Here is a 72,089-nt window from a genome sequence, read left to right on the forward strand (position 1 = left end):
GTTCCCAGAAAGATATATTTAGAGCGGATTTCTCGGGCGTCTGAGTCACCATTTAATTTCCTTGTCATTTTCACAATGAAAGGGACATGCCTTCTCTGGGGAATGAGGGGGAGTATCAAGGGCAACACCAGTTGTGGATTGGATAAAGGCAACATTAATTAGCCACCTTCTAGCTGTGGTTCAGCCTACTTCCCAAATAAGTTTTGTTTCAGAATATAAAGATAAATGCTTTTGTTTCTCTTCGTTTCCAAATCCATTTATAGAGCATAAATTTCCTTTACCCACTGGTTGAATATCTGAGATTTCCAGAGGTAGCTTTTAAAAAAAAAAAAAAAAAAATGAGTACATAAATATTTAATTTTATTCATAACACTTTATCAGTAGTTTTATTAATCAAGGCTCACATATTTTGTACATTCCCTTGAGCAGACAGGTGTGTTCACAAGGATACTAATGAGGGTGAGACTGTATGTTCCTCAGCAGGATATTCATAAATAACATTCTCCTGCTTGGCTAAAAATGTTTGCTCTTAATAGTAGGAACATGCTATGGGGAACTTCAAACACACAATTCAGATGAATTTTCTGATGGAATAAACAATTTGGATTTTTGAGCTCCACCCACTGCTTGCCTAGATAACAGCATCTGGGAAGGAATGAGTTAACTCATACCCAGCTGGCTACACAAATTGTATTAGGTGGTCAAGCAGGGGCAGGATATATAGAATGTGTGACAGCTGACTGCTTTTCAGATCCTGATCACATTGGTTGCCTTAGCTTCTCCAGCCATAAAATGGGAGTAATAATTATTACGTGTTATGCTTAAAATTCACATCTTTAACATAGGAAATGTTATCTAAGTTATAGGTATATTTATTTAGTAATCAACTCATAGTTTGAATATAAGTATGTGTATCTAGAACTTAATAGCATCTGCAAATGAATATAGTTACATAATTCTCAACTAGAAACTTTCGCTTTTGTTGCTAAAAAGTTCCCAGGAAAGTTTACTTGCTAATGGGTATCAAGTTAATCATATTTAAATTGCAAGGCATGTTTTTACTCTTAAATGAGAAAATTATTTTAATGCTTCATTTACTAGAAATGAATCAGTCAGATATTCCCAGAATAATAATACCACTTTAATTAAAAAGGAGGTACCAGAATTTTGTTTATTTATTATTTATTTTTTTAAACAATTTAAACTGGACATTCATTCCCCAGTGTGGATAGTCAATTACACTCCTCTGATATTAGTGTGTACGCATTCAAGTTGTAGAGTTGCTTTTTCTTACTGAACAAATGTCGCAAATTGAAGGATTGCCAATTGTCATATAAAAAAAACCTATAGCATTTGCTAATTTGGGTTCTGGAAAAAAAATGAGATTTTTATGCCAGCCAGCATAGATTTTTGGCTTCAAATCAGTTCATATGAGGGTGGGGGTTTTTTTTTCAGCTGTTTATTAGGCAGAAAAACAGTCGTTTTTACCAGGATCAGGATTGAGTTCTAAGTACTTAGTATTACTATTATTTAGTATTATTAGGACTGTTATTTTGTCAAAAATTGCAGATTACTTTTGTTAAAACATCATGGAAAAATGGTTATGCTGTTTTTTACTGAAATAGTGATAAAAATTTCCACTAGAATTTTGAAAAAAAAAATTACCAGCTGTATAGCTGTCTGAAAAATATTTAAATTTTCTTGCCACTTTGTGTCAAAAACTGTGACTATAATTTATAGTCCCATTTATATGCATATGTGGAACTATTCAATAGATGAACTATGCTGAGCAAATGTAAGACATTATTCTGAATGCCAAGAATAAAACTCTTCCTCCAGACCCATATGGTTTTATCAGTTTTAAAATTGAACTCGTGCTTATAAGTTGTGGTACAGTATGTTCTTTGATTTTCAAAATAATTCAAGGTAATCAATTTATAAGTATTTTAGCAAATCTAGACTCCTATATCTTCATGGTTGACACTACATTAAACACCACAGCCTCTGAGGACTTCATAGTGCCAGTAGGACCAGAACCCAGAAGATCTTGATCCAAATTATCTCTCAATCTAAAGGAAAGTCTCCAATTGTGACTGTAAGTATAGGTTCATTGTTGAGATCCCCTTCAGAAGTCAGATTTTATCCATTTGAGGGCAGAGTATGGAGGTGATTACAATACTTTAATCGGAAGGTTGATGAATTTTCATCTTGGAAAAGAGGAGACTAAGGGGGGATATGATAGAGGTCTGTAAATTCATGGCTGGTGTGGAGAAAGTGAATAAGGAAAAGTTATTTACTTGTTCCCATAATATAAGAACTAGGGACCATCAAATGAAATTAATGGGTAGCAGGTTTAAAACAAATAAAAAGAAGTTCTTCACACAGTGCACTGTCAGCCTGTGGAACTCCTTGCCAGAGGAGGTTGTGAAGGCTAGGACTATAACTGGGTTTAAAAGAGAACAAGATAAATTCATGGAGGTTAAGTCCATTAATGGCTATTAGCCAGGATAGGTAAGGAATGGTGTTCCTAGCCTCTGTTTGTCAGAGGGTGGATATGGATGGCAGGAGAAAGATTGCTTGATCATTACCTGTTCGGTTCACACCCTCTGGGGCACCTGGCATTTGCCACTGTCAGCAGACAGAATACTGGGCTGGATGGACCTTTAGTCTGACCCAGTATGGCCATTTTTATGTTCTTATTCCCAGGCCAAAGACATGACCTCTGTGGAATTAAAAAGGTACAATATTAGCAGTGAGCCTACCCGCCTAATAGCGCTGCAGCATTTCACTGAAGTGATTTGTTTGTTAGCTACACTTATAGCACATTAGCTGCTCGAGTACATTGAGATTATTGATAAAAGGCTATTTTAACCCTACAGCACACAAAATGCTTGTAACAATGCTGAGGGGAAACACAAAAATATTAGCTTTCCAAAATATTAGCACTCGAACTCTGAGCCTATAAATCTTTACTTGTGCAAGCTATCCCACACAAGCTAGTGAGCCAAATCAAGGCAATCTGGGACCCTAGGCACAGCATGACATGGGTTCACCTCTGTCGCCAGCCCCTAATACTTTTACGGCCTGCCTCCACTTGAGTTCCCCCACCCCACAGAAAGAGACCCACGGGACCCTTGTCTCCTCCCCATGCATGGCAGAAAGCTCCCTCTCTCCCACTGGAACAGCAAGGATGGGAGCAGCAATCTGATGGTGGCAGCAGGCAGTGTCCTAAATATTTCTTCTGTCAGCCAAGGCGTGTCTGATTGGGTGAATGGGTTGAGCCACTACACTCTTCCCCTCCCACCACACACAGAATTCTCTGCTGTGATGATGCTGGCAGGACCTGGATTTCAAGTCCCATTGAGAAGGATGGTGCAGTTGTTGCATGTAATAGGATGACTCTGGAGTCATGTTTTTAAGCTTTTCCTCCCAACTTCAGACATGTTCACTAACTCATTGACCTTAAGCACTTGGATCACAATGCATATTGATCATTATCTGCTACCACTGAGGTTCAGACTTCAACATCTTTTTAAGTTCTTGTACAGTTTAAAGGGTACCAGTTTGAGAGCATGAGATTCTCATTCCATCTAATACCATTTTTATTCCTCAAACAGTAAGGTTCTTAGAACAGAGGTAGAACTTCAAAAAAGATAACTATCTGGGAGAACTACATTGTCTGTCTTTGAATGCGTCATTTGACTTCTGTGAACTCTTAGAGGTTTGTTCCAAGTCCCTTTCCCTGCAGGATAAAAAGATAAGATGGATTACTCAGACATCAGAAGTATGTTACCCAGACTTGTGAAACAGAATCCTCTATACTCCCTGAGAAAGTAAAAGAAAGACATCTTTTGGGATACCCTAGACCCAATCTCTCTTTCTTTCATTCAATATCTATTTGCTAGAAACTCTTTCAAAGCGGTACCATACCATGCCATACCATTCCTTTTTCTGTTAAGAGAAAAATAGACTGAAACCAGAAATGGACTAATCTAGCTCGACTAAATAGGAAACAGAAATAATAGGCATTTTAATTCCATTATGAAATGGAAAAATTTTGCCTTATAGGGATCCTTTCTGAGGTATATCAGATTCTGGAATCTGTTTTAAGGTCCAGTAATAGGCTGTCTTTTGTACAGGCATTTTGTGTAGTCTGTATGGTCTCAGCTAACCCATCAAGAAGAGACAAATGATTATATTCATCAGAGGATACTGTGAGACTGAACTAATATTTACAAAGCATTAAAAGATCTTTGCATAAAAGATGGAAGATAAGTGCAAGGCATCATCATTACTGTTAAATAAAAAATGTTGATTTCAACAAATATTCACATCTGCTCTTGTAATAGTTTGTAATTATCAGTCCAAGTTGCACAATTCTTAGATCAGACAATTATCTGTAATAGACATGGCATTGTTTTAAAAAGCTACTGTCCCTTCATTCCCCTTGCAGACAATCCATTAACTATTTGGGAATATACTAGGCTTTCTAGCAATTTTCATGCAATCATTTGCCTCATCCCTGAGGTTGTCTGTTTTCCCCATCTTTTAAAGTAACAACACCAGGAACTCTTTCACACCATTGACATTATATTTATTATTTGAATGACATTAATACCTAGCAGCTCTAAGGGTATGTCTGCACTACAGCGCTAATTCGAACTAACTTAGTTCGTATTAGTTAATTCAAACTAAGGTAATTCGAACTAACGCATCCACACTAAAAAACTAGTTCGAATTAGCGTTTTGCTAATTCGAACTAGCATGTCCACATTAAGTGGACCCTGAACCGGGGTTAAGGATGGCCGGAAGCAGTGCCGGCAGGGCATCAGAGCGTGGAGCTGCTGCCTCAGGCTAGCCAAGGACTGTGCTTAAAGGGACCCGACCCACCCCGGACAGACAGTTCTCAGGGGTGCCCCGCTTGCAAAGCAGTCCTGTCGTGGAGTGCCCTGAGTGCCCACACTGGGCACATCACAGCACTCGGCCATCAGACCGGCTGCACTTGCCGCAGGCTGCCATCTGGGGAGAGGGGGCAATTGGGGGGCTGCAGGAGAGCTTCCACCCCCAGAAGCCTGCAGAGCCAGCCCAGTCCTCCCCATCGAGGGCTCATACCACATTCCTCCCTCACCTCCTTCCACTTACCCTTCCCTAGCCCCCCTTCCTGATGTACAAAATAAAGGACACACGTGATCAAAAATAGAATCTCTCTTTATTGAACAAAACTGGGGGAGACTGGGAAAAGGAGGTGGGAGAGGGGAAGAGAGAGGGTGGGAGAGGGGAGGGCAACTAAAATGATCAGAGGTTTGGAACAGGTCCCATATGAAGAGAGCCTAAAGAGACTGGGACTTCTCAGCTTAGAAAAGAGGAGACTGAGGGGGGATAGGATAGAGGTCTATAAAAGCATGAGTGGAGTGGAGAGGGTGCATAAAGAAAAGTTCTTCATTAGTTCCCATAAAGAAGGACTAGAGGACACCAAAGGAAAGGAATGGGTAGCAGGCTTCAAACTAGTAACAGAAAGTTCTTCTTCACAAAGCAAAGAGTCAACCTCTGGAACTCCTTCCTGCAGGAGGCTGTGAAGGCTAGAACTATAACAGAGTTTAAAGAGAAGTGAGATAAAGTGATGGAGGTTGCGTCCATGGAGTGGTATTAGCCAGGGGGTAGGAGTGGTGTCCCTGCCCAAAATTTGTGGAAGGCTGGAGAGGGATGGCACGAGACAAATGGCTTGGTCACTGTCTTCGGTCCATCCCCTCCAGGGTCCCTAGGGTTGGCTGCTGTCAGCAGATAGGCTACTGGGCTAGATGGACCTTTGTTCTGACCCAGTACGGCCATTGTAAGCTCAGGGCTCAGGGTCGGGGGGCTCAGTGGACCACCTTGATTTTCATGCACACCTGCTCCTGGGTGGCCAGGCTGGCAGCTCTCCTGCCCTAGACGGCCACTTTCCTGTGCCTAGTGCGGAGGTCATGGATGAGGTCCACGATGTCCGCAGTAGACCAGGCGGGTGCCCACCTCTTGCTATCCCGGGCAAGCTCCCGGGAGCCGCCAGCCTGGTCCCAGGAAGAGGGGGAGGGCTGGAGTGCATCGGGTGGCTGGCTTGAGCCGTGCCAGGTGCAGGGTCTGCTAGCTGGGTGCTGGCAGACTTGCACCTGGCACGGGCACCGTAGCCAGCCCGTGCTCCTTTAAGGGGTCCGGGGCCGGGAGAGGGGCAGACGAGTTTCCCTGGTGTTGGCCAGAGTGGCCACCAGGGAAAGCTGGGGAGGGCTAGCCTCCCACTAGTTCGAATTAAGGGGCTACACACCCCTTAATTCGAACTAATAAGTTCAAACTAGGCTTAGTCCTCGTAAAATGAGGTTTATGTAGTTCGAACTAAGCGCTCCGCTTGTTCGAATTAAGTTCGAACTAGCGGAGCACTAGTGTAGCGCCTATCAAAGTTAATTCGAACTAATGTCCGTTAGTTCGAATTAACTTTGTAGTGTAGACATACCCTAAGTGAGATTAGTACCCAGAAGTGCTAGGCACTGCACAACCACATAGAAACACAACTGCACAACCACATAGTAACACAACTGCACAACCACATAGTAACCTCTCTGGCATAGAATGGAACCTGTACTACGCACTCACCAATGGCTCACACTATGATCCTTTCAGACAAAAGAGGCCTGTGCCACTTCCTGCTGTCATTTGGACATGGATTTGGGAATTGGGCCCCCTTTCTCCTTTAGGGGTTTGATGGCATGAACAACTAGCAACTTGCAGACTTGCAAAAGGTGAGAAGACAACCAGAACCCCAGGAATAAGGGAAGTCTGAAGTGTATTTTACTATATAAGGGTATGTCTATACTAGCCCATTAATTCGAGCTACGTAGGCAAATGAGGCGACTGAAGTTGCAAATGAAGCCTGGGATTTAAATATCCCGGGCTTTATTTGCATGTACCCGTCCGGTCACCATTTTGAAATTTCACTAGCACGAACTTGTGTAGCTGCACGGCAGTGAAATGTTAATTTGAACTAAGGTCTTAGTTCGAATTAACTGTTACTCCTCATGGAACATGCCATTTCAAAATGGCGACCGGACAGGAACACGCAAATAAAGTCCAGGATATTTAAATCCCGGGCTTCATTTGCAACTCCGGTCACCTCATTTGCCTACCTAGCTCGAATTAATGAGCTAGTGTAGACATACCCTAACTGTTATGCCTTTGTGTTCTTTTCACCTTCCCTTTTCATCTCTAAAGACCGGCACATGTCTTCATTTAGCTGCAGAATGTCTCAAGGTATCCATGCATACTTCCCCTCCCCTCCCCACTCCCTCTCCCCCCGCACACATACACTGTGCTCTATCTCATGAAGTCTTCATTTTTGTTACTGTCCTGAATTATGGCAATTCACCTTAAAAGTATTTGTGTGCTGTGTGGCAGGGAGCAAGGTAAGAAAAGAGGAGAGGACAGAGGGTATTCCTAAATGGTGAGTAACGGGAGTGCTAAGGAGACAGTCTTTGTGAATGACAGAGGAGGGAAGTCTGGAGTTGGAAAAGTAAAAAATTTGGTGAAATATTCAGTGTGTTTTGGAAAGCACCAGGGGACTTTACAGAACAATGGTATTCTTCATTAATATTGTATATAGTCAAGTGAAAAATATGCTTTACAAAAGAAGCCCCAATGCCCTGAACGGATGTTAAAATAAAGGGACTTTGATAGATATCATTTCATGCTTCAGCAAATATTTGGGTTTAACTTCTTGGCTGTCAATGGCCGCTGCCATTTATCACCCAATAACAGCTAGTCTCCTTCAATTTTCTTTCAAATTTATTGCACCAAATGTTAAATGAAAACAAAAGAGAAAAGGTGGAGCATTGCCTGGATCGCTAGAGACAGAGCAGGGAGAGCAGATGCTTGTACGTAAATTCCATGGCAGATTGACCTGATGTTCATTTGTTGCTGCAAGAAACTTTTTCATGACATCTTGGTTAGCTCCAAGGCTTTTGATAGCTCAGAGTTTATGAAACACATGACACATTTGCAGAGGAGAAATCACTGATCAAATTTGAAAGACGAATTGTAAGGCTTTTTATCTCCCAAGTGTTGAATTCAGGTTTCTGGGGGCTTCCTGTAATGATTGCTGACCCATTACTAACTATTACAGCCATATAGTCATGGTTTCAAGAAGATAAGAAAAAAATGGGGGGGGGGAAACATATGCAGTGTTAGATCAGTTGCCTACTACAATCCTTCCTCACCTATCCCAGGGTGATATTCACCCCTGGGCAGCACAAGGAAATCAGGGGAAGAGATGGGGGTGATGGTGTGGAGATGGAAGAGATGAGGGTAGGCAAGGGAAACAAGAGAGAAAGTGGAAGATAGTGACTGAGGACTAATATAGCTAGCATTGTAAGGTAAGGAATGAAAAACAATTGCTATACTGTGTTAATAAAAGTAGGAATGTGTATTAAATAGTGGTAGAAAGACCAAATGGGGCAAGGTGCCATACTCTTTTATGCCTGTTTTGAGCCAGGGTAGCTCCCTTGTTTCAACAGAATTTAACAGAAATGGTTAAAGATGATGGAAAATTGGGCCCCTAGTTCCAAGGAAGGGGAGAAACAAAATAGTATTTGGTTGTGATGAGGTAGGAGGGAGGAGTCCTTACTGCCCAGATAAGCAGGTGACATCAGGAAGCTAAGGAGGAGAGAAGTGTTGCTGGGGGCTGTGAAGGTGCAAAAAAATAATATTTTTGAATGGGAAAGTGATGCTGTTCCTGTGACAGAGTATACTCTCCACACCAGCCCTTAAAGAGTTGAATTGGGCCAGGGGCTGAAAAGCTTGGAGATTTAGGATGTGTGGAGGGTGCTAATTAGAAAAAAGTTCACCTGTGAGAGAATAGGTGGGGCTTCTAAGAAGGCAGGAGGTGGGAGATAGCATGGGAGGAAACTTCGAATCTCCCTTCCTGAGGAAAGGGCTAGGAAGCCATGAGAAAGGATTGTATCTAATATGCTGAAGAGAGAGATGTCTGACTAGGAAAGCTGGTAAAGGAGGAGTTTAAAGAACCACAATAGGAAATAGTCTAGGAAGGAAGCAGTAAGATTGGTGAAGACCCAGACCTAAACTCCTTGCTGTAAGATTCTGGACTGAAACCAAGAGTAGAGGGTAGGCCAGGGTTTCTCTGCTATCTAATGCAGAGTGGTATTGCTGGAGGCTGTGAATAGAAAACTGCCTTAGTTGCTGTGGGAGTGGTATAGTCTAAGCAATGAGCTGTCTTCACATTGATTGTGTAGAATGATTTGGAAAGCTCACCTGGAAGGGGAAATCACAATGTGACCTAGGTGGAAGGCTGCCTGTACAGCAACTATATTGCTCCATGTGCTGAACTAGGGGGAGCTAATCACTAGAAGAGGTGCCATGCAGAGATGAGTAGAGTGCTGTAATGAATGACATTCCTTTTACCTTCTCTTGCAATATAAATAGAGGAAGGCACCTTGGAAACTGAATAGGGACAAATTTAAAACTAATAAAGCAACTTCTTCGAAATAACACACACAATCAACTCCTGGAATTCATTGCCACAGGATATCATTGAGGTCTGGTACTTGTTATAGAATTCAAACAAAGATTAAATATTTAAATGGATACTAGCTTTCATAGTTTAGCTAGGCACTAAAGGAGATAACCCCCTGTGTTTTAAGGCATAAGCCAACTTTTCACCACCTTGGATTTGAAAGAAACTAGACACATTGACATTCTTCCATGAGTGTGTTCTTATTGCTTTCATTACAGATCGTCCTTTGAAGCATCTTGTACTCTTCATTATTGAAGAAAGGATGTAGAGTTAGATAGATCCAACTAATCTATGATGCTGCCCTTATAGACTGTAGAGATAAGTAAGAGGCTTTTCAGAAGTATTTCTCAGGATGGTCTTGGCAAAAAGAGGAGAGGAAAGCAGCTTCCTAGTGCATGGCCCAGCAGTGGCTTACAGGAGGTGGACCATGGGGACAGTAAGGAGGGAAATAACCCCCATAACTGTCTCTCCTTCTTGTGTTTATAAGAAGTACACAGGATCTCTTTCAGGGGAAAAGGCAATATGCCACGTTTATTGAAAATACATGAAAAGCAGTACACACCGGTCCTGCAGATGTTTTACACTTACCATATGCTGTCTGTCGTGGCTCAAATCAGTGTTACTGGCTAAGTAAGATTGACTGAGTGAAGAGGCTCTGGCATGCAGGACCGAACCCAGAGTCTAATAGAAAAAGCACCCCATTTTATACATGTAAGTTCCCATTTGAGTCTATGGGTTTTGCAGTGTTGTGCTGCAGTCCTTGATATGATAATCTTGGGGTTCCCCTGCTTCCCTGCAGTTATCCTTTGATGTTTATGCTCAAGCTTCTTTATCTTTTGTTTGTAGTCTCCCCTTCGGGAGTGTCTGCCTGTCTCCAGGGGCTCAGCTATTCTAAGAATTCATTCAGCCTCCAGGACCCATGAGTATTCTCCCATCGTCTCCAAGTGTCTCAAGTCTTTTTGACCATCTGGACCTTCCAGATGACTTTCTCACACATTCTTCCCTCACACCAAACAATTTACAGAGCATTACAGACAAAGGATTACAGAGATACTAGAAAACACAGCTTAGTTTATAATGCAGACATTGTCTAATCATGAGAAACAGGGTAAAAGACATAAAAAACTTATAAGCAAGTCATATAGAACTTGTTACTGTCATTATACCTGTATTCTTATACCAACACTAAAATATTAAATTTTGGCTACATCCTCTGAACTTTGCTTGTTTGTAGCCCTTTTCGTTAAGGTCTTATTAAAGATCATATTTTTAAAAAGCAACTCAGTAAGCTTGGTGTCTGAAAAACTGCACTGATTTCATTCCATTCATTTATTAATACACCTCTTTCTCTGAAGTTCTCTTTTTCCCTCCTGACATACTTGTGAGAACCCTTCTGATTCTCCTTAATGCTTTGGCCAGCATTAACTCATTCTGGTATTTTTGCTGCCTTCCACTACAAATGGAAACAGACTCAATAGATTTGGGTTTAGTTCCTTATCCATTTTCATTTCCTTTACCCTGAGGTTTCTGATCTTTCCTCTCCCAAATCACACTGGCAGTTTTTTGAGCTTGGCATTTAGAGCTGAGCAAGTAATTTTAATGATTAATATGCTCATCAAATAAATAGCTTCTGTCTACTTGAGAATTATCCACAAGCAGATCTTGATTTGAATGTATTTGTTGTTCAAAAGATTTTGATTATCTTTTTAAAATTTTGTTAATCGCTAGGCTGTTCACAAATATTTATGTTCACAGTTGTGACTGCCTTAAAAAAAGTCACATGGGATTGTTTGTGCTCTTTGCCTGTGTGAGAATGTAGGCTCAGTCTGTACATATTTGAAGGTCTACAAAACTGGATATCTCAAACATCTGGGGGATGTAAATACAAATTGGTCTAAAGTATGAACAAACAAAACTCATTTAAAATTAACAAATTTGCATGGATTTGTTTTTTGGCTTATGCACTCAGCTCTCTTTGGATTTTTCTTGTGCACCGGGAGTTGGGCCTACTGCAGTATAGTTATGGTATTTTTTAAGATTCTGCAGCCTCCCTCCAAACCATGCAAGTCGCTCCTTCCCTGCACCTTGTTTAGACTAGTGATTGGTTTGCTGAGCAAAAATATGCAGTAACCAAATCAACATTTTTCATGACCTCTTTTAAAGCAATTTCAAGCTGGACTGTTACAGCGAGCTTTTAAGTTCAACTTGCCCCTGGGGACTGAGGTTAGGACCAGGAGTTAGGGCAGAAAGCACAACCATAGGGTACCTCTGCCTAATTACTAGATCCCCGATTAACACAAAAATGAATTCTGCCATCTTCTTTTTCTAGAAGGTTGGCTTTTAACTAGTTTTGCACAATTGCACTAGAAAAACCAAATTCTAAGGGGGAAAGCCACATGGAAGAATTATGTCTCTGGCTGTTTTGCTATAAGTGTGTGAGCGTTCATCTGATGTCACTATCATGGTTACTTTGGTTAATGGAGCCTGGAAGCTTGAAAAACATAGCTTTGTAACTGTTAAGCAGGTAGCTAGAAAGAAGTAAAGAACAACTGCAGCTGTCTTGATGCACAGCCTTTGTCTTGAGAGAAAGCACTATTTCCTTTGAGTCTTTCTAAAATTGGCTTATGTAGGACAAATGTAACTCAAGATTTATTTCCTCTGTTTATCTAGGAAGTAAAGGTAATCGTCCAGCTTTGTTAATTAATTGTCATATTTATTATTGGAATTTATTATTGGAACTTAGCTAGGATCTTTACAGAGTGAATCTCCTAACTGCAAATCACATTTCCCACTTCAGTCTAGTGACTGGAGAAGAGAACTGGAAGTGTGGCTACTATTCCCAGTTCTGCTACTTACTTACTATGTGACCTTGGCAACATCACTTACTGTCTCAGTTGTTCCCGCTACCAGGTAAGGAAAAATAAAACTGACACATCCCAGAGAGGTTATAATTCATTACTGAATTTTACGCTTTGAGCGTCTTGAATACTGTAAAAATCTGTTACTATTATTGTCACTAAAAATTGGGGCTCAGAAGAACTTGTATATCAGCACTTACTTCCAGTGGTCCTGTGGATGACATTATGTATTCACATGGGTGAGCACAGGAATGCTCTGAGGGATGGGAAGGCTAACATTAAAAAAAAAGAAAATAGCAGGTTTTCTTAGCTGTCATCACCTCTACTAGACTGATTAATAGGGAACAATGAAATAAACAGTGCTGGAGGACAAACTGAGCAGCAAAGGATTGTAACTGACAATTTGCTGTTAAAATACATAGTAGCCTGTAAAACCTATTGATTGATGGAGTCTCTCTACTAGCGTAAAACACACACACACAAGAGCAGAAGGAAACAGATTCAAGTAAATGCTCTCATTAGGGAAGCTCAGCACCGTGCAGCATTTAATCTGTCTGCTGTTCGATTGCAGCATCACACACAAGTAACTTTTCTCCTTCGTTATTACTTGTGCGGTGCTATTAATCATCAGCCCAGCAAACAAAATGGGAAGAGTGGCTCTGGAGAGAAGAGAATTGGTGAGGCTCTCTGCCTACTTCTGAGCAGTCTGCAGAGCATCCAGCAAGGATGGCATTTGATCAGGAGAAAAACAGGCACCCTGCAGAGCACCATAGGATTAGGGGATGTGTGTGTATGTGTGTGTGTGTATTTGGAGGTGGGGAAAAGATGCAGTCCTTTGGCAGCCAGCCAAGAGCAGGTTGCCATTCACAGGCCACTACATTAGTCACTTGTCTGTTGGCAGACGTTTTTAGTACAACAGTGCCATCTACAGTCAGCTGGGGTGCCTGCTCTGAAGGAGAGCTTGGCACTCTTGGTTTTCAACTCCCTTGCTGTTGCCTCTTTTGGGGGACAAGTATCTGTCTACCTTCCATCTAGGGTATTCTGAGGCTGCGCAGTTCCTTTCTGTTCATTTTGTCATTCCTAGGAGACACAGGTTGCTAAGGAGACCCACTTGCTTTCTCTTCAGTCATAGAGAACAGTATTGTATGGCTAAGTCTAGACTGCAAGCCTCTTTTGAAAAAGAGTGTCTAAACAACAAGAAGATTTTTCAAAAAAGCATCTCGCTTTTTTGAAAGACAGTCTAGACACTCTCTTTCGAAAAGCTCTGTTTTCATGCACAAGTGCATTTTTAAAAAAGATGACTTTCGAAAAAAGGCGTTATTCCTCATAGAATGAGGTTTACCGCCGTCAACAAAACCACTGCATTCTTTCGATTTACTGTCAACAGAATGCGGTGGTAAGCTAGATGCAGGTACAGTTTTTTCGAAAAAAAGGCCACTTTTTTTGAAAAAACCCTGTAGTCTAGACATACCCTATGTTGCCACACAGTTCTCCATAAGGCAAAAACTACTACAAAGAAAACACATTATAAGGCTGTAGTACTAAGCTGGTCCCAGACCTGAACATACGTTTGCATCCTCACCTGCTGAACTTTGGGAATGTTTTGGTTCAGATATGAACTTTGTCCTCTCTCTAAGAACTAATCAATGATTTCTGACTATGTAAATCAAAGATGAACCTCTTATATGATATGATAAGAAAGTTCAGCAAGTTGCTATAGAATGGATGTTACATTCTTAGCGGAAGAATTGGATTAACCTTTTGAGTTGCTACTTTGATATCAAGATGCATTCAGCATAAAAACACCTGCTGAACAAACCAGCCACTGAATTTAAAAGGATGCTTATAGGAGCTGTAGCAAATTATTCAAAGACTGAAAAAACAAAAAAGGTTGAAATCAAAATCTCAATGTGCTCAGCACATGTAAAATACATACATACATGGAAAGGAAGAGTGGTATTAAAAATCACCACATTTGTGGAGCAAAAATGGCAACCTTGTTGCTCCCAACCAATGACCTAAAAGAATTCTGAGGTTTGACAGGAATATCACATGCAGCTGCAGTTCTGCACATCCTCTGATATTGTTTCAGTTCTGACAGAGAATCCACTGTCGAGTCAGGTTTGCTTGGGCTACAAATTGAATCAGGGCTGAACCAGATTAGAAAAGGTACTGTACTTTTGATGTGAGTTACAGTGGGTGTCTGTTGAATTGGACATAGTTTAATGCATTAAATTTATAAATGAATTATATGTGATTTTGTTCTATTCCATAAAGGAGGGTTACCATAGCATTTGCAGGAACTAAAAAGTTGGGGGAAGGAGGATTACTCTGGAAATGTAAACAACTCCAGACAAATACCATCCCTTGGCATGGTGTGCATATACTGGTTCAATCTGCGTTTTCCAGAGCCCAGGAGTTAAAGAGCTACTGATACAAAAGGACACACACTGGTGGTCTTCCTTTGGATTTAACAAATTGACAGGTTTTGGATCCTAGCAGGACTTCCAACCTATGTGGAAGGGTTGGATACACTGACATCTACCAGCACCCTGTAATGGAGTAGGTGTGACCTCTGATAAACTTGTAGTAGTCCTGCAGGAACTTCTGTTTCATATGTTTTCTCCGTGATGTTTTAACCTTAAGAATAAATTTATTCAGCTCAGTTGGCAACTTGACAGAGGCCAGTGGTTTTCAAACTTTTTTTCCTTGTGATCCAGTTGGAGAAAGTTTTTGATACCCACAACTCAATATAATTATATCATTTGACTAGAGTACAGGCTCTGGAGTGGACCAGGGATGAGGAGGGGGTTCCAGACTAGAGGTGGGGCAGAGAGTTTCATAGTGTGGGCGGAGGGTGTGGGCTAGGCCAGAGACGTAGAGTGAGGGGGGAGAAGGAGGTTATAGGCACCATCTAGGAGAGATAGAGGGCAGAGGCAGGGGGTGGGTTTTTGGGGTTTAGGAATAGGCTTACCTCCAGTGGCTTATCAGCAGCAGCACAGACAGGCTTCTTTCCTGTCCTGGCACCACAGACTGTGCTGCACCCCAGAAGCAGGTCCAGTTCCTAGGCAGGGACCCTGGGGCTCCTCATGTTGCTCCCATCTTCAGCACCAGCTCCATACTCCCATTGTCTGCCTCCTAGCTAATGGGAGCTGGGGGAGCCGAGAGCAGCATGTGGAGCCACTTGAGTCCCTTTCCCTAGGAGTCAGACCTGCTGAAGGCTGCTTCTGGGGCACAGCATGTTCTGTGATCCCACAATAGTTAGGAAGCCTGCCTTGACCCTCTGCCCCACCCCTATCCTGGAACCTCCTCCTACCCACCAGCCCCTTGTCCCTGGTCCACTCCAGAGCCCGCACTCAAGTCAAATGATATAATTATATTGAGTTGCGGGTATCAAAAATTTTCTCCAACTTGATTGCAAGGAAAAAAAGTTTGAAAACCACTGGCCTGGGTCATCTGCAATCAAATTTAATCTCCCTGGGAAAGCAGGAAACAAAATAGAAAATTGTCACTGGAAGGTAGGATAACTTGCAAGTGTCAGCTCCACATTCTGATGCTAGAGAAACTACAATGGAAGAAGCATTCTTCTATTCCACATTCTTTGGGATTTTCCTTACTATCCCTGATCTAGATCACTCTAGCTTATTACATAGAGGGCTACGACTAGACTGCATCCGTCTGTCGACAGAGGGATGCAAATCAAGCACGTCGAAATTGCTAATGAAGCAGGGATTTAAATATCCCACGCTTCATTAGCATAAACATGGCCACCACTTTTTTTAGAAACTGAGCTTTTTCGAGAAAAAAAATGGCAGTCTAGACACAGATCTGTTGAAAATAAACCCTTTTTTGACAGATCCTGTAAACCTCATTTTGTGAAGAATACATGATCTGTTGAAAAAGGGTTTATTTTCGACAGATTTGTGTCTAGACTGCCGGGTTTTTTTTGAAAAAGCTCAGTTTTGAAAAAAAGCAGTGGCCATGTTTATGCTAATGAAGCACGGGATATTTAAATCCCTGCTTCATTAGCAATTTCGACATGCCTAATCTACTTCTCTCTGTCAACAGAGAGGTGTAGTCTAGACACAGCGGAGGTTATGTCAGTTACTTTCACTTGTGACTAGAGCAACTCAGAAAATGGCAAGCAGTTTCATGAAAAACAAAAACAAAAAAATCCCCAAACCAAATGTTTTTATTTTGCCCCTAAATATTCTACTGACAGTTGTGGAAGTTTTGTGGGAAAACACCTGTTTTTTGTTGTTGTTTTCAATTTGCTTTTCATTGCAAAAAAATCCACAGTTATTTATTTTCATCTACTTTTTAGGATTTTCATCTTTTATGGCTATTGAAAACTGATTTTGTTTGTTTTTTAACAAAAATACAACATTTTTCAGTGACAATTCTCAACGAATCAAAATATTTAAAAAGAAAATACTGTACCCTAAAACTCAGTACAAGATTTTGGCAGCCAAGATTTTAGCACCCAAAGCTAGAATAACTTAATGAAAGAGCCCTTTAGTCTCATACAAGGCATTCAAATCTACTTTCTTATTACAGTTCCTTCACATCTTCCACAACAAAGAGACATCTCAGGCTATGTCTACACCGCCATTTTTTTCCGCAGAAGATATGCAAATCGCGCTCTCATTTGCATATCTTCTGCCGATCCTTTTTGTGGAAGAGGTTTTTCCGATAAAGAGCTCCATGTAGAGGGGGCCATTTGTCAGAAAAAAACCCTTTTTCGCAAGATCCTGTAAACCTCATTTTTTGAGGAATAAGGAAGCTTGCAAAAAAGGGGGTTTTGTCTGAAAAATGGTCCTGTCTACACAGGGCTTTTTATGAGAAAAACCTCTTCCGCAAAAAGGATCGGCAGAAGATATGCAAATGAGAGCACGATTTGTGTATCTTCTGTTGAAAAAAAACTGGCAATGTAGATATAGCCTCAGTGAAGCTTTTAGTAACAAACCATCATAGCCTGCATCATCTCCAAGGGAGTTACTGTGCAAAGTAAGAATGCATTCAAGTAAATTTAAATAAGATTTTACAATCTATTTAATAAGGTAGTTCTGGGATAGAGTAGGGCTGACACTATTTCACCAGACATGGAGTTTTAAATTTGAGCATATGAACCATAAAATTACTCATTGATTTGGCCTGTAAAAAGATAAATGTCCAATTTTGCCCATGTCTGATGTATGTCTCACTGTTTTCCATGTAATAAATCTAAGAAATTTCATGAGAGCAGGTGGGAGGAGGGATTAGACAGGCAAAATGAAAAGCCTTGCAAGAGATTGGGTGCTTAGCATATTTATTTGTCCAGATTTTATTTATTCATTATTTGATTAAATCAGCTTCTCCCAGTATCCATTTAAATAATGAAGAAAAGAATGGAAATATCTGAGGCCCATAAATGCTCCCCACAATTGCAGATAATTGATCATGTATGGTATACACATGTCATCCTAGTGTTTCTTCCCTGATCAGTTTCCAAAGGAACTAAAACCCTTTACCCAATCAGTGTCCCTGTTGGGCTTAGTCTTCACTGTGAGTTCTTCTGGCAGAAAATATGCTAATGAGAGACTCATTAGCACAAGTCGTGATCTCATTAGCATATTTTCTGCCGTTTCTTTTTGCGCAAGGAGTTTTTGTGCAAAAAGAAGCAGTGTGAATAGGGTTTTTTTTGTGCAAAAAAACCTTTTTGCACAAGATCCTGATGTCTGTCCGAGAAAGGCATAAGAATCTTGTGCAAAAGAGGATTTTTGCGCAAAAAAAACCCGTCCACACTGCTTCTTTTGCACAAAAACACCTTGCTCAAAAAGAAGTGGCAGAAAATATGCTAAAATGATCACGACTTGTGCTAATGAGTCCCTCATTAGCATATTTTCTGCCGGAAGAACTCGCAGTGAAGACGTAGCCTTGATGTACCCTGAAATTCCTGAAATTCCCTCAAATTGTTGAGTACAATCCTGAGATGGATATAGTCTCAAAAATGAAACTGTCTTACCTCCAAATTCCGACAAATTTGGATGGGCCTGTGCAAAAGTCAGTGCAGGCCTGCTCCACCCTTCTCCCTCCTCCCCTCACCCCCCAAAAAAGCAGAGTAGACAATGCTACCTGTGGTCCTGACTCTAGATTTTATTTGTGTATCCCACATACTTTCAGTGTGTGGTGGTCTGTCCCATCTAGTGACACTCAGACCACTTACAGAGAGGCTATGTTTACACTACAAGGTTTTTGCACAAAAAACAGCAGAGCATCCACACCTCAAGCGTGTTTTTGTGCAAAAAAACCCCCAGTAAATCAGCAGAACAGGGCTTTTGCCAGTAGAGTTATTCCTATCCCCACGAGAAATAACTCCTTTTTGTGTTACAGTTCTTCTGCAAAAAGGCATGTGTGGATGCTCCACAGGGGTTTCTTGCATAAAAAGAGTCTATCAGAAAAAGCACAGGTGCTCTAATGGCCATTCTGTTAATGGCAGTCAGAGTTTTCTTGCACAAGAACATCCATGCAGTTTGGACGCTCTCTTACGCAAAAGCACATCGCTTTTGCAATGCTTTTTTGAGGAGTGGATGTGATTTTGTGCAAGAAGTTTTTTCGGAAGATCGCTTCCACAAAAAGCTTCTTGCACAAAAACCTTGCAGTGTAGACAAAGCCAGAGAGAATAGTAATTCTGCTCTACAGCCTTAGCTGACAGCCAGCTGGCTTTTAGCTTGTGCTGTAGAGACTCAAGTACTAAGCTCCAGAGGTCCCAGGTTTGATTTTTCCCAGAGAAGACTTGGGTCTGCTGCCATTACATTTGCACCAGCTTCATCCCTATTTTGACCTTAGTAGACTTACACCTGATATACATCAGTGTAATTGAGAGCAATTTCATGCAATATCATGCTGTCTGCCTCAAAGTAGCTCCCTCTCACAGATGGAAAGATTGATTTGGATGCTGTAAGCTGAGCAACCCACAAGGTACATTACACAGAAACCCTTTACTATGTGCAGAACACACACAGTCATCTTAATCTTATATCTTCAAGAAAAGAAATCACTGCAGTGAACTGTCTGAGCCCATTTATCTAACTAAAAGTCCAGAGTATCCAAGCAATGGTTGATTTTTTTAACCGAATCTTTGGTCTGAACTAGGAACAGTTTCTTCAGTCTCTGATGCCCTTCTTCTCTAATTTGCTCTGGGTGAACCTGAAATTATTTTGAGCCCTTACTTTCTGCATTGGTGCTGTGTAGTCTGGGAGCACAACCTATAAAGCTGTAATCAGATGAACTTTGATTTGGCTATGGACTTCTTTGCTTCCTATTGTTAAATATTGATATACTGCAATTACAGATAGGCCAGAATCATGGTGTTTAGAGCTAGATATTATACCTGGAAAGTATTTGGATGTGGGGTTTTAGACGTGCCCCTATGTAGAGACAGGTCTCTTTTTTGAAACGTCGCCCAAAGCTCTTTGAACCTTGAGCCAATCTCTCACTACAATGCACAGGTAGCATTGTAGGAAATGTCGATCTTTCTTCCTTTGTGACCTTGTGTCCTCAGTCACCACTGGTTTCCCACAGACAAAATCTTTGCAATCTAGCTGGCAGTAATAGTCCGTAGTCTCACAGAATGGTCTCACACAGAGCTGGAGTTGGTCTGGAAAAGAAGGAGGATGTTATTTTTTTCGAGCTCTGATGGGCAAGAAGTGTTCTCCATCTATATCAAGCAGTGCTTTTAAGAAAGGTTGCATACCTGGTTGGTGCCTGAATTTGAGAGGTGTCATTCAATCTATAAGTAAATTACTGTGACCAAAAAACAAAAACAAAAAAACCCAACCCTAATGTGACTAGACATGAATCAGTATGACAAACTGTATGACAGGTCCTGTCTTGGGAGGAACTATCAGGCAGAGAATATTCATAGCCTCTGATCCATTAACTCTTATCCCTGCTTGGCATTTTTGGCAGCTGGTCATGCTATATTCTTCTTCTCCCTTCTCCCTTCTCAACACCAAAGCAGTTTTGATCTTTTGCCTTCCAGACTCACATCAGCACAAACAAACAGCTTCAATTATCACAGTTCACATCAAAACATTTTAAAAAATAATAATGGAGTTGAACTGAGCTGCCTGTAGAGCAAGCCCTGTCAGATATTTGAAAGTGTCTTTAAAAAAAATCGTAGCAGATTTTGCTCAGATGGCTTTAAAAAAACCACAACAAAAGTTTAATTTTTAAAGGTGTTCAACCCTGGTGGGGAATCAATTTATGTTTCTGATTCTTTTCAAATAGTCCAGCTGTCATTCAGTGAAAAAATCTCATATCTTCTCTGTAAATTCAGACAGAACAGTTTGCTTTTTAATGCTTGTGGAATAGGATTATATCCTCATAAAAACACATGCTCTGAGAAATAGTAAAAGTGTACTCTGCAAAGATAATGGCTACAGAGTTCAGCAGAAATAATAGTGAGAAAAATACCCACTCTCCAGTAGCAGAATGTCACTGGAACAAAACATCTCAGTTAATTACGTGCTTTGCAGATTTCCAATTGGAATAATAGCCCTTCAGGTAATTTTAACAGTTTTTCTCATGTCTAAAAATTCTCGGAGTTCAGCATAGCGTAACATCCAAACATTACTAAGTATCTTCAGACTATAGGATTATATTGTGAACTCTGAGCACCATTGCTATGCAAATTGAGGTACTAGCCAAATTACTGTCCTTTATAATTTTTAATGAGCCCAGCTAAAATTTCAGAGGGAAACAAAAGAGATGTGTTTATTGATTCCTGCTGTGTTATGTCCCATAAACATAGTGTAGAGAGTGTGATGTCTGGCACACCTAATATCATTTGGATTTCGACATCAGTATAACCAATGCCTATGTCACCTGGGGAAAACCGAAAAAATCAGACACTCTGATGCCTGTTTGCAATGATATCATGTGAATAATATTATTTTTAAACCAACACCATCTAATAACAAACCAGCATGGCCAGTCCAATGGTCAAAGCAATCCTTAAATAGTAAACTATCAATCACAGCCAAGCAAAACAGATCAACTTGTTTACGTGTAACCGGCTTGGTGAGTGTATGACAGGTCCCCCTCTGTGCCCTAAACACAGAGGATGTGAATCTATTACATCCCCCTGGTAGGAAGTCAGGGTCTATGGCTCAAATTGTGGCGATTCCTACTGCGAACTTTGCAAGACCCTGCCTCCATCCTAAGTGAGTTAGAATTACCATGTGTGTACAATGGAAAAAGCACTGGAAAGAGACAGATTTTATTTTCAGGCTCTCAACAGTTATAATTAAGCATGATCAAAAATATCCTTGCATGGAATCTTTGAAACTGAAATGGCAAAGGTGAAAGAAAAGTTTATCTGTTACATTGCAGTAAACCAACTAAATTTTGTGTCTACCACTTCCCTCTACTGAGCAGAAACTGCTCATTTGTATGCCCGGGGGTGTCCATTATTGTTAGTGAAGTTTTTTTTTTCTTTTTTAACTCATGAGCTAACCACCATTGTGAGCAAAAAATCTGAGATACATTCCCCCTTGTCATTGTGAAACTTCAGAAGATGCTGACGTGCCAAGTAGCTGTGGCAGACCAATTTACCGCAGTTTCCTGCAAAATCTTTACAAAAATAAGTTCAGCTTTATTGAGCTAAGTTTGTATGTATCTTAGTTTATTGTATTAAAAATGCAAAAGTTTGCATTGCTGCAGGATTGTATATAGCCTCCTTATGAGGAATCTTCTAAACCAATGGGCCAGAAAAGACTGAAGCCTTAGTTGAGTGAGTTTCCTAAGAAAATACAGGACTATGTAGCACTTTAAAGACTAACAAGATGGTTTATTAGATGATGAGCTTTCGTGGGCCAGACCCACTTCCTCAGATCAAATAGTGGAAGAAAATAGTCACAACCATATATACCAAAGGATACAATTAAAAAAAAAAACACATATGAAAAGGACAAATCAAATTTCAGAACAGAAGAGGGATGCGGGGGGGGGGAGGAGGGGAAAGGTACATGTCTGTGAGCTAACACATTATCAATAAACTACAGCCTATACTGGAACAGGATACTAAACTCCAAGAGGATCTGGGAGACAGACCCATACTCTCCTAGGGTGTGTCTAGACTACATGCCTCCTTCGACGGAGGCATGTAGATTAGCCAGATCGGAAGAGGGAAATGAAGCCGCGATTAAAATAATCGCGGCTTCATTTAAATTTAAATGGCTGCCCCGATCTGCCGATCAGCTGTTTGTCGGCAGATCGGGGCAGTCTGGACACGACGCGCCGACAAAGAAGCCTTTCTTCATCGGCACAGGTAAGCCTGGTTTTGTGGTGCGCCTGCACTGTGTCACATTGTGCGCCTCCAGTCCGCTCCCCCCCTTTCACATGCTGTGGCTTGTCACTGGCCTCACGGTGTGAGGCTGTTGCGTGGTGCACGAGCACCACATGCAGGGCTGGTACCAGATCCCTCACACTGCGAACAGGGCAGCCGCTGAGGGGTTTGGAGTGTGGAGCAGCGATGCCCCGTCACACTCACACATACAGAATGGGAAGCGACTGTCTAAGAAGGAGTACTGCAGAAAGGGATCTAGGGGTCAAAGTGGACTACAAGCTAAATATTAGTCAACAGTGTGATGATATTGAAAAAAAAGCAAACATGATTCTGGGATGCATTAACAGAAGTGTTGTGAGCAAGACACGAGAAGAGCAAGCACATACATTCTTAGAAATAGCTTTATACGGGTAAATATTTATGCTGTTTATAGTATCCAAGAAGGAGGCAAACTATGCTTCCGTAGGAACTCTGTCTTGCTGGGGAAATCATAGAGTAGTCAGGGAACAGTGCAGCATGGAAAAACTTCAGTCAGCAGGAGACACATGCAAGTCTCTAGCCAAGAGAAAGTTTGGCTCAGAAGATAGAAACTTGGGAGTAGGTGTCCTTGCTAGACCACAAGAGCAAGTTATAAGTGTAATTTATCTTCATTGTAACATTTGGAACCACCAAAAATTCCCAAGTATCTATAGATTTGTTACAATACATATATTTAATCAAAATAGTTCTAAAGCAGACTGTCCTAGACTACCAAAACTCAAGAGCCAAGTGGTAAATGAGAGGATTCAGAATGTTTACTCCCTGCAATTTTACCAACCAAGTCTAGCTATGACACTGACTAATCTTTAAAAATGTTTTTGATCGCATTGCGTGTGTGTTCATCAAAATCAGCACGGGGCAAGCAAATAGCATTTTCAATGAAGAAGGCATATAATTATCTCAATGTTGGTTTTAAAAGTAAATCTCATTGATGGATATATTACAGACAGAGGTCAGGAGTAATGAAACTGGTGTACTTTGTAATGAACATTCCAACTCTGCATGTAATAGGCTGAGCTGTAGCCTATTATATGTTACAGTAAAGGGGAATTAGAAAGTCTTAAAAAATATTCAGGGGTAGAATTATTGCTGGATTGGTGACCAGGAACAGCTGGCTCCGTAATGTTCTAACCCTCCACACAGTCACATGCACACCACTCCAGTTAGCAGCACAGAAGGTGACTTTTTATATATTTTCTGTATACTCCAATCATCTAAGTTTTACATCACCTTAGGTAGAGTGCTGATGAGACTGCTATATCACAGCTGAACATAAAAAATAGGGGCATGATCTCTTCCCTGGATATTTCAGCACTACTCCCTGGGGCCATATCAGATCTGAACCATTAAACATGCCCTTTCATAAGCACTATTTTTGAACCAATTTTTCAGGCTTACTTTCTCTGCCCAAGCAGTACCCAGAACAAGAGTTTCTTTGTCAAGTCCTCTTTCTGGAATTTTTACACAGAGTGAAATGTCCATGGCTGTCCAAACATTGGGTCATCAGGACATAAAACCTCCCAAATTCCTTCTCTGCAGTCACCTCACCTAAGCTCATTCTTAGATACCTATTATGATTCATAATCCAGGTGCACCAGTAGCAGAGAGAGTTTGAAAAGACCCACCTCTACAGTGCACCAACTCTTTTGATATGTCATTGCAAATACTTACAATGCCAGGTTTTCAGTGGATTCCATGAACTCCTTAGGAAGGGCATACAGCTAGGAACCAAATGATCGGGATTCTATCCTGACTCATCCATGGGACAAGTTCTTGCCTTTGTTTCCTTGTCTATAAAATAGAGACCCTAATCTTAACACAAATTTTATTGATCTGTAAAATCTTTAAGGATCTTTAATCCATAAACCCCTTTTTAAATTTAAACTATGATCATCTCCCTCTTACTTATCCACATCCCACTGGTTTACTTTTCATCAGAGATGCATTATTCAGGGTATGTCTACGCTGCAGAGGGTTTTTTTTAAAAAAAACGGCTGTTTTTCCGAAAAAAACTTCACTTACACCCACACTGCAATCACATTCTTTCAACAAAAAATCAAAAGAACAGAGGGGTTTTTCCAACATCAGTAAACTCCTTTCTATGAGGAAGAAGCCTTTTTCCAAAAGAGCTCTTTCGGAAAAAGACGTGTGTGGATGGGGAAGAGGGAGTTCTTTCGAAAGAAGAGGAAAGAGGAAAAAGCACAGGTGTCCTGGTGGCCACTCCATCCATTATTAATCACAGATTATATGCAAGATAGCATTCATTCAGTGTGCATGCTATCTTTTGAAAAACCAGATCACTTTTTCGATGCACTTTTGCTGTGTAGACACTCTCTTTCAGAAGTATTTTTGGAAAATCTGGAAAAGCTTCTTCTGAAAGAAGCCTGCAGTCAAGACATGGCACCAGAGAGATATCTTCCAACAGGTAAGATGACGTGTTTTGTGATCACAATAATTGCCACAAGAGCTGCAAAGGTACCATTCAGATTCTATGTGATGTAGTGGCAGCCTGCTCTCTCTTATCTCAGGAAGAATTCTGGCTCCCAACATTCCTCTTGTTATTTGGCTTCAGAAACCTTGTGTGAGAGTGCCTGAAAGGAACTTTGATAGCACAGTCTCACACTCAGCAAGAAAGCCAACTTTCCTCTTTCCTGTTGGTAGTGGGGTATAAAGTCGGAAATTTCTGAGCAACACCGACTTTTCCTCACTTTCCTCAGTGAATGATAGAACTATTAGTTTTCTTTTGGATTAAATTGCTTCAGTCTAGCAACTAATTGCATTTATACATGTTAGGTTTATTATCTGTAGCTGCATGGTTGGATCGTTTGTCTGCATGTTGAAATGGAATAGAATTGGGCTGTTTTTCAAAGCAAATGGAGTGAGCCTATATGAAGAAATGTTGGCCCATACCAGGTTTCTCCTCACCTCTTTTTAAATAACTTCAGCCAAGAAGGGACTTCATTTCTCTTTTCGAGTCTTTCCAGTCAGTTGTTCCTCTATTTGATTAACCCCACAGAAGTTGTTGTTCATATCATTATGAAAGATAAAGTGTTATTTCTGGAGATTTTCACAGTGCTTTTATTAACATCAAATTGCATGAACAGTGTCCAGAAAACAGAGCTGGGATTGAATTATCTACAGGAAAAAGAGATTTTGATGGCCCTAAACAGAGAATACATATATGACCAGAATTGCTAGCTTTGGCTTGCTTTAAAGCATGAAAGGAATGTAATGCTCATAAAAGGTGCTGATTTGATAGCCCTAAATGCTGAAGTATGTTATTCACAGAGGAGATACAGCACAGATGATTGCAGTCCAAGTTGCCATGATACTACCCTGCAAATTCCTTAAAGATGACCTAGAGTGGACCACCTCTGACAATGAGAAGATAGTTAATTCTCCATGGCATTGGATGAAATTAGCTTAGTGAAACTATTGCTTTGGTAGTTCTCAACAATCCTACAGTCTGTCTCAGTGTCAGGGTTTTTCCTGTGCTTGTAACATGTCAGAGGTGCATTTTAGGAAAAAAAATATTTTTTTAAATATCCCATGACAATCAATCAGCATCTTCATCTTTGTGTTTCTCCCTTTGTCAGCATTTAATTGTGCAAATGACTCCTTTCCATCCCAGAGGAAAGAGAAAACATCTAAATCACTGCTCAGGAAAAGGGAGACCATTAAGCTCTGACTTTATTCCTTTATCAGTTGCCTTTATTCTCAAATGATCTTCTGTATAGAGAACAGAATGACAGCAGAGTAGTGATGATCAAGTTGGCTTTCCAACATGCTTCTCTAATAGGCATCTGCTAAGGAAAGCAGACCTTTATTTTTAAACACAGTCTCTTGAGATGAGAGTTCTTTCCAGCATGTCTGGAGTTCTTGCTGAGGAATGGCAAGTGCTTTCAAGGCTGAGGGTCTTATTTCCATATCCAAGTTTTGTTAGACTCCTGTTCTGTGTATCCATTGATTTAAAAAGCTCATTTTCCATGCAACACAACAAGAGGTTTAGAAGTTGTGTGTGGTGCAGAAACCAGGTATTTTTATTTTCGTCAATGAGTGCCTTTTAACTTTGTTTGTATGCCTTTGACTGTGGCAAGTATGGGAAACAAATCTAAATCATGCCTTCTCCACATGTCCTGCATCTTGTGGCTGCTGTGCTGCTAGGGAGGATTTCAGTTTAGTATCCAGTATGGAAGCAGATATTGGGCAAGTGCAAAAGGCTCAAAAGTGGGCAAAAAATCATATCCATTCATATTTCATCTGAACAGATGTGCAGTTTTCTCACACTTACCCTGAGCTTCAGTCCATCACTCTTGTCTGTTTTAGAATCTCCTTGGGTATGTCTACACTACCACCCTAGTTCAAACTAGGGTGGTAGTGTAGACATACACCTTGAGCTCTTAGCAGTAATCCTACGACACACATGTACATACTTCTGATTCCATGGGGTAGAAAGCAGGGGAGTGCACGCACACATACTCCCAGCAATTTCATTTCCCCATTCTAATAGTTTGCTTCATAGTCGTAGCATCTTAGCAAGACCTGGGAAAGAAATAGAACTAATTTACATACATTTAAAACAAAGGAAAGTGTCTCTTATTTCATGTATTTCTTGGGGTTTATATGAACACATTTTAAGTGCGTATCTAGGGATCTGGGCAATTTTCCCACATAAATATTAAATATATATATAATAATTCAACACCCCTCCCACATACGATAACTTTCCCCAAAATGGGAAAGAAATCTCATCCTGAGGGGTGAGAAGGTCTTAGAATTCAACTTGCAGCCTGAGCCCTATCGAGTAATTAAACAGCCACACAGCCTGAGCCACAGTAGCCCAAATCAGCTAGCATTGGCCAGCCATGGCCCTTTAGTTGCAGTGTAAATAAAAATGTCATTTAGGTCTAACAAAGGCCTGGTAACTTGAGATCTCTTGTTTATGCTTAGAAATGTTGCCCTCTCTGAATTTCAAATAGCATAGTGATACAGTTCCTTCTCATCTGGTATCTTTATTCTCTTTCCCCAGAGTTTAGACCAGGGGTCTCCAAACTTTTCAGCCCGAGGGCCGCATTAACTATCAAACAGCAGTTCGGGGGCCGACTACACACTTGAGGTCCAAATAAAAAACAATCAAAACATGGATGTTGTTTTTAATTATTTATTTAATATTATTTTATTCAGTTATTATTTAATAACACATTGATACACTACACATGAACACCTGTAGTAGGGTATGTCTACACTACCCTCCTAGTTCGAACTAGGAGGGTAATGTATGCATACCGCACTTGCTAATGAAGCCCGGGATTTGAATTTCCCGGGCTTCATTAGCATAAGCGGGGAGCCGCCATTTTTAAATCCCCGCTGCTTCGAACCCCGTGTAGCGCGGCTACACGGGGCTCGAACTAGGTAGTTCGGCCTAGGGTGCCTATTCCGAACTACCGGTACACCTCGTTTCACGAGGAGTAACGGTAGTTCGGAATAGGACCCTAGTCCGAACTACCTAGTTCGAGCCCCGTGTAGCCGGGCTACACGGGGTTCGAAGCAGCGGGGATTTAAAAATGGCGGCTCCCCGCTTATGCTAATGAAGCCCGGGAAATTCAAATCCCGGGCTTCATTAGCAAGTGCGGTATGCATACATTACCCTGCTAGTTCGAACTAGCGGGGTAGTGTAGACATACCCTTAGTGTGAATGGTGAAATTGTTTCCTGGATGCCAAAATAGCAGACATTTCTGGCTTTGCGAATCCGTTTCTCCCGGAAGGGGGGGGGCTTTTCCCCCTGCTCTCCCCTTCCTCTGCACGCTGTCCTCCCCTCCTGCTTGCCACCGCTCACTCCTTCCCCCCCCCCGGGCGGAAAGGGTCACCTTTTTAAAGTTCCCGCCGGGGTTCACGTTCCCCCGCACGTCGCCGGGCGGGCGTTACCACCACCGCCCATCCTGCCCCCTGATTGGCCGGCTGCCCTGTCAGTCTGGGCGGGGGAACGCCGCCCGTGCTAACCCCCACCCCCTGCGCCGTTTGCCGCCGCACGGCCGCTTGTCAGCAGAGCGGCCCGCTTCTCCTGCCCCGGCGCGGCGTGAGTACACGCCGCACACCCCTGACAGGGCCCCCCCTCTCCCGCGGCAAGAAGGGCCTGTTCGGCGGCGCCCCAGGGACGGTCTCCACGGGCCGGATGAGAGGGCCTCGCGGGCCGTAGTTTGGAGACCCCTGGTTTAGACTAACAGAACAAGTGTAGCCTCATCTCTTCTTTGTGGGTGTCTTTATCCTTTGCTGTTCATGGTGGTTCATTTGGTTTCAGTTGCTTGTCTTGTGCACAGAGCCAGCTCAGTGGGGGCCTGTCCCTAGGGGCAAACTAGGCGGTTGTCTAGGGCGCCAAATAAAATGGCCGTTGAGGGGTTTGGAGGGGCGCCGATCGCGCATTTTGCCTAGGGCGCCAGTTGCCAGCAGCTCGTCTAGGGCCGCTCCTGCCAGCAGTTGACACTAATTAATACTATTTTTTATTTTTGGTGAGTGTGATGGAGTGGACCAGACACTGAAGCCCCTTGCTGGAGGCCTTGTGGTCCTGCAATACCTCACCCCAAAAATATAGCTGTAGACAGGTCTCCAGGCTGCCTAGATCAGTGTTTCTCAACCTTTTTAAATAAAGTAACCCTTTTTCAAAAAAAAAAAAAAAAAGTTCCCCCAGTACTTACAGTTTTCAGACACCCACAATTTTTTCTACCATTCCAACACATTTGTTTAACCAACTTAACCGTAGCTGGGCAGGCAATGAAATTTTTGGGTGTAAAAAGTACAAAAATAATAAAGTGCTGTAAAACTTAAAACAAAAATTCAGTTTTCTCCAATTTTCAGTTGTGTTGACATACCCCCCAGACTTCTCTCCAGTACCCCTAAGGGTACTCGTACCACTGGTTGAGAAACACTGGCCTACATGGCTGTTTGGGACACAGCTAATCAGGGCCCAGCAGCCTAGTATAAGAAGAGCTGCATAGCCAGAGGGAGTTCATTTCTTTGCTGTAGCTGAAGGGAAGCAGATGATTTTCCAGGTTGGTTGCTGGGATGCCATGGGGACAAGCCCCTGAGATAAGGGTGACAAAGGTGCTGAGGAATTATAGCAGAAATGCAGTTATTTAATGGGACATTGCAGACAGCTGCTATCTACAAGTCTCTTGGCTGGGACCCAGAATAGAGGACAGACAAGGTTCTCTCCCCCCCCCCACCCTCCTGACACACACTTTAGCCACTGGGAGAAATGGCCTGGACAGCAACTGACCTATAGTGACTCAGCTGAAGGGCTGGAGCAAGAAAGACCCTGAGAGAGTGAAGAAGTTGCCTCCAGGAAAAGAACCCTGGCCTAGTCCAGAGAGAGATGTTACAGAGGGCACTGAGAGGTGACCCTGTTGGCAGGGGTTTGCTTTCTATTATTTCATATAGCGGTTGAGTGTGCTTGGCTGGAGGGCTGAGTCACCAGAAACAAAAAGCGGGTGCATGCATATGCTCTCAGGCGAGGGGCACTTGTGAGTTGCATGCATCCCATAACAATGAGATTATACAATTATAGAGGTTTACAATGCCACCACGTAATATAACTTTATACCATGGGCTACCGATGTTATACGTGAAGTTAAATCATGCGGCATCCTACAAGGATTTAATCAGGTCCAAACTCATTCTTATCAACTTAACTTTTAATGAAGCTTACATACAGATGAGCAGGACTGGTTTCCAGCTAGGTATTTGTCAATGTTCTGTGAGACCTAGGGTCTTTGGCATGAGTTGATATTTGGTCTGACAGCATCATACCTTCCCGCCCGCAATGGATACCTGTGGTGAGGTAACTGACATAGGAGAATAAGGACACTTTTAACCCTCAAACATCTAGTGTTTCTAAGCCTCAGTGGACTGCTTCTCCCCTTAAAAAGACGTGTTTTGCAGCATGCCCTGAAGGTCAGAAGAGTGACGGGTACATGAATACTGAAGTTCAAGACCCCTCACAGAGTACATCCTGCTATGAGCTCTTTCTCGCATAAAAATAAGGAGACTCCAGCTTCAGCACTTGCACTGATCACAGATGTTCCAAGCTATGTGGACGTTCAGAAATTAAAACCAACAGCTTTATATTGCACATGGAAACAACAGAAATCATTTCATATGCTCACAGTGAGAAATTCTGCTTAAGTACCACATTCTGCACCACCTCCTGTTTCTGATCCGATTTATGCTGTTGATCCATGTAGATTGCACTGCAATTACTCAGTTTCTGAACAACTAAATTGTGGATCAAAGTAGCAAGATCCGTGCATACAAAATAAATGCTTACATGCTACCAATCAGGCACAGCTGGAAAAAAGACAATCTGGCCACTGCTGTTACAGAATCATCTCCCAGCACATGGGGATAGAGTAGCACCTCAAGAATGCAGCCTTATCTCTGTCAGATGAAGAAAATATTGCACAGAGCACTGATGAGCTGAGGGATTACAAAAATAAAAGACAAGCATCATGTTATTAATCTGAATCACCAGCTCAATACAGTAAATGGGTGACTGGGAGAGGCTGCCCTTTAATCAGAATAATAAATAAATGTTCTGGGAGCCATTGAACTTATTTTGGATTTTCTCTCTCTTACCTAACACAGTTAAAATTGCAATTAATTGTAGACTGTAAACTAAGAGATGTATTATTTCCCAGAGATGCTGTAGCAGCGTTAGATTACCTCTCTGCACTAATGTGGCCTAATAAATAGGTTTCAGGAACATGCATTAGTTAAAATTAAGAATGACGTTCAAAAATTAATCTAGCCCCAAATTGGCTTGTTCCAGATCATCTGGTTAAAAATTCTTTTTTTAAAAGCCACACATGCACAAAAGGCCGTCTTCTTCCTTGTATTATGTAAGGAGAAGATGTTCACAGAAATCTCCTTAAGAGTGAGGATTTTGTTTTTGTCCGTTTCTCAAGGCTGGATTCTGATGTCACTTTACACCAGTTTTCTACTTCAGTTAAGCATATCCTGACTTACATCAGGGGAAATGAAAGCAGAAGCAGGCCTTTAATTCTTATTCATTAAAATGAAATGGTATAGGCCCTGGAAAGAGCCAATGATGTGCTACTTATACTGGAGAAATTTGACATGTAAACCACCATGCATTCTTAGTAAACAGTGCCCCTCCCTACCAGTCATGCAGTCATCTCTCTCTATATATTAAAAAAATTTCCTGAAGGACGATAGAAAATTCTTGCTGGGCAACAGAATTACATCATCATGTCATCAGCATCAACAGGCTCTCTCAGGGTATGTCTACATTTCATTCCTCTCAAGAGGAATGCAAATGCAGACACCCAAAATTGCAAATGAAGCGGGGATTTAAATATCCCGTGCCTCATTTACATAATCACTTTATGGCGCTATTGCGGAATAGCGCTATTTCGAGAGAAAAAAGGGGTTATTACAAGATAAAACCCTTCCCTCAAAATAACCCTTATACCTCATTTTTTGAAATCATTTCTCTGATTTTTTCAGCTTCCTCTATTTTAAATTTCTCCAAAAGGACTTTTTAAAATTATCTATCAGTCCCAGTTGACATTTTTTTTTTTAGTGTTCATTCCCTGATGAATTCCTGGGTTTGTTATTATCATAGAGTGGTTTTAATCCAGTACCATCATATTTTTATGTGGGGTAGCTCCTCATCTGGTGCTTCCTGAGGGGAGAAGTACAGGGCCATGTCAGGGTCAAGAAGAAGCCAAAGAAATTTATCCCAGTTCCCTCTCCCCCCTTCCAGGTGGTTGGGGGAGTTCTTGCCTCATGTAATGCCCTAAAGGCAGGGGAATGGACCTTTGTGTTTAGGTGCTGGATCATGTAGGAGGTGATTGCGGTGGAAAGTCAAGCTCAGGTCTGTTCCCTCTATGCCTGCTGATATGGCATAGAGGGAACATGCACTAGAGTGTTTCATGCACATCCGGGAAAGCATCTTGCTGCTGTTTGCTGTTGTTTTGGGAGGGAAGAAGTTTCCATGATAAAAATCAGATGTGAAGAATATCCTGCTCCTTTAAGATCCAGACCAGGGCTTGCCACTTGAAGAATGGAAGTAAAACACTAAGGGTGTGTCTAGACTACAGGGTTTTGTCGACAAAAGTGGACTTTTGTCGAAAAAACTAAACCTGCGTCTACACTACCGCTGAGTTCTGTCGACATAACATCGACAGAACTCAGCAGTTTTGTTGACACTGGTAAACCTCATTTTACGTGGAATAACGCCTTTTGTTGACAGAGTTCTGTCGACAGAAGGCATTATTGCATCTAAACTGTCCTTTGCGTCTACACTGCCATGTCGACAAAGTGGCTTGCTTTGTTGACAGAACTGAATGTAGTCTAGACGCTCGTTGTCGACAGAATCTTTGTCGACAGTATCTTTCTTTTGTCCCTGGTCTCCCTTGACACTGTGATTCCCAGAGTACACACCATGTCCTTCTTACACACTTGTTATTAGAATATTAATCCTATTTATTGTTAATTCTCCCCAATTAATCCAGTCTTGTACCCTGCAAATCCATACACTCAGAGTGGCAGTTGTGGCTACGTCTAGACTGCAGGTTTCTTTCAGAAGAAGCTTTTCTGGAAGAGATCTTCTGAAAAAACGTCTTCCGAAAGAGAGCATCCACAATGCCAAAGCTCATCGAAAAAGCGATCTGCTTTTTCAAAAGATAGCGTCCACACTGAATGGACGCTATCTCACATGTGATCTGTGATTACTATGGACAGAGTGGACCCCAGGGCATCTGTGCTTTTTCCTTTTTCGTCTTCTTTCGAAAGAACTCCCTCTTCTTCGAAATAACTCCCTCTTTCGGGGAAAAAAGCCTTCTTCCTCCTAGAAAGAGGTTTACTAATGTTGGAAAAATCTCTCTCTTCTTTTGATTTTTTTTTTCAAAAGAATGAGATTGCATTTTGGATGTAAGTGAAGTTTTTTCGGAAAAAAAGCCTTTTTTCCGAAAAAAACTCTGTAGTGTAGACATAGCCTGAGATCCTAGCCTTATTAATCCCTGCATACCAGCCAGTCACTGAGTTGGTGTGCAAGTCCACCTAGCTCAGCTTTATAGAAGAGAAGTAACATAGTACATATTCTTGCCTTAATCCTAAAGGCTAATGTTAACTAGACTCCTTTATTAATAGCATTCTCAATTTCTCTTGTGAGATTTTTATCTCAAGAAGGTAAAAAAGTTATTTAAAATCAATAGAACTATTTTTTGTTTGCAAAAGCCATTCTATGAAAAAACGTCTTTCAGAAATGTCTCTCTCAATTCAGTGAAACTTCAGATACTGCCTCTTGAGGCTTGTAAAAAGTCAGACTAAATATAAACATAAAAAGTGTAACTTTCTTAAGTGCTGAGATAAAAATGAATCAACAGCAATAGTCCTCTTGCTGCTCTAGCAAATAAACCAAATATGCAGCAGGCATTTTTTTCTGGGAAAAAGTAATTTCTTATATATGCACAGATGCATGCAACACACACTCCTTATAAAGAGTTGAATTCTATATAAAATGTCTGTAAATCTGGAGTGATCCTTATGTTGCTTTCAGCCACAATGTACCAGATTTACATCAGAGAAATGGAGAGCAGGAGCTTGACACAAAAGATAAGTGCATCAACTCCTATGTCTATCTTCACAAACTGAATGAAGACAGGTGCAAAATTCCACTCTGTTTCACTGAAGTTAATGGCATTATTCTGGATTTACACCAACATAACTGATAGGAGAATTTACCTCAAATTCTCAAATGTACTTGCCCTCTGACTTTCCAAAAAGTGACACGAGAATAAATTCTTAATTTTTGGAGTGGTTTGTTTAACAGGATTTGGTATAGCTCAAAAGAGGTGACAGATTTCCTGTCAAACTCCCTGACACACTGTATTAGGTAATATCGTCAACACACTGTCTCAGACATAGAATTGCCAGGAAAAGCATCAGCATCTTAACATCTTTTTGCTGAAGTGATTAATTGATTAATGATGGTAACTGAATTTACATAGTGTGACAGTGATTGATTCAACAAGCCAATTAATCATCCAGGTATTGTAGCATGGGATTAGGAGCATAGAACTCAAAGAAGGACCAAGGTTAGAGGTTAGCAGGGTACTTAGCAACCAAGGAGAGATGAACAGTCTGGGGCTAAAAGGAAGAAAATAGCAGGAAAGATTTGACTATGTGAAAATTTCTTCTATTTTCTTGCTGTTCTAAACCCTAAATTAACATCCAAAGCATCCATCTGGCATGTGGCTCAGTCTTGCATATTAATCTGGTGTCCTTTCATTCATTTGTTCCACCCAAGGTTTAGTAGCTTAATTTGAAATGGGGAGGTTGTGCAGAGTTTTAGGTGAAGGAATCCTCTCATTTTAGTTCTCAGGATAGCAGTGTCTTCCAGTCAGGCTTTGCCTTCCCTGCAAAGGGTCACATGGCTAGTGGATTTGCATGAAGGATAAATATTGACCATTTGAATACAATACTCTGAAGTGCAATCTAAAATGACTGAAAAAAGAGCTGCCTACTATCTCCCTCTCCCCCAGTCAGGCTGTTGCGCACAACAGCTAATTATCTCGCACCCCCATTCTGCTGCATTACTGACAATAGAAAGAATTGACTGTGTCAGAGGACAGATGAGAAATACATTTTATTTATAAATAAATGAGAGAGAAATTTTACCAAAGGCAGTGTGGTCTTGAGATTTAGAGATTCTTAGAGCTCACAGTTCCAACTGAAGACAATGGGATCTGTGGGTACTCCTCATTTCTGAAAATCAGAAACTGTCAGCTCTACAAACAAATATTCTTGCTAAAAGTCATTTTAATGGGCATCAGATTTAAAACAAAAGGAAATATTTCATCACACAACGCACAGTCAACTTGTGGAACGCTTTGCCAGAGGACATTGTGAAAACCAACAGTATAACAAAGTTAAAAAAATAACTAGACAAATACATGGAGGATAGTCCCATGAATGGTTATTAGCCAGGATGGGCAGGAATGGAGTCTCTGTTCTTTTTTTTCGCCATAGAGATTGAATCACTTGATGATTACCTGTTCTGTTCATTCCTTCTGGGGCACCTGGCACTGGCCACTTTTGGAAGAAAGGATACTGAGCTAGATGGATCTCTGGTCCAACCCAGTCCAGGCATTCTTATATACTCATACACTGCTTTCAGGACAAGGAGAGAAATAAAATAGGGGGACGCTTATGCTATTCTCAGCACCAGTATTTTTTGCCAAAACTAAAGAGATATTAAATCTGAAATGCTCACAATTCTGATTTAAGTCTAGAATCTATGAATTGACTCAGATGTAGATTTTATATTGATAAGGTTGAGTGTTTCTATTGGTAATTAATGATGTCGTGGGAATGATCTAACCGTAGAGCTATTGCATCCAAGGTCAATAACTACCTTTAGGCACCTAACATAGGATAACCACTTAGCTCCACTTAGCTTGCTGGTTTCTCTAATCCCACTCTTAGGTGTAATATTGTTTCCCATTTATTGTATAGATAGCCTGGGTACCTAACTGACTTGATTTCCACTAGGCTTCCAAGTGCCAAAAGGTTAGGTGTTGCAATGCCCAGCATTGCCATGCCTAAGTCCCCCTTGTAAATCTACCCCTTCATGTAGAATACATCTAATCAATATTGGGGAATAAGAAAGGCAAATGTGAACAGTCACAAAGCTGTTTTGAAACAATGCTCAGTTATGTGGAAAGAACCCCAGTAGGGGAGGCAAGGCACAATGGTAAGTAGGCTATAGGTCCATAATACTGGAGAGTCCTTGTGCTAGAGAAGATGGTCCTGTCTGTGTTGCTGCACCCCACATTCTTCATAGACATAATACTATCAATATGGCATAACTAAAATGTTTTATGCAAGATGAATCATGTAAGGTGTCATTGGAAAAGTTGTGATTTATTTGTTATGGTTATTCTACTTGTATGCATGTCTCCTTTTTGCATCTGGGGTAGGGTTGACCATGCATCTATATTTCAAATGTGCTACTCTGTCTTATACCCTCAAATAGCCCATCAGATACAAAAATCAAAATTTGTGGCCAATCAGCAAAGACAATGGACTATGAAAAAAGCTTACTGTTCCTGTGGGTGTTCCAAACAGCCTATGAGTAATAGACCTTACAGAGGCATGTGACTGAGCCTCCTGGTACTAGACGCCATCTTGGAATGTCAGGGTATGTCTACACTACCACCCTAGTTCGAACTAGGGTGGTAATGTTGGCAACCGGAGTTCCAAATGAAGCCTGGGATTTGAATTTCCCGGGCTTCATTTGCATAAAGCCAGGCGCCGCCATTTTTAAATGTCCGCTAGTGCGGACTCCATGCCACATGTAGCCATGCGGCACGGAGTCCGCACTAGCGGACATTTAAAAATGGCGGCGCCCGCCTTTATGCAAATGAAGCCCGGGAAATTCAAATCCCGGGCTTCATTTGCAACTCCGGTTGCCTACATTACCACCCTAGTTCGAACTAGGGTGGTAGTGTAGACATACCTATAGTGTTTTTCCATTTTAAGAGAAAGGGTTCCTGCTATATAATGCAGGGCTGTAACATCATCATGGCTTTCCTTTACTCTCTGCCCAAAGAGAAACTGGAAAACTCCTGGAAGCAATAACTGTGTTGAGAAGAGCTGAGCCCAGGCATGAAAGGTGTCTAGCTTTTCATGAAAATATCTGAAATTTCAAGGTGCAGGCCATGTATCTGGGTTTTATGAATGTATGCAATCTGCCTGTGACATTTAAGATGAAAAGTTACTATTTGGAGCCAATTTCTTCAGTCTATTTAGTTAGTGTGTTTTTGTAATTTGTTCAGTATTTTCCTTTGTTCTGTTTACTACCTTTTATAATAAGAGATGTTTAAATGGTTGCCCATTTTAACTCAGGGCGCTTCCGGAGCTGTGGGGTCCTGCCACCTAGCCTGCTAGGGTTGCTCCAGCCTGGTGCCACTGGGCATCACTAGAGTTCACTGGCAAGGGCTATTAACCACTAACCATATCGGTAAGCCTCTTGCTTACCAGTATGCTTACTGGTTCACATCCCTATTAATAAACAGTTAAACTCTACCCTTTCTACTTAATACATTTGTTTTTGTTTATTCTGAAACTGAGTTTGTGCAATTCATAATGGGGATGGAGCATATTTCATGAACTCAAGCTGTATAAATCCCTGTGCAGCATATACCATATACCTTTGGGTCTGCACTCCAAGGAAGGTGAGCATCTGAGTGCAGGGGCAAGTGTTGGAGTGGAGCCACACTCACGGGAACTGATTTCAGTGTCTGTCTTTCTGCAGCAGTGTGTGTCCTAGAAGAGGCTTGAGAAACTGGCCCAGCAAGGCAGGGTAGAGGGGGACCAGGGCAAGCTCATTGGTATCCCAATACATCAACACAAAGAAGAGAAACCCGTCACCCCATCTCAAAAGGGAAAGTGCCCAAAGTCCATAAAAAAATGGAAAGTGGATCTTGTAAATCATTACTGAAAATGGATGAGGAAATTCATGCATTCCAAGAAGCTCCCGCACTCAGATAACCTAGTGTTGGATGCAGCATACCAGCCTACCTAGTCTAGACAGGCAAACAGGTGAATAGAACAACTGAGGTTATCTTGTAGAATATACATCTCGGCTGTGTCTACACTGCACCCCTTTTCCGGAAAAGGGATGCAGATTAGACACATCGGAATAGCAAAATCCGCGGGGGATTTAAATATCCCCCGCGGCATTTGCATTTACATGGCTGCCGCTTTTTTCCGGCTTGGGGATAAGCCGGAGAAAAGCGCCAGTCTAGACGTGATTCTCCGGAAAATAAGCCCTTTTCAAGTAGGAAATAAGGCTTATTTTTCAAGTAGGAAAAGGGCTTATTTTCCGGAGAATCACGTCTAGACTGGCGCTTTTCTCCGGCTTATCCCCAAGCCGGAAAAAAGCGGCAGCCATGTAAATGCAAATGCCGCGGGGGATATTTATACCCCCGCGGATTTTGCTATTCCGATGTGTCTAATCTGCATCCCTTTTCCGGAAAAGGGGTGCAGTGTAGACACAGCCCTCCTGTGTTGTTTCTATGCATAGGCTTTGGCTTTGCAAATTGCCCTTTTTCAGGAAATAAGGTTTTGTTTCATAGAGCAGTTTTAGTGTAGTGTGTAATGTCACCTTGAAAATAAATTGCATTTTAGGGGTAGAGAATCTGTCCTCTATTCCGTGAAGACAGGTCCTTATTCCTTTACTTCTCCTGCCACCACCCTAAATGACTGAGTCACATAACAGCCTCTCTTCCTCACGTTAAGGTCAAAGTGGATTAGAAGGACAGGAAGTCTCCCATGCCAACCCCATCACTATGCTCACACGTAGAGAGCTCAAATAAGAAGAAGGAGGAGTTCATTCACTATAGACTAGTCATTTTTTCTCTCTCTGCTGAAGCTGCCAGAAAAGGTTTAAATCTAGCAAGAACTGGCCTGAGATTTAACCCCCATACCTTCAATTATTTCACATGTGACCGAGAACAGCTTTCAGATGGATAATGTTTCATTTTTCTTTCATTGGGGCTGTATTTGAACCAATGCCCTAGAGGTAAAAAAGGGAGCAGGAGAGGTATAATCCATTTATTGACAATGTTGACTATATAAAAGTTAGTTTCTTCTTGGTTCTAAAAATAATTCAGTACCAAATAAAATTTGTGAAGTCTCAAAAACCCTCAGGGACATGATTCCTCAAACTTTATTGACCCCTATGCTGAAAATACATAGGAGATTCCCCATTAGAGTTCAGCAGAGCTATCTGAGAAAAGAAATAACATAGAATTATTGCCGTATTTGAGAGTCACTGAAATCATACTGCTGTGCAATATTATGCATAATGAACCATCTAACAGTGAAGTTAGGATTAATGTTTTATTATAGAGTAATTGTAAAAGGATATGAAATCAAAGGAGACAATTATGAAAGTCATCAACAATTTAAATTCTGTTCTAAGTCATTTTTTGTATGAAGGTCAGCGTAGCTCCAAGGTTCTGATTTTCTTATTTTATTGTACTCATCATATGTTAAAATGAAAAGAGAACAAGAGAAGAAAGGCTCACCTTTAATTCAGAGATGAGGATAGGAGAGGGCAGGCTCCAAAAAGCTTAATGATCCCCCCAGAAGCAGAACCATATGATATCTGGACTATCATGTTCACTTTGGCTTGTCTCTGTTAAATCTCTTGTTTTAACACTTGTCATTTGTATCTCAGTCACTTTTGTGAGCAAGAACACGGTTATGATAAGTGCAAGATTCCATTGCAGCTTCTTTCTTGTCTATTTACTGCAAATCATTTTATACATAGTTGAGCTACTCAGAAAGTGATACGTTCACCCACCAATCCTTTCCTAGTTATTTAAATTCTCTTGTCATCAAAATATGTGGCTGTCTTAATGCTGATACAGATTTCATAATACAAAAGTAGTTTTTGACCAGAAAGGTGGTCAAAATCCCATAATAGATCATTGTAAAGTCAAACATCTCAGATGTAACCAATCTACTGTGTCTAGATTAGGAGCCCACTGTCATCCTTAGGTCACTGGGGCTAAGCTGCTGGCATATTAGCAAGACACATACCACTAATGTACCACTTCAGATTTCATGAGAGTTGCTACCTGTTATTGAAATTGATTCATAAAAATGTAGATGTTCAATATGAATAACCATGAAGTCATATGTATTGACTGTTCAAACTAAATTTTGGACAAATTCAGGGTTTTGCTAAAAGGCCCAAAGTGTCTATTGGGCTCAGCTTCTGCATTGGCAATTTCATTTGACAATGCTGTTTTGACTACAGCTTGAATCATTAAGAGTCTGGACCCAGCATTTTTATTGGTCTATTTCTGGACCTATATTTAAATCCATCACTGAATCTGGAACTTCCCATCCAAAAGATACTTACCACCTGTGACCTTTGTCCAGACTAAATGATCTGAGGCAGATGTTGATGAAGCTTTTGTTTTGTTTAGCTTGAACTATTACTTGGGATCCACAATTTGGAAATATGTCTAGGGTGCATCTTGTTCAGGATACAGCAGTATAAACAAGTGAGTACATGGGGACGGGGCACAAAATATATCCCAATGCTGAAACCTTTTATGCAGGTTAAAAGTTAAATTCTGTATTGATTTAATATTCATACATTATAAGGCCATAAGAGGCTACTGATCATCTAGTCTGACATCCTGAATGTCACAGGCCATAGAACGTCCCAGAAATAATCCCTATTTGAACTAAAGCATCTCTCTTAGGATAAAATCTAGTCTTGAATTTAAAATTGACATTGGTTGAGAAGCCACCTCAGCCATTAGTAAATTGCTCAATGGTTCATAACCCTCATTGTTAAAAATGCATGCTTTATTTCCAGTTTGAATCTGTCTAGCTTCAACTTCTGTCTGCTAGACTACATTATATCTGCTAGAATGAAGAACCCATTATGAAATATTTTTCCCCATATAGGTACTAAAACAGTGTGATCAAGTCATCCAGAACCTTCTCTTTGGTATGCTAAATAGATTCAGAGTGCTCAGTCACTATCTATCGGGCAACTTCTTGAATCAGTATCATGGTCTTTCTCTGAACCTGCTCCAACTTATATATGTTCTTGAATTATGGACACCAAAACTGGACATGACATTTCAATTGCAGTCACATCAATGCCAGATACAGAGGTAAAAATAACCTGACTATGCCTACTCAAGTTTCCTTATTTATGCATTCAAGGGTCACATTAGCTCCTTTACCACAGCCTTGTTCTGTGAATTATTCTTTCCTCATAGATGTACAGCTTTAAATTTGGACATATTAAAATGCCTATTTTTTGCTTGTGGCCACTGTGGATCAGTGATTTGTCCTCTTTGCCATTTATCATTCTCCAGTCTGTATCCTCTACAAATTTTCAGAGATTAGTTTATTTTCTTCTGTGTGATTGGTAAAAAAACATTAAATAGCACAGCACTGAGAACTGATCCCTGAGAGAACAAAAACACTCCCAGTTGATGCTGATTTCCCACTTGCAATTACATCTAGAGACCTGTCAGTTAGCTAGTTTTTAATCCATTTAATGCAGTAAATCCATTGATTTTTTTATTTCATCTATGTTTTTAATCAAAATATCACATAGTACCTACTCAAATGGGTAGAAGTCTACTAATATTGCATCAATACTGTTACTTTTACCAAGCAAACAAGTAATCTCTAAGCATATTAAATTAATTTGAGAGGATCAATTTTCCAAAACCTTTGTTGATTCACATTTATCTTTTCCTCTTTGAATTCTGTATTAAGCTAGTCCTATATCACCCATTCCATTATTTTGCCTACATGTCATCTCAGGCTGATGATCCTATAATTACTGATTTAACTCTTTTAAATATTAGCACCATATTAGCTTTATCCCAGTGTACTAGAATTTCCCCAATGTTCCAAAAGTCTTTTTTTTTCTTCCATTAAGGATCAAGTGAGCAATTAGCCAGTGCTTTTAAAACTCTTGGATACATCGGTATGTCTACACTACAAAGTTAATTTGAACTAACAGACGTTAGTTCGAATTTACTTTGATAGGCGCTACACAGGCAAACCGCTAGTTCGAACTTAATTTGAACTAGCAGAGCGCTTAATTCGAACTAGGTAAACCTCATTCTACGAGGACTAACGCCTAGTTCGAATTAAGTAGTTCGAATTAAGGGCTGTGTAGCCACTTAATTCGAACTAGTGGGAGGCTAGCCCTCCCAAGCTTTCCCTGGTGGCTACTCTGGGCACCACCAGGGAAACTCTTCTGCCCCCCTCCCGGCCCCGGAGCACTTAAAGGGGTACAGTCTGGCTACGGTGCCCGTGCCGGGTGCAAGTCTGCCAGCACCGAGCCAGCAGACCCTGCACCTGGCACGGCACGAGCCAGCCACCCACTGCCACCCAGCCCTCTGCCTCTTCCCAGGACCAGGCTGGCGGCTCCCGGGAGCCTGCCCAGGTCCACAAGAGGCAGGCGCCCGCCTGGTCTAGTGCGGAGATTGTGGACCTCATCCACGACCTCCACACTAGGCACAGGAAAGTGGCCATATAGGGCAGGATAGCTGCCAGCCTGGCCACCCAGGAGCAAGTTTGCATGAAAATCAGGGTTGTCCAGTGAGACCCCCAACCCTGAGCCCTGAGCTTAGAATGGCCGTACTGGGTCAGACCAAAGGTCTATCTAGCCCAGTAGCCTGTCTGCCGACAGCAGCCAACACTAGGTACCCTGGAGAGGATGGACCGAAGACAATGACCAAGCCATTTGTCTCGTGCCATCCATCTCCAGCCTTCCACAAACAGAGGCCAGGGACACCATTTCTACCCCCTGGCTAATACCACTCCATGGACCCAACCTCCGTGAATTTATCTAACTTCTCTTTAAACTCTGTTATAGTTCTAGCCTTTACAGCCTCCTGCAGCAAGGAGTTCCATAGGTTGACTATTTGCTTTGTGAAGAAGAACTTTCTGTTGTTAGTTTGAAGCCTGCTACCCATTCATTTCATTTGGTGTCCTCTAGTCCTTCTATTATGGGAACTAATGAAGAACTTTTCTTTATGCACCCTCTCCACACCACTCATGCTTTTATAGACCTCTATCATATCCCCCCCCCCCAGTCTCCTCTTTTCTAAGCTTAAAAGTCCCAGTCTCTTTAGCTTCTCTTCATATGGGACCTGTTCCAAACCCCTAATCATTTTAGTTGCCCTCCCATCTCCCACCTTCTCTCTTTCCCTCTCCCACCTCCTTTTCCCAGTCTCCCCAAGTTTTGTTCAATAAAGCGAGTTTCTATTTTTGAACACATGTATCCTTTATTTTGTACATCAGGAAGGGGGGCTAGGGAGGGGTAAGTGGAAGGAGGTAAGGGAGGAATGGGGTACGAGCCCCCGATGGGGAGGACTAGGGTGGCTCTGCGGGCTCCTCGGGGTGGAAGCTCTCCTGCAGCCCCCCAATTGACACCCCCCCCCGGATGGCAGCCTGTGGCAAGTGCAGCCGGGCTGATGGCCAAGTGCTGTGATGTGCCGAGTGTGGGAACCCCTGAGACCTGTCTGTCCAGGGTGGGGGTTGGGTCCCTTTAAGCACAACCCTCGGCTAGCCTGAGGCAGTAGCTCCACGCTCTAAGTCCTAATCTGATACCCTGCCGGCACTGCTTCCGGCCATCCTTAACCCCGGTTCAGGGTCCACTCAATGTGGACATGCTAGTTCGAATTAACAAAATGCTAATTCAAACTAGTTGTTAGGTCTAGATGCACTAGTTTGAATTAGCTTAGTTCGAATTAACTAATTCGAATTAAGTTAGTTCGAATTAGTGCTGTAGTATAGACATACCCCAGGCTATCCTGACCTGCTGATTTAAAAATATCTAGTTTTAGTAGCTATTGTTTAACATCCCCTAGAATTATTATTGAAATGGAAAGTGTTTATCATCACCACGATTTCCTATTATTCCCCAAATAGAGAATAGAAATATTTACTGAACCAGTCTGCCTTTTTTGAATTATATTGACAATTTTACCATTTCCCTCTAGTAATACAGCAATAGCATTTGAGATTATTTCCTCCCTAATGCATAAGAAAAATAAGGTTTTGACACTTGTGGTCACAGATTTCTACCGGTGTTCTCTTGCATCCTATATTAATTCTACAATTCCTAGCTTTTGATTTATATTCATTAATATCAACTTCACTGTGTTTCCATTTGTTTATATTATGAAGAGAGAGAGCGCACATGCACATTCTAGCATACACCAACTAATACTCTATTGCATACTTTGTGTGTTAGAATTTTGATTTATACACATTTTTAACCATTTTCTTGCTTCTGGTGACACAAACAGGTAATATTATTCTGATATACGGTACCATTCCCCCTCTCCTTTTGCCCACACGATTCTTCCTAAATAGACAATATCTATTGATTTTGACATTCCAATAATATGAGTCAACCCACCAGGCAATTTAAAATAATCATCTCCTTATGTCAATAGGTTTCTGATTAATTTTCTTTTCTTCATCATGATTTTAAACTAAATGAGTGCTTATTTGTTCCCTCTTTTCACCCATCCCTGATATTAGATATTAGGAGGACTTTTAAATGATAAAATGCTGTGGAGAATGAGGAGGATATGTATATATATTCTATGGCTATTAGATGACCTTCAGTTTCCCTGTTTGGGATTATCCACTTTATTGCAGAGTTATATCAAAGGAAGTTGTTAGGGGAAAACAAATAGATAATGCAACAATGACAGAGATAAGGTACCTTAACAAGAAGAATGTAGGGAGGTATTCATTGGGGAATGTCATTGCAAGCCACTAACCCATGTTAAAAAAGCTTCAGAGGGGGTAACCAAGTTAGTCTATAACAGGAAAAACTTTAAAAACAACAAATAGTCTAGTAGCACCGTAAAGACTAACAAAACATGTAGATGATATAATGAGCTTTTGTGGACACAACCCAATTCTTGAGATAATGGGAGTGTTAGAAGTCCAGATCATTTTTGGAGACATACATGCCTTTAGTGTGTTAACCCTTGCCTCTGATTTCTATGTACCTTGAATGAACAAATAAATAACATTTACTTCTGAAGATACACTGCACCCTGTATTCTTCATAGTGATATTATGATATGATTCTAGCATAATGATTAATTGCATGCAAAATGAGTTGTGTAAGGTGTCATTAGAAAAGTTATAATTTGCTGAATGTGATTATCCTGTTCGTATGCACATATCAGTTTTGTGTCCAAAGTTATAAATACCAACCATATATCTGTACTTCAAATGTAGTAACATCTAGGCAAGATGCCTCCAGGTTAGATAGATGATTGGGAAGGGCAATGAGCCATTAGGGAAAACCATAGGCCTTAGAAGAAGCTTACCTCTTCTTGGTGAGTGTTCCTGAGAATGCTCCAGATAACCTGTAAATAATGGCTACTATAACTGTACAAGGACATGTGACTAGGCCACATGATGTTGGACTTCCTCTTCGAATGTCAGTATTTTTTCACAAATGCGTCTGGGAACCGAGTTTTGAAACCAAGATTTTCTGTCATAGGCTAAAGCTGTATAAGGCAGGAAGTCTCATCCCCACACAAGAAGATACACGTGAGGAACAAAGACTGAACCTGTGGATTCCAAGCTGCAAAGAAGATATAGCTTGTGCCTTAAGAATTTGCAGCCAACTCTCAGGGTGAAAAACAGCTAATTCATTTTCAATCTATCTAGTATATTAAACTTAATTTGTGTTGTGTTTTGTTTATTTGCTAGGTAATCTACTTTGATCTGTTTGCTATCACTTATGATCAGTTAGAATCTATTCTGGTTAATAAACTTGGTTTTGCTTTATCTAAACTAGTGAGATGGAATGAAGTGTATGGGAAATCGTAGCTCAGGGGTAAATACTGTTGCATATTCCTCTCCACATTGAGGGGGGTAGAAGGACAAATTCTATGATCTAACATCCTGTGCAGTGCAAGATGATACAATTAAGCGTTTATGCTCCAGAGGGGACATGGTCTTAGGAAACTGAGAGTTAGCTTGGCTTTAGCCTTCCTACTGTTGGTTCATGCAGTGGATGGTCTGTGTACATGCCTAAGTGTAAGACCCAAAGCATGTCTAGAGCTTGTCACAGCAGCACTGTATGAAAGGGAAGCCCAGGTTGGTGCATCAGAGGGCTCAGCAGTACCAGCTCCACATGACTCCTCAGGGAACCTGTCTCAAGAGACTATCTTCAAAATTCAATCAGCCACTAGTCACTGGAGTAAAGGGGTTTACAGGTGCCAAACACAATTGGACTTGTCATTTTGACTTTGCTGGGAAACAGGAGGAGCTGCCATTCAGAGATCCAATCCCAGAGTAGTTGAAGTGTGTGGATCTACCATTAAAAGAAGTGAAGAAAGGCAGGTTTGTCACAAGCAAGTATATTCAAAAAGGCTACAAGGAGCCTAAAGCACAGCTCACCGTGTAACCATGACAAAGGTTACATCAGAGATTCAAGTACCAAATCAATGCACTGTTAGTTAAAAAGGGTAAATTATCAACATGACACTGACTCACTCATTCTGTAACGATCTTCCCAGCAGCACCAATAATGTGATCTGTGTTTAAAAGAATACATCTGTTGTGATACCATACATTCCACAAAGGAATTTACCAAGTGATTAACCTGTAGTAAGTAATTCCAATTTTATTACAGTGGTTTTTTTTCTCTCAGAGATCTGAAAAGGTTTATACTGTTTCATATTAAGTCCTGTTACTCATGATAAGTAATATTTATTTTACTAAATCCTATTCAAGTTTATTTTCTTATTTTGCATGAGATTCAAATATTAATATAGTTTACAAGAAACATGACAAAGTGCCCTACTTCCAAAATATCCCAGTTAAAATACTTTTTTCCTCATTGATAAGTAATTTTGAAGAGATTGTGCTGAATGAGACTTGATTTTTACCTTTTATTTTATTTTTCTCTCTTGTGTTAAAGCAGTTTAAAAATGGAACAGATTTATTAGAAGAATAAGGTCTAATTCTTTGTTCAGTGGCACAGATGTCATTCCTATTGAAAAAAACAACAACAAATGGTCTGGTAGCACTTTATAGATTAACAAAACATGTGGACGGTATCATGAGCGTTCGTGGGCACAGATGACTCAGCACTTTTCCCACAAAAAGCAGAAGTCTACAGGGGGATTTGTCGAGAAAGAGAGCCTTTTTCAACAGATCCTGTAAATCTCCTTGCAGGAGACATAAAGGATCTGTCGAAAAAGGCTTTCTTTCTCAACAGATCCCCTTCTAGACTACTGCTTTTTGCTGAAAAAGTGCTGAGTCAGCAAAACACAGTGTCCTTTTTAATGCAAATTAGGTGTGGGATATTTAAATCCCTGACTCATTTGCAATGTCGACCTGCCTAATCTGCATCCCTCTGCTGACAGAGGGATGCAGTCTAGACATACCCTCAGAGAGCAGAGGGAATCAGTAAGTATCTGAATATTGAGTAGTTAAAATAAGCAGATAAGAATCAAGGTTAAGAGATAGTATTCTTCCTGGCTGTTAAGTTGGTAGTGTCCCAACCAGCTTTCATCACAATGGAGTCTATTAGCATGTGAATTGAATTTGTGGATGAACTCTAGTTCCAGTGCTTCCCTGTGGATCTGACTTGTAGATCTGGTTTGTGACAAGACAGCTACCTGGATATCTTTTAAAGAGTGATGTGGAAGACTGAAGTGCTCCCCAATAGGTTTCTATATGTTTCCCTTATGTATATCTGATTTATGTCCATTGATTCTTTCCCACAGAGACTGTCCAGTTTGTCCAATATATATAGCAGTGGGGCACTGCTAGCATTTGATGGCATAGATCAAATTACTGGATGTGCAGTCCTTTTGCACTTTTTGATTTGGTGACTTATGTTGTTGGCTCCATGAATTCACCAGTATATATATGTGGGCAGAGTTGGCATCGTTTTTGGTTGCAGAGCTGGGTTCCTGGAGGCTTATGATGTGGTTGTGTGGCATGGTTACCAGAAAGAATTTGTTTCAGGTTAGGGGGGTTGTCTGTAAGCAAGAAGAAGTGGGCTGTGCCTACAAAAGCTCATGATATCATCTACATGTTTTGTTAGTTTATAAAGTGCTACCAGACCTTTTTTTTCTGTAACAGACTAACTCAGCTACCCCATGAATATTCCTATTGAAGTCTTTCATTCACTTTGGTGGAAGTAGGACTAGATCATTACTGAAGACAGAATTAGGCTCCATAGACATTAGAGATGGAAAAGAATTAGGTCATTTGGGGTAAATCTAGACTACATGGCTCCGTCGATGGAGTCATGTAAAGTAGTTTACTTGGCATAGTCAAAGAAGTGGGAATTTAAATAATCCACGCTTCATTAAAATAAAAATGGCCGCCGCGCTGTACCAACAATCAGCTGATCTGGCACAGTGCGGCAGTCTAGACGCGGCACGGTTGGCAAGGGAAGTCTTTGTCGACCGCTCTGCTATGCCTTGTCCAGTGCCCTGAAAAACGGGAATTGTTTCCTATAGGGTATCTTCTAATGTTTTGTCCAATGCCATTTTAAACAATTCCATTGATAAGGCTTTGTCATTTCCCATGGGAAACTCTTATATATTCAAACAAGAACACCTAGTGAAGAAACTTCTCCTGTTCTCCAAACCATATTTTCCTTAGTTCAGTTCCATCTCATTGCTCCAATTTGTATCTCTCTCAACCATCCTAGACAATTTCTGCATAGCTAGCAACTTACAAATGTGGCACGAAATCTCTTCCCAAACACCCGGAGTGTTTTCTAGTCCTGTGCATGGCAGGGATATGTTTTACATCTCAAAACCGTAATGCTAAGCTCTGCTTTTACTTTCCATGCATCCCAAGACATGACACTATCTCGCAAAAGCAGATTCTTTGTTATGGAAAATGTAGTGCCCTGTCCTCAGCAATTTGCTGATCTGATCCATACTTACTGCAGAGCCATGTCAGATGCAATCCAGCCAACAGAAGCAGGGACTTATTCCCCTCTGTGCTGGAAGGAGTGTTGTGTGCTATAGTGTGACCGTCCTTTTTTTTTAAAGCCTAGATTCTAACAGGAACAGGACCATCACCCCATTCCAGAGACTACAGAACTATTTGTTATAGAACTTTATATAGGCCAAAATTTTCAAAGAATATCCACAGGTAGGTTCTTAAATCTGTGCCTAAGCACATAAGCCTGTGGACTAGAAGTCATAAGTACAGAACACCCACCAGCTTATACTGACATGAGTGAGTGATGTCTCTCTGTATTTGTTATTCCCACATTGTCATTAAACAGCTGCCACCAACAAATTTCAGCATACTGGAATGTTCATAAAAGTTTGAATATTTTGTGTCAGGTTAGTTAAGCCACACTGTATTATATCTATTTTCCTGATTGGATGACTGTGGCCGTGCCCCACCCACAGCCCGTCTGGGGGGGGGGGGAGGCGGTCACTCGACTCTCCGGGCGAGTCCTCTAGTCTCGGACGACGCGCCCCGTCGTGATCCAGGTTTCCTTGGGAGGAGAGAGGGAAGGGGGGTCTGGGCCCGCCCTCACTCCCGGACCCCAGCCCAGGGCCCTGAGGACGGAGACTATCTGAGAGTCTCGGTCAAACTGGTGGGGGAGTGCCCCTAAACACACCAGCCAACGGGCTATCTCGCCACCCTGCCCTGAGCTGCTTCCGCCCTCTCTCCTACCCTAGCTCCAGGGTGTCCCTTCTGTCCCGCTGCTGCCGAAAGTGACGGTGCCCCTCCGGCTCGTCCACCGCCGGGTTTCCCCTGCTCAGCCGGTCGGCGTCTCTCCGGGTCTTCCGCTGCCCCAGGGAGGGGGAGTACTCCCGCAACCTCCTCGCGTTACCTCTCCCCCCCTTTCCCCTCCGTGGTGGCCAGCCTTTTGAAGTTCTCCGCCGGCCCGGGGGGGGTCTACGTGCCCCGCCCCCCCCGTCATGCGCTTCTTCCCTCCCCACCCCTTTGTCGGAGCCGCGTCCCGCTCAGCTGCACCGCCGCTTCTTCTCAGCTGGGCGGCAACATCAATCAGCTGCTCCGCGGCTTTGCTCCGCCGCACCGCGGCGCCGCTCCGCTGAGCCGCGGCGCGTGAGCAGCCAACACAGCGGAGGTAAGCGCTCTGTTGCCCTTCTCCCAGGGCACAGAGGCTCGGCGGTTGGGTGCGGGGTCTCGGTGCCCCGTCACAATGACTAAAATATCATAGAAAAATAGCAGGTAATGACAGCAAACTCCTGGCAAAATTGTCTGAATTTGTGCTTAAATTCATGCAACGTTTGGGATTCTTAAATATTTTTGCCTGTAGATTTCCAGCTGTCTGAATAGTGGGGTGTATAATGTATAAGATCACTCCATGAATAACAATTCAGTAAACTTGTCACATTTATTTGAGAAAATATTTTTAACCCATTTTAGTATTATTCTTCCTGCTCTAATAGTATGTCTAGGCACTATGAAGACTCTGAATCAAACATTGCATATCCTTCCTGTCTTGACAAGGTAAATTCTTCGTCAGGGTTGATGGGAACTCCCACACCTTTTCCAAGTTGGCAGTTGTCTGACCACGCCACACTGTGTTAATTAAGAGGTAAAATTTTGGTTCTTATGTGCTGGTGAAAGAAAACATTACCTCTCTGTTCTTTTGATTTATCACTAGATGTTGATCATTTATTGAAAAGTTTAAGTCTTTTACCCTATCCTAGAAAAATCTTTATTTGGAAGATTTAAAGAAAACAGATGAAGGAAAACTTCTGCATGAAAAAAAATCAACATATTATTCAGTGGGGAATGCCCAAACTTTGCTACACTCAAGTCCTCATTGATATTTTGCCAGGAACTCAGGAACCATACAAGTTTACATATAAATGAACATATATATTTTTAAATTCATGATTAAATTCACAGCAGGATAATATTTTCTTCTGCTTCTGTCTTCCTGATAAAGGAATATTAAGTCAGGTGTGATTGGTTTTATTTTAATTTCCATAAAGTAAAATCCAAATCACTTCTATAAAGCTTTAATAACTGGTCATATATAGTTGTGGTGGGATGAAGAAGTAACTGCACTTCCAGCACAAAAACTGGATGTGAGTCTTCAATGGAAATCACTGCTGCAGCCAATTAGTTGCAGTAATAGCAGCAGCTTCTCTGTTGCATCTATAACATGCTTTGGGGGGAAATGAAATCCATATAAACAACCCTCTGTCTTCTTCACTGGCTTATACAGACCTGGTTGAAGACTCCTCCTATGGCATGCAGTAGATTCACAGGCACCCAAGCATGTCTAGTTATCTCAAAGCCCTTATCCCCAAGACAGGCCTGATACAGGTCCTCAGCAGTGCAGTCAGTTTTCACCTGGGCTTCTACATCTTGGGTAAATTTCACTCATGGAGCAGTATCAATAAGATCATACCGATGGCTTCTTTTGGAAAAAAAAATTTCAAAAGAGAGCGTCCACACAGCAAAAGTGCAACGAAAATGTGATCTGCTTTTTCAAAGATAGCTTCCATATTGATTTGACGCTATCTCACATTTAAGTTGTGATTAGTTTGGACAAAGTGGCCACCAGGGCCCCTTTGTTATTTTCTGGAAGCCTCTTTTTTCCGAAGAACTCCCTCTTCTGCATCCACACTGCAGTGTAGACATACCCTTCGTGATCAGTGAGGGATGTCTGCAGAACAGAATTGCCAAGTCCCAGCCATATACAGCATGCTTATGTTCATCATAAACTTGTATGGACAGACAGAAAGTCTAGCTCTTGGAGGACTAGTGTATCTATTTTCTTTACTTTTGTCCTCCGGTGATGTGGATTTTAGAACCAAACTAAAGAAAATTATAGCCATAATGAGCAAAAATCAAACAACTGTACTCCCTTCTTGCCCACCTCTCCATGACACATCTTTTTTTTCATTTCACAGCTGCTGACATCTACTGTGCAAGCAGAATTCATGGTGACGAGGACTTTGGTTGGTCAAGCTTCTCTAATTTTACTTTTAGTGACCAGCATTGCTGGTCTGGAAATTAATGACTTCCACCTAAGAATTCCTACTGTCAGGAGACAGACTAATCTATATTCCAAGGGTGTGTCTAGACTACAGGGTTTTGTTGACAAAAGTGGACTTTTGTTGACAAAACTATTCCTGCGTCTACACTACCGCCGAGTTCTGTCGACATAACATCGACAGAACTCGACAGTTTTGGTGATGGCGGTAAACCTCATTCTACAAGGAATAATGCCTTTTGTTGACAGAGTTCTGTCGACAGAAGGCGTTATTGCATCTACACTGTCCCTTGCGTCTACACTTTCATGTCGACAAAGTGGCTTGCTTTGTCGACAGAACTGGATGCTGTCTAGATGCTCTTTGTCGACAGTATCTGTCGACAAAGCCTCTGTTGACAAAAGCCTGTAGTCTAGACATACCCCAAATGACTTTGTCATTGTCTAGGGAGATGGATATTAAACCCCCCTCCCCCCAAACTAGAACTTAACTGGGAGTAAGCAAGGTCTTGTACTTGCCTCCTGTTATGTCCAGCATTCCCGGTCTCAGCTCCTTCCTTTCATCAGTGATGCAGGCCTCATCCTTTGCATTTCCTTCTTCCACTCCCATGTCTGTGTAGTTATTCATGCTGCTACTTATAGCTGGAATGCTCTCGAAAGCCGTGTTAGCTAAATCATACCATGTCATCACTCAAATCTCCCCTTGTCATTTACCAAACAAAAGTGAGATTGTTTTATACAGTATATGATTTTAAAATTCCTTTTTGGAAAACATCAACATGTGCATGTAACAAAACTAAGAGTCTAGATGACCATACCTAATAAGTGTTTGTTACCACCAGAATAGCTGGGCTCAAAACAAGGGGAGCTATGGGAAATACATAAGTGTATTTCATTTAGAGAAAGGAGTGGGATCAAAGTAAATTTTTACAGACTACTTAGTATCCCTTAACAATATGATAGGTCATCGGTTCAAGATTGGCTCAAAGGAATGGATGTCAGTTCCCAACATCTCTTTCAACTGCCCTCTTCCTTTTCCATGTGAGGTCCTCTTTCTAATCAGACCCTGTCTGTGTTGTTGATAAGATCAAACAAAATGAGAGCCAAAGCTGACATAGCCAGAGGGAAAAATATTTTGATGGAGACAGCAAAACACCAGGAGTCTGATTCTTCTTTGCCTCACATCTTGTTCTAAGTGAGAGTAAAATGTTACCAAATAATGATGTATTCAAAATCAATTTTGCACCAGTATAAAGGATAACATAATGTGTAAATCAAGAGAGAATCAGGCCCATCATTCACAAGACCTTCTTTATTGAAAGCTCTTTCAAGAAAACCAAGCCTTCCACTTTACAGTCATTTGTGCAACAATCGCTTAGTTTCTCATCTCTGAGTCAGATGACAAATTCTAAAAAATCATGGCAAACTATTCCAGGACTGCAAAAAATCAGAGGGGATCAGGCCCCAATTTTATGGGTGAGATGTGAAGCAACTGCATTTTATTAGCTGACCCATTATGTGTTAAAACAAAGCACCGCTCAAACATGTCTTATGGTAAAAATGCACCCTGTTGGGGGAAAAAATGACATTTTTGGAAAGCATTGATTTTCTTTTTTGTAATACCACATCTCACAGTCCAAGATTAAGTTATGCCAATGTAATTTGCAAAGATAAAATGCAGCAGAGTTTTTCTCTGTGATTTTGTCTACACTGCAGGGTTTTTGCACAAGAAGCTTTTTGCGGAAGAGATCTTCTGCAAAAACTTCTTGTGCAAAAGTGCATCCACACCTCAAAAGCACATCGCAAAAATGATGTGCTTTTGTGCAGGAGAGTGTCCAAGGTGCATGGATGCTCTTGCACAACAAAGCCCTGATGGCCATTAACAGAATTGCCATTAGAGCACCTGTGCGTTTTCTGATAGGCTCTTTTTGCGCAAGAAAGAAGAGGAATAACTCTACCAGCAAAAGCCCTCTGTCCTGTCAATTTACTATAATTTTTGGGGGCAAAGAAACATGCTTGAGGCATGGACGCACTGCCAATTTTGGGGCAAAAACCTTGTAGTGTAGACATAGTTTCTCTGTGTGTGCATGTGTAGAGTTTTTGTAAAAGCTCATCCTGAAGACAGAGATCTAAAAGTAGTGAAAATAAACTGCAGAGAATTAATTTATCAGAGAGGAGCAAGAAGACCATTGATCCTTATTTAAATGCAGGACATGTGGGATGTTTTTGAATGTCATTGTTGTTTTTACACAGCAGATGTTACTGATGTCAAGGCTCTTGGAAGGAAGTGGCATGTTGTACAACATGAAAGATGCAGTAATGCAAGGTCTTCACCTGCAATCCATAGGAGAAATTCTCAGAGGATCATCTCACCTCTCAGCACTGAGTAAAGCTGAATCGCTTAAGAAACCTTCTTACCTGGCAGCATTTATTTCTCATTCTCCAAAAATGTATAATTGGGGCTCAGAAAGAAAGTTAGAGAGCGAAAGGTAAATTGGTCACCAATTTCCATTTTATTTATTTCCATCACACGTTCCACGTTGAATACGCTGCTGGAATGCCCAGGGTACTGGATCTCCAGCAGTCTTAACTGTTGTTGAAGAGTAGGATACATTAATTGAAGAATGAGACTGGAACAAAGAGCTTTGTGCCTGTAGATGGATAATTCCAACCTGGGCCCCGTTTGGCAGTGACAAAATTGTTACCATCTGACAGTTTGTTTGGTGGCCTAAATTAAATGAAAAAGCAGCCTACATTCAGATTCTTAATGGGCTAGAGATTTGTGCCAGCCACAAAGTGAATAGAATATTTGGCATTCATTCTTTTCCTTATAGACTATCTAAAACAGACACAGAAGGACTAAACAGGGCTTGGAAACTAAACTCCTCTCTCATCACTAGCTGTGATCGTCATGCAAAAGAATTGAGATAAATCTGTCAGTTCAATCTTCATAGGACTGAATTAATCCTAACTGATTAGGAAAGATATAAATTACCAATCTCGTACGTTACTCAGGACATTCCGGCAATTAAGCAAGTTTTTCTCTGGTGTTAAATCATGTAACTCCACTCTACATAGAGAGAATTTCTCCAGTACCAATAATCAAGGATCTCTCTTTGCTTTCCCCTAACATGTGCTTGGAGGTGCACTGGTCTGAGGAGAGAGGAGCAAGAGCTACACTATGCATTGGAACAAAATAAGCCCATCTGTCTCCATTTGATAAGTAATTTTGCTCTGTCTATTTCAAAGGGTTTTATGTTTGTATTTTTTTAAATAGCCAGAGTTTTATTAAACTCCTTATGGTCAAGCTGGCAAATTAAGGTTTATATAAATTCCAGGGACAGGAGTCTGGCCAAAAATTACAAATAAAATGTAAACACACAAACTTCTAAAATAATGTTAATACCTATTTTGAATGTTTTTATTGGTATAATAATTTCAAGGTGTAAGGCAAACCACATGCAAGTTATATTTCCTTCTCTCTGTATCAGAATGTAACTTCAGTTAAGATGAAAGTCTATTTTTATAGATTCATTCAAGTTGGTGGCACAGACATAGGGCCTGGCCGTCTCTTTTGTGGATCAATGGGCAGAAATGGGGGAGCAGTGAAGACCATGGAAACCAATTACAGTGATAGCAAATTGCACCAGTGTGTCCTTGTGCTCTTGCAGACACCAGCAGTATTGTTCAACTGAACACTTGCTGTCAGGTACAGAAGATGCACTCATATGCAACAGGGTGTTTTACAGGAGGACAAGTAACACCATCGACCAGGTTATAGGCTGCAAGTGCACCACAGCAGGGTCCTATCATGTGCATTTAGAAACCATCCGTCAAAGAACATGTCAGTGGTGTTGTGTAATCCACACACTGAGGCTATGTCTATACTTCAGGCTTCTTTCACTAGAACTTTTTGTGCTCTTTTGAGTTCTTGCTCAAAAAGTTCTTGCGCAAGAGTGCATCCACACTACCATGTGCTTTTGCACAAAAGATGTGCTTGCACAAGAAAGCTCTGATGGCCATTTTAACTACAGGGGTTTCTCGCGCAAGAAACCCCTGTTGCTCTTGCACAAAAAGGCTTATTCCTCGTGTGGAGAGAAATAACTCTTGCACAAAAAGCCCTGTGTTCTTATGCTTTACTGTACTTTTTCTTGTGCAAGAACAGACTTGTAGTGTGGATGTTCCACAAGTTTTTGCGCAAAAACGCAAAACCTCTGCAGTGTAGGCATAGCCCTAGTGGGCTATGTCTACACTACGGAATTTTTTTGGAAAAATGGCCTTTTTTCCAGAAAAAACGTCACTTAGGTCCACATTGCAATCGCGTTCTTTTGAAAAAAAAAATCGAAAGGAGGGGTTTTTCAGCCATTGATAAACCTCTTTCTATGAGAAAAAAGCCTTTCTCTAAAAGAGTTCTTTCAGAAAAAGGCATGTGTGGATGGGAACGAGAGAGTTCTTTCGAAAGAAGAGGAAAGAGGAAAAAGCACAGGTGTCCTGGTGGCCACTCTGTCGATAGCAATCACAGCTTAAATGCGAGATAGCATCCATTCAGTGTGGACACTATCTTTTGAAAAAGCAGATCGCTTTTTTGATGCACTTTGGCAGTGTGGACACTCTCTTTTGAAAGAAGTTTTTTTGGAAGATCTCTTCCGGAAAAGCTTCTTCTGAAAGAAGCCTGCAGACTAGACGTAGCCAGAATGGTCAAGAATTTGGGAAAACATGTGGGGGCCCTAAAGTACAGTAGTATAGAATCCATTAGGACAAGGTTGTACTTATCCCTCGCCTTCATCTGCAGAATAGGGGCTGGACAGCAGTTACTTTTAATTTGTGTTCTAAAACATGGAGCAGGACCTCGCTGTTCTAGGCACTGTGCAAATATGCATGTGTAGTTCTGTTATCCACTCAGCCTCTTGGGCATTTTTTGTGATGCGATTGGGTCTCTTCCATGGCTCCATTGATCTGGATGCACAGTTGTCTCTGTAAAACAGATGATATGTGTGGTAATGGGGGTGGTAATGACTAGCAAACAAGGCTGCTGAGGGGGAAGAGACAAAGGGAATAGCAGTCCTGGGTCCTGGCAATTTAAATCACCACTGGAGCCTCAATGTGGTACAATCACGATGGTGCTAAGAGCTGGGTTTGGGAGGCTAGCCCCCTCAGCCTGCCCTTTCTGCTCAAGGCCCCACTCTTTCCAGGGCCCCAAAGCCAAGGCTCCACACACATACCTTGCCCAGGTAATAGTAAAGTCTGACTTTTCTAATGGCTTCTATTGTACTTGTTCTTGTATTAACCGTGCAAAGGTAGATATTTTGATAACATAAATAATGCATTGCCACTCACAGCAATAAATCCTCCAAGTACATGTGCAAGTCGTTCTTCCACAGTAGCAATGAATATGATGTAAGTATCTGACTAGATTAATAGGTCCGACTCCTAAAAGTATCTTTTAGCACTAGAGAGACATACAGCTCTGTAGCTTCTTTCAAGCAACATACAAGTTCTGTTAAATCCTACAGAAGCTGACAGCAAACCAAAGTCTAGTCCAAACAGATCTTTTTATATCAATAACTAATTACATCCCTGCGCTGCCTCAGTAACACAGACTGATAGTTCCATTATCGAGTGTAATTAGAATAGTTTTTAATTTATCAGTAAGAAACCATCTAATTGGTGAAAGAACAGATGTTGCACATCACATGGTGCAAGGATAATCAGAGAGATGTAAAATGGCAAACTTGGCTGTGTAAGACGTGTGGAATTTCTTTCTAAGAGGAAAAGAGGAGTCCACGGCTTCTCAGGTTTCATTTTACTCAACATATATTAAAAATCTGGCAAATGCTACCTGGAAGAGCTACAAAGAGTGATCTCCAGTTAAGAGATTCTTAGCAAGGTTCCTGCCAGCTCTGTCAGGAAGGAAGCTCACACAGAAGAGCTGATGCCTACTGTCTACACAGTATGGGCCTCAGCTGCAGTCTTGTGTTGCGTGCATACACCCAGCAAGTGTACCTACAGGAAAGGACACTTTGCTAGTTGAGCAATTCTAGCAGACACCATAGATCAGAGCAAGCCCTTCATGTCTCCTTTATGCCTGACTTCATGCAATTCTGTTTTCCCTCTCAAGTATGTGAAGAACAAGGAGAGAAGTATAACCTTTTTTTTCTATCATGCTCTATTAACAGAAAAGCTGGCTCTTGACTGAAACAAAATCAGAATTCTTGGTGTGCAAATGTAATTGAGGGAAAATGAAATATTAAAATTCAAGATGGGCCCTGAACAAAAATGAACAATTTCCCAAATTTTGAGGTGTTTCTCGCTTTCACAGACATCTATCGTAGTGCCCCTTAGTCATCTCTTTACAAACTGAACAATTCTTGCTCTTTTTAATCTCTCCTCATATGGAAGGTGTTTCATACCCCAAAATATTTTTGTTGCCCTTCTCTATGCTTTTTCCATTTCAAATATCTCTTTCTTTTGACTGGGGGCAATTAGAATTGCACACATAATTCAGGATATTAAAATAACGTTTATTTATATAGTGGCAATAAGATATTTTCTCTATTTTATCTGTTCCTTTGCTAATGGTTCCTAACATCCTGATAGTTTTTTGTTTTGTTTTGTTTTTTGACTGCTGCTGCACATTGAAAGGATGTTTTCAAAGAACTATCCACAATGACTTCAATATCACTTTCTTGAGTAGTAACAGCTAATTTAGATCCTGTTTTTTAGATTTATAATTGGGATTATGTTTTCCAATTAACATTACTTTTCATTTATCAAGATTGAATTTTATCTGTCATTTTATTGCCAACTTACCCAGTTATGTGAGATTCTTTTTTAACTCTTTCCAATCCATTTTAGACTTAACTATCTTGAGTAGTTTTGTATCATCTGCAAACCTTGCAACCACATTTCTTGCCCCTCTTTCAGGTCTTTTATGAATATGTTGAACAGCAAGATCCCTATGTAACACTCCCCATTCTGAAAACTGACGATTTATTCCTACCCTTTGTTTCTTTTCTTTTAACCAGATTTGATCCATCAGAGGAACTCTTAGTGCATGACTGTTGACTTTGTTCAATAGTCTTTGTTGAGGGACCTTGTTAAAATCTTTCTGAAAGTCCAAGTAAACTATATCCACTGAGTCACTATTGTCCACATGTGTGTTGATTCCCTCATTGAATTCTGATAGGTTGGTGTGTCTTGATTTCCATTGTTCCCCAAAAATTGTGTTCATCTATGTTCATCTCTGTTTCTGATCATTCTGTTCTTCACAATAGATTCAACCAATTTGCCTGAGATAGAAGTTAAACTTACCAACCTGCAATTACCTATGGAGTCTTTAAATAAAAACTCCATGTCATATTAACTATCTTCCAGTCATCTACTATAGAAACTGATTTAAGTGATAGATTGCATAACATGTAGCTACAAAGTTCTGCAATTTCATGTTTGGGATCCTTCAGAACTCTGGACCTGGTGATTCATTACTGTTTAATAAATGTATTGGTTTGATCAAAAACTTACTCTACAGAGATCTCAGTCAGGAACAGTTCCTCAGATTTGTTACTTAAAAAGAAAAGCTCAGATATGGGAATATCTGTTACATCCTCTGCAGTGAAGACTGATACAAAGAATTAATTTACCTTTTCTGCAATGACCTTGTCTTTCTTGAACATTCCTTTAGCTCTTTGATCATCCAGTGTCTCACCTAGATAGTTTGACAGTCTTCCAGCTTCTGATGTAATTTCCCCCCACTGTTTTTGTATCTTTTGCTACTTGCTCTTCCCATTCTTTTTTGTCCTGCCTAAGTATATGTTTATACTCGACTTGCCATAATTTATACTCTGTGCTATTTTAATTATCAATTTTTAAAGGATGCCTTTTTACCTCAAACACCTTTTACTGTATTGTTCAGTTATGGTAGGGTTTTTGGATCTCTTATTATATTTTTAAATCTGGGGTATACACTTAATTTAGTCCTCTATTATGGGACTTTTTTAAAATCTCCATGCAGTATGTAGGTATTTTACTCTTGAGACTGTTCTTAATTTCTATTTAACTTGCTTCCTCATTTTTGTATAATTCACTTTCTTGAAGTTAAATGCTACTATCTTGGGTTTCTTTGTTCTTTCCCTTCCACTCCCCACTACAATATTAAATTTAATTACATTATAGTCACGATTACCAACCTGTTCAGCTCTCTTCACCTCTTGGGCCAGATACTGTGCTCCTCTTACAACTAAATTGAGAATTGTCTCTCCTCTTGGGGTTTTAGGACTAGTTGGAAACTGTCATTAATGGTGTCTAAAAATTGTCCTCTGTGAAATCCTGGACTTTCACAAAGGACTTCAGATCACTGGTGATCATCTTCATTAGTAAACCATACATAGTAGACATAAGTCTGTGGTGTTTATGAAACATTCCCAAATCCCCAGTAGCTTTTGGGCCTCTGGCAATATGAAAGCATCTGTATCAAACTGGTATGTTAGCAAGTGTTTTAGTTTTAAGTTGTTATGCCTCCTTCCCAACTCAGGCACAATAAATGCTGAATTGGGGGCCAGCAAAAGTACCCCAAAACTTTATCTACCAGGCTTTGGTATAAAGCTTCCCCCCAATATCTTAACAACCTAGATTTTGGGAATAAAATGCCGCTGCCACCACCCAAATATTAATAAAGCAACCAGGGAGAGACTACTTAGGAAATCTCACCCCTAAAGTACAAAACAGGACACAAACATTAACCAATATCAGGTTAATAAAAAGAAAAGAGAAAGAACTTTTATTATGACCACAATATTCCTGTTGCAAGCATAATAACTAGATGGAACAGTAACAAAATAGTATACTCACTGAGGAGAAATTTACCATGGGCCAGGAACTTAGTTACAAAGGAGAGCAAAACCCATTTTTACATGCAAATCCCATTTCCCAAACCATAAAACAATAAAAACAGATTTATCTAAACTTTATCCTACTTACAGACTGTGAAGAGTATTTCCTTAGAGGGAGACATCGTGTCCCCTTCAATTGCTGGAGAGAAACTACTCCAGAGACAAAGGAGAGAAAAAAACACGAAAATTCCTTTGTCCCAGTTTGAAATTCCTACCTACATTTCTATTGGCTGCCTGCCACCTGGTTTGGGTAAGGGACATAGTTAACCCCTTAGTCCCCAGGGCTATGTCTAGGTTACATGACTCTGTCGACGGAGCCATGTAAAATAGTTTTTTTGGCATAGGCAAAGAAAGGGGGATTTAAATAATCCCCGCTTCATTAAAATAAACATGGCCACCATGCTGTGCCAACGATCAGCTGATCCGTCACAGTGGGGCAGTCTAGACGTGCAGTGGTCAACAAGGGAAGCCTTTGTCAACCGCTCCGGTATGCCTCGTGATGCTGGCTAACCCTCATGGTCATGACATAAGTACTACCCATTCACTAAGGGTAGCAGGTCATATGGTTGCTTTAGTGTTGATAAGAGACAAAGTATTCATCACTGACTAACTGGGAAATTCATATAATGCCCTTCCCCCGTCAGTTCTTCCAAAAGATGTTTTTTTCCTCCCAATTTTCAAGTCTGGGTTGTCTCAGACAGGTGCTTCTGCATGATAGCAAGGATGATTTGAGACATTTAGAATCTGTAACAAAATCCGAACATTGAGCCTTATACTTATCTTTGAACAAGAATGAGAGATTTAAGCTTTTTTTATTTCAAGACAGAAAGATCTAAAAGTTCATAGGTTTTAAAATCCCCAAAGCATCATGTCCCAAAACCAGGAAGAATTGCTGAGCTGTCTAGTACATGGGGAAAATAGGAAAAATGACAGCCATTTGGCACTGATCACTGCTTTCTTTTTATTTTATAATCATTTTTGTTAGGACCACAGACTAATGAGGAAAAGCTTATAGGTGATAAGAGAAGCAGAATAAAATGAAGTATTCATACACCAACTAGACTTTGCTGACTTACGTATCTTTCCTGAAATAATCGCTCAGATTTATGAAATGCCTTCTTCCCCAATGGGTGCACCTTACAAAGCAGACACCATGACTGGGGTCACTGTAACACTTCTGAAACACAGCCACCTCTGAAGGGAATACAGTAGTTACTTAATAGTGCACAGTAATCAACTGATCAATGTAGGAAGCAAAGAAGAATCTTGACTTAACTGAAACAGCTGAAGTTAGCAGGGTGCAAGTCATATTCTGGCCAACAAACCAAGGATGACACACCTACTTTTGCAAAAAAGGATCACAGTGTACTGTCAAGGCATCTAGAGTCTAGATAGATCTCATTCAAAAGGCTGTAGGGGCATTAGTCCAACTTGCTAATTTAGTCGATGGTGCTCTTCTCTCTTGGTCACTGCTATGTCGATATATTACAGTGGCAGTCACTGCTAAAAGTGCTGCCTCTAGATAAGAAGTTGAATCAACGTTGTGTGTCCTGATACCCTGTAACAGAAATCTACCTGGTCAGGGGCTGTGTTTGTTCACGGCAAAAAACAACGGGGCCCTAATATTGACTAGGGAAACTAGACACTTCTGGGATAAAAATTATGGTTATTATTGATTACTGGGCATTGTTCGCAAATGTGTTCGCAGTTTTTCACTGGGAGTTAACGTCAGTGTCATTTCCAAACGTCTCCTAGCTTAATTCCCTTCTGCCTTAAATTCGCACTGCAGTTTAACTATATGTTCATTTTTTCACGCTTCAGTGATGGGTGAAATTACACTATAGATGATCTATCACTCAAGCCAGTAAAATATTTTGGGGTTCTTTGGGTATTTAGATGAAATGTATTATTTTATTTGGAAATAATCTTTGCATACTTAGCTGACTTACTTTAAAAGTGGTAAAATATTTTAGTTAATGGGCCAAATCTAAAGTCCTGTCTTAATCTCCTGTTCAGCAAACACTTAGGCACTACCCACATACATGACATGAGTGCAAGCAAGAAGAGAGGTCTTATTCTTAATCTGTATTTATGCAAGTCTCCTACTGAACTCAGTGGAAGTTTTGCTTGATTAAAGACTGAATAAAAATTTGAGAGAGAAGCTCAGGATTTGGCCCAGTTTGACCCACAGAAAGGTCTCATTTAAAGATACTGATTTTACACGTTTGAATGAAGCTGGGATTGAATATTTAAATTTTCTGGTTAAAAATGATCAGCTTTAAGTTTATTCCCATGGACAATTATATTTTAGAAGGATTTTAATGTTTTATGAGGATGTTGGAAGCTGACAGATTTTGCTATGCTTTCGTGCTACAAATCACATGACCCACAGAAAGCTCTCATCACAGAAGAAAAGTTTGCATGAATGAGAGATAACAGATATCATTGCCCTAAAGGTTGTAAACTTTCCCTTTCATCTAAACCATTAATGCATATGGTTGATTTGCATTCATATAATGCAAGTAATGCTGACACATAAAGAGTGGTAAAATTTATTTTTACAAGTGATATTAACCTTTGCTTTTCTCCAGTGTCATGTTGAACCTTCAGCTGAAATCTCTAATCAGAATAAGTAATTTGGAGTTGTGGATTTTAATATGTTTCCCAAATAGTTAAGGTAACAGTGAAGTGGTGATCTAGTTAATAGAGTTATTTTCCCATGAAAATGAAAAGGATGGGTCAATAAGTAGTGGGGTCCCAGTGTATCATTCCTCCATTAATCAGAGACTGAATTAATGAGGCCAACCATACAGAATATTCAGGGTAATTGTAGTAGCCAAAGTAGAAGATGCAAGTGCAACATATTGAATTGAGGGACAAAAGACAATGAACATGAACATGAGATAATTTACATATTCAAATTTGAAAGACAAAGAATATGCAGTGCAGAATGATAGATCTTATTCTGTCATTCATTTTAATTATTTGTGTAAATTTTAGCACAAAGTGAAATATTTGTACGTAGGTTCCCCAAGGTTAAAAGTTCTGGAAGGGCTATTTCTAGGCATTTGTCACCAGGCTAAATAAATACTCTCATCATGGACTGAAGGCCAGTGGAAAGGGCACAAGAGTAGGATGCAATTATGCCTGCATTCTGTTCTTAGCTCTGCTGCTGGCTTATACTATGATCTTGAGATTCAAGTCAATTTACTTCTCTGCACTTCACTTCTCCCATTGGGACAATGACACTCACTGTTATGAAGCACTGTGACACAGGGGCTCATTGGCAGATCAGTATTCTGTGTCAACAACTCTTATCATGTCTAACGTACTCAGTGTACTTCATGCATAGCTGTCATTGTGATGGAACTGACAAGCTCCGCACTCCTGAAGCAGGGGCCGCACAGGAGGAAACCCACACGGCGGCACAGCTACAGGGAGCAGGCACAGGCACCGCTTGTGGTGGAGCTGTCGTGCCCCGTGTGCCGGGGCTGGAGATTGCACTGGAGGAGGTAGGAGCGACGGTGCCGCTGCAAGATGCCCACGCATGCGCCGCCAAGGCAAGCGGCCATGGTGAGTCGGCCCCTCCCTCACGTAAAGGGAGGGGGAGCGTATGATGGGCCAGTGTGCACTCCATGTGGCCGGGGCGACGTTGTTGCATGGTCTTCAAAAGGGACCCGCCGGTGGTCAAAGGGAGAGAAGTAGGAGAGATGAGCGGGGATGGAGCAGTGCACGGGAGGAAGGTGGGGGAGTAGGTCCAGTACCGGGGCAATCATGATATAACGGGCTGAACGTCAGGGGTCGGGCAAGGAAGTAAGAAAGCAGGGAAGGGGGTGAGTAAGAAGTGGCCCAGGGCAGGGCATGGAGCTTGTGGGTCGACCCATTTTGAGCAGTGTCCCTCTCAACTGTAGGGAGAAGAGAGAGAGTGATCTCACCTCCCTTAGGGACCTGGGCCGGGACCTGGAGGAGTGAGCAGGCCCGGGTCCCCTTATGCCCCATCTCGCTGGCATGAAGTGGGTCATGGAAAGGGGTGACTATTATATTATCTGGAGAACTAGTGACTACATTAAAGATGCTGATCCTGCCTTAAAGCGGCCATTGTACTGGTTCGGGGGAAAATAGCTAGGCTTGGGCGGGCAATAGGACCCAGAATGGGGCCCCGGGACAGCGCACCCATAGGGCATGAGGCGCGCCCGCTTACAGTCATGATATTAATACAAAAAATGGTATGTAATAGGTCATTGGAAAATGAATAACTCACTCATCATTAATATATGATATATGTACAGATAACTTACACAGAATCATATTATGTTAAGGAAATGTGCATCTAAAATGTGTTTAAACCAGGCATATCAGGGAAAATTGATAACCAGTTTATTGATAAACATTTATATCAGAGATAGCAGGGAGATCATGTCCAATTGCATTTGCATACAATTATAAGCAGGGGAGACGCCAGTGTGCTGTCTACAGTCAGCAGGGGAAAGAAACTTTATCTAAGTAGAGGCAGTCCCCGAGTTACGCGGATCCGACTTATGTCGGATCCGCACTTACGAACGGGGCTTTTCTCGCCCCGGAACACACAGGCGGCGGGACCACCCAGACGCGCAGTGGTCCCGCCACTGCATCCTCTGGGGCGAGAAAAGCTGCTCCGGGTGTCCCTGGTCTGCTGGGGACCCCTCCCAGCAGACCAGGGACACCCCGAGCAGATCAGGGACACCCGGAGCAAAGCCGCGGAGGCGGCGGGGTCCCCACCTCTGCGGCTTTGCTCTGGGTCTCCCTGATATGCTGGGGGGGGGTGCAGCTAGTGTGTCCCCCCCCCCCCAGCAGACCAGGCATTTGTTGTGGACGACTGGGGTAGAGCAGCTGGGGTGCTGCCGGGTTGGTCCTGGGGGGACCTACCCGGCAGCACCCCAGCTGTTCTGTCCCAGGCTCCAGATTCAACTGCTGTTGAAACTGATCAGTGGCTGATTCCAGGAAGCTGGGGGCAGAGCAACTCTGCCTCGGGCTTCCTGTAGTCAGCCCCTGGTCAGTTTCAGCAGCAGCGGCTGAATCTGGAGCCAGTTCCGAGTTACGTACAAATTCAACTTAAGAACAAACCTATAGTCCCTATCTTGTACGTAACCCGGGGACTGCCTGTATACACATTTGAAGAATTGCAGTGCAAAAGTTTATTGGATTTTACAGGAACTAGGAGAGATCCCCATTTTATCGATGACATGAGGAACTAAAGGGCATGTCTACTCTAGGAAATTATTTCGAACTAACTTATTTTGAAATTACTCCCAAAATAATTATTTGAAACTAGCGTGTTCACACTACAGGAAAGCCTTGAAGTTAGTCTGAGGCAGGCTCCCTTAATGTGGTCATGATACTTCAACTTAGAGCCCCAGGAAGCACTGAGGAGTAATTACTTTGAAGGACTCTAATTATTTCGAAATAGCAGCAATTGAGTGTCCACACTACCACTATTTTGAAATAAGCATTATTCCTCATGGAAAGCAGCAGTTATTATTTTGAAATAACCAGCCCCTTATTTCAAAACAACGGGTATGGTGGTGTGGACACTCAGCTTGTTATTTCAAAATAAGGGGGTTATTTCAAAATAACTCAGGCTAGATCTATAGTATTGCCGTTTTTCAGAAAAAGGTACACAAATTGCACTCTGCAATTAGTGTAGCTTTTTCCGAGTGCTTTTCCAGAAGAGGCTTTTCTGCCATTTGGCCCTGCCTACTCTTTGGAAGGGCCCTTATTCCTTGTAGATCGAGGTATACAGGGCTTATTCTGCAAAAAAAAGTGGAAGAGCAAACACGTTCCCTGGATATGGCAGAGTTTTTCCGGCAGTATCCCGGAAAAACCCACCAGTCTAGATGTAGCCTCAGTGTAGACCAGGACAAAGGGGGCAGAGCTCTTGAAATCACAGAACAGTAAATCCTTCATCCAAGGCGGAAGTCTCTCTGAACTGAGTATAGGTTAAAAACCAGCCTAGGCAAAGATTGGAACTTGCTGAAATCAAGTTTTAGTCTTAGAATCTGATTTTTGTTTTCATGTGTTTGTAGCCATTTCTAGTTTTATTTCTTATACTTGTATCACTAACTACATCCTTTTGTTAATAAACTTGTTTTGCTTTCACAATATAACAACTCAGTGCTTTGATTGAAAGAAGGGGTTTGTCAACTCTAATTAAACGCATAAGTTATTGCATACTATTTCTTAAAAGGAGCAGAGAACTTGATACAGTTTTATGGGTGCTATAGTAAGAAGGGCTAATCACTGCAGAAGAGATGGCTTCAGGGAAACTCAGGAATATAAGTGCTTTGGGAGTGGCTAGGCTGGTGGAAACCAGGGTGAGGTCATTATACCAGGAGCAGGTAGCTGATGTCATGGCTGTGAACTAAAGTAGCACCACACCATGGCTCCCAGGGTTACAAGACAGACAGTAATAAAACCCTTCCTGGTTGGTTGAGCCCCAGAGCACCACAAGTACTTCAAGATCTATGAAAAGGAAGTGAAAGATAAGAGCCTAAATATGACATTGTTGTGGAAAAAACCATGAAAATAAAGAATTAGAGTCATCTTAAGTCTGGTTAAGGAAATATTTTGTAAAGAATGGCAAGTAGAAGGAAGGACTAAAAATAATGAGTTATAAGGAATGGTATATGAAGGACATCAGGTTCAGAAAATGAATGATAAGGGCCAACATCTAGAAAAGACTCTGGCAGATAGGAATGACCACAGATGGTGTTAAATAAGACCAAACAAAAAAAATCTGTCCTAAAAGGAGCTAGAAGGAACCTTCTCACTTCACATACCAGGAGTGTCTTAAAATGAAGGCCTGTGTGAACCTGGGTGCAACAAAAAAAATGCTGGTCAGTAAGTATATAGTATATAACATATTAATATGACATGAGTTGGTAGATACTGATACAAATACACTCCTTCTCAGGAATGTCCTCTTTTTTGAAAGTTCAAATATGATAACTCTAGTAGGAAGCATGGAAGGGTCAGATAAGGAGGAAATACAGACTGGAACTCTCAAAACTGGGACACCCTCATCCAGCAACTCCCTCATTCAATTCCTGGACCAGGGAGTCCTGGCTGGAAGCCCCATTGGCAAGGGGGCTGGCAGCTTGGAGTGTGGTGGGGCTGGGACTGGCACTGGAGTCCCAGTTGCACAGCAAGGCTGTGGCAGCCCCAGTAGCAGGGCTGGGGCTGGAGATGCAGCAGCCCTGATAGCAGGGCTAGGGCAGTCTGGGCGGCCAGGGTCGCAGCAGCCCAGCAGCCCGGTAGGAGCTGGGGAAGCGGGGCTGCCGGTGGCCAGCGGTAGGGTGGGAAGGTGATCTGGGGAATGGGTAGCGGGGACCTCCTCTGGTCCTGCAAATTCCCTTGTTCAGAGCAAGTGAGGACCCCAGGGTGCCGGACCAGAGAGGTTCCACCTGTTGCTTGGGGAGAAAGGAGGCTGCAAATCTTATCTGCATTAAAACTGAAAATTAGGGTGAACTCTCACAAAATTAGTGAAAGTGGTAATGAGAGGAAGGGTATAAAGAGAGTTATGAATGTCAGGGTTCTTTGTCAGAGCCTACCTGATCATGCTGGGTTGTGCTAGGTTGAAACAATTTTCCCTAGGTCTGGTCTATTAGTAAGTGTACTGATTGGATGCTTTATGAGTATGATGTTTCTGTACTGGGTGTAGTGACTGCTTATTTTTAGTGAGGCATATTTACAACAATTGTATAAAACATTATTTGGCTTTAATAAAGGAACTTATGGTTAATAAAAGAACGTCTGGTTAAATTAGTGTCTGGTGGTCTTTCATATAAATATTAATAATTTGCATACGTTGGAATCATTAATAATATTATAGTGTCCTGTTCCTGAAATAATGAAGTCAATAGGGGTTTAGATTGGCACAGAGCTCAGTCTTTGTGAAGCTTCTTGTAGCATCAAAGCCTACGCATTATGATTATAGCTGTAAACACTGGGGGGAAATGTCTCTCCAACTGTAATTGTGATGGCTACAGAAAAATGACATTTAAATATCACTAGTTCTGCTCTTCTAGGCCTACTCCCACAAAGGAACTACAGAGACTCATCTGTAATTCATCTTATTTGGGCTAAAGACTAACATACTGGAAGTATATAGACCACAGCCCAAATCTGCTCAGAGGCCTGCTCATGCCTGACTCTTGTTCTCTTAATGGTTAATGAATTTGTGCAGAATGTATTTTACCTATTCCTAAATTTTGCCTCATCTCTGAATCCTGCTAAATCATACATAGCCTGGATATGTCTCCATATACCTCCGTACAGGGCAGTAAAAAATATATCTTGTCATCATAAAGATGAGGCATTAATGAGTATTTCTGTCACCTTTAATTGTCATTTTGAACAGTATTTCTCAACCTTTTTTATAAAGTATCCATTAAAAAAAAAAGAATTATCAGTACACCCTTTTTCAAAAAAAAAAAGTACCCCCCAGTACCTACAGTTTTCAGATGCACAAAATTTTTTTCTACCATTACAACACATTTGTTTAAACAACTTCATCGTAGCTGGGTAGATGATGAAATTTTTGGGTGTGAAAAGTACAAAAATAATAAAGCACTAAAACTTAAAACAAAAATTCAGTTTTCTTCAAATTTCAGTTGTTGACTTAAACTCCCCCCCTCCCGCGCACAAGACTTCTCTCGAGTACCCCTAAGGGTACTGATTTAGAAAATATTCTGTGTTGATGGTTAGATTATTCAAGTCAGTACAAGCTACCCTACAGCTCACATCCACAGAACTCAACATATTGCATTATCCTGAATGCAAATAAAAACCTAGCAAAGGGCTGTAGGAATTACCAAAAATCTTTCAAGAATGCCTGTTCTTGCAAGTTTTCCAGCATTGTTGAGATAGTTTGAAATACCTTTGGAGATGCATGTGAACTTCATGATAACAGTTTCAGAGGGGTAGCCGAGTTAGTCTGTAACTGGAAGAACTTAAAAAACAACAAATAGTCTTTCAGCACCTTAGAAACTAACAAAACATGTAGATGGTATCATGAGCTTTAATGGGATGAAAGATAAAAGTACTTGTATTTGTGAAGGGTTTTTTTTCCCTCCACCAATATCAAGCACCCACAAATTTGACTAACCAGGCATATATATCAGATATCCAAAAGTATACCTATGTAGGGCAATGAAAAATACATCTGAACCTTTGATGATGGCTTTTACTATCACTGTGTAATAACCAGTGATTGCATGGGTCTGTGTCATATATTGTCTACCAATTATGACATCCTTCTTTTTGGAGACTGGCCCAAGTGATAAATATAGTTCCAGGTCCTGATCCCAGTTATGACTTTCACAAAGCTCAGCAATGTACAGATCTGGAGCTGACCTTGGCTTGCCATACAATTTATAAACACACTTTTTGGATGTAGCATTTCAAGGGGAAATTGCCTGACCAGCCAATTTCTTTATACTCTAGATTCACCACCTACTTGTGTGTTAATATAATTGGCAATAAACTGTATCTCAAATTTACTGATGGAGAGACAGAAGCAAGTGGAGCCAAGTGGTTTGCTGTGAGAAGTCAGTTAATCAGAATAGTCTCTAGATGACTTGATAAAATACTTTGATAAAATAAAACCTTTGATAAAATATCTTCTCCCTCTCTGCAGTCATTCACACAAGCAGTTGTTTTCAGTAACTCTCTTATGGTATATCCAGACTTCAGGCTTGTTTCAGAAGAAGCTTTTCCAGAAGAGATCTTCAAGAAAAACTTCTTTCGAAAGAGAGAGTCCACACAGCAAAAGTGCATCAAAAAAGCTTTTTCGAAAGATAGAGTCCAGTCAATGTGGATCCTATCTCACATTTAAGTTGTGATTACTATGAACAGAAGGCACCTATGCTTTTTCCTGGAGGCCTCTTCTTTCTAAAAAAATCCCCTCTTCACCGTCCACACACGCTTTTTTTCCGAAAGAACTCTTTCAGAAAAAGGCTTCTTCCTCATAGAGAGAGGTTTACCACTGTTGGAAAACCCCCTGCATTCTTTCGACTTTCTGTCGAAAGAACGCAGTTGCAGTGTGGACGTAAGTGTAGTTTTTCTGGAAAAATGGCCATTTTGTCCAGAAAAACTCTGCAGTGTAGACATACCCTCAATAACTATCTACTCTGCTTTTTTGGAGAGCTGATCTTAGAATTGAATCTAGTAGGAAGTTTAGACTTGAAATTAGATGAAGGTTTCTAAACATTAGAGGAGTGAAGTTCTGAAACAGCCTTCCAAGGGAAGTAGTGGGGGCAAAAGACCTATCTGGCTTCAAGATTAAGCCAGATGGGTTTATGAAGGGGATGGTTTGATGAGATAACATGATGTTGGTAACTAATTGACCTTTCATTATCAGTGGTAAATAGGCCAATGGAGGGATAATAGGAGTTACTATAGAGAACTTTTCCTGGGTGTCTGGCTGGTGAGTCTTGCCCACATGCTCAGGGTTCAGCAGATCTCCATATTTGGGGTCAGGAAGGAATTTTCCTCCAGGGTAGAGTGGCAGAGGCCCTGGAGGTTTTTCGCCTTCCTCTATAGCATGAGGCACAGATCACAGCTGCAGGATTCTCTGCATCTTGGGGTCTTTAAATGATATGAAGACTTCAATATCTGAGATACAGGTAAGAGGATTATTCCAGGAGTGGGTGGGTGAGATTCTGTGGCCTGCATTGTGCAGGGGGTCAGACTAGATGATCATAATGGTCCCTTCTGACCTTGGGGTCTGTGAGTCTGTGAATCAACTCCCAGCTCCTGAGCTAACCATCTGATGTTTCCTTGTTTTCACAACCCTTCATACATGGTCAGAGA

At 41.2% G+C, this 72,089-nt stretch overlaps 2 long non-coding RNA genes across 2 annotated transcripts; one reads left to right on the top strand and one right to left on the bottom strand.

Annotated features, from left to right (window-relative positions):
- Positions 1–46,211: 46,211 nt before the first annotated feature.
- On the bottom strand, positions 46,212–50,188 carry LOC142828997 (uncharacterized). Its single transcript, XR_012903209.1, has 3 exons — positions 50,052–50,188; positions 46,887–46,927; positions 46,212–46,704 (listed from the first exon to the last, which is right to left on the bottom strand). It is a non-coding gene; the product is annotated as an uncharacterized LOC142828997 (long non-coding RNA).
- A 153-nt stretch (positions 50,189–50,341) lies between these two features.
- Positions 50,342–55,708, top strand: LOC142828998 (uncharacterized). The gene is made up of 5 exons (XR_012903210.1): positions 50,342–50,469; positions 50,856–50,943; positions 52,274–52,321; positions 54,607–54,842; positions 55,497–55,708. It is a non-coding gene; the product is annotated as an uncharacterized LOC142828998 (long non-coding RNA).
- The last annotated feature ends 16,381 nt before the right edge of the window (positions 55,709–72,089 follow it).

The sequence above is a fragment of the Pelodiscus sinensis genome, chromosome 4, assembly GCF_049634645.1.
Source record: "Pelodiscus sinensis isolate JC-2024 chromosome 4, ASM4963464v1, whole genome shotgun sequence".
NCBI classification, from domain to species: Eukaryota; Metazoa; Chordata; order Testudines; family Trionychidae; genus Pelodiscus; species Pelodiscus sinensis.